Here is a 72089-nt window from a genome sequence, read left to right on the forward strand (position 1 = left end):
CAAATGAGGTAATATTGTTATCAAGAGAAGCATAAGAATGCTGTGGGGCAGGACATGTGTGGATCCACACAGATTTCACTAGCACAGTCCTCTTTCAGTTTTGTTTTGCTGTGTAACCTCAGTGCGCACAGTGTGCTGAGCAGTACAGCAAAACAAAAAATCAAACTTGGGACTTATGGGAAGCATTTCCCTGCCATGGCAACTTTGATTGCAATAAAAACAATGTTTCTGTTTGTTTTATCAGAAAAACTTCTTTTCCAGTGCTGATGATGACCTGTTGAATTACACTATACTTTAAACATATTATGATGGATGTCAATAGGTTATTGCCTGCCTAAAGCAGTTAAAATCCACTAAAACCATGCAGCCTCAAGTCCTGCACAACAGGAATTGACAACATGCTGCAAGAATGTGATGGCTACACTGCACTGACTTCTTTGTTTCATGATCGCCAGGGATTTCTCCAGTCCAGGAGTTCCCCTGGATGGTTTAGTTTTGTGACTTGGGAGCAAAGAAAAGCACAGTGATTGAGAGAAAACATGGAGAACCAATAGAAAAAGACAAAAGCAAGCAGGAGAGACAGCAATGGAAAGATAGATGCAGACAAGGGAAAAGGTTGAGGTAATGGGGGCAGATATTCGAAGATTGTGAAAGAATAGAGTAAGTAAGAGTGAGCTTAAAGGAATTAAAAGAGAGTTGGGTACACAGAGCAATACTGATTGGAGATTTTAAGTGGAATTTACAGCTTACCATGCTTCCGACAATGCACCTTGCACAATTTTATTTCAAAGCACAATTTTGCACTTCTTTTTTTAGTGTAAGATCAAAGAATCACCTTCCATAGTGATTTTCAAAATCCTAATGCGGTCCAACCTTTGTTAACTGATCCACACTTATTTTTGAAAATTGCTTAATAATGGCATTCAATTATTATTTTTTACTAAATGCTCTTGGTGAGATATGCTGATGTCTTCTCATTTGAAGCATATTAGCCATATCTACGCTGGTATAGTCACTTGAAAGTAGAACCTGCTTGCTGAGAAGTCTAAGTTCTATTGAGAGGGTGATTTGGCTTTCTACTATATACTTAAATATGGCAGTCTCTTAACTGTTTTATACCATGAATGTTGACTTTTATCTGCACCCATAGTAATGCCAAACAATTCCTCTGCAAGTAAATATTTCCATTTCTAGTACACATGGCAGGCTTCTATGCGTTCTACATGCACTACTCAGAAAAGAGCATGCTTATCCGTAGAGGGTGCCACCTTTAGAGTCCTATACAAGGGCTCTATTGCATGTGAAAGAGTAGAGAATGACTATACATTTTAGAAGTGAAGTACTCTAGCATCCAAATGAGAGATACCATGCAAGCAGCATCAAATAGAGATGTTATCACACAGCAGGGTCCCAGATGCAAACATAAACCACCACTATGAGCATTAGAGGAAGTTGGTGCCTGTCAATCTATGGTTCCTCTAACTAGAGATGAAACTAGGGTCCTGAGCCAGGCCACAGGGCTCAAAAGACGCATCCTGGGCTTCCATGATCACCTATACCTATCTGTCTTCCTCGTTGATGTCAAGAAAAGGTCTTTTGTACAGCACCTTTTGCACAACCTTCTTGTAACTATGAGGGGTGGGTGCCAGTGTCAGAGCTTGCTTAAAGTACATGCAGTTTGGACTGGTGCTTTGATTAAATGTAATTGAACTATCCATCTTTTTCACTACCTTCTACTGAAATTATTTGTGTGACCTTCCCTTGTAAAATAACATATAAAGTCTATTTAATTTTCACCATTGTTGCATCCCAAAACAAGGGTTCAAACGCACTGTCATAAATTTCCCAAAATGGTCTTGATGGATATGTTCCATGCTCTCTCTAAAGTTATTTAAAGTTAGTGATGAGTTAAGTTAAACCTTAAATCACGAAATTGACTGGAATTAGAAAACTCCACACTTTATGAAGCAGACGAAGGTTCCTAAATTTACTTGAGGTGAGTTTTATCGTTTCAGGCCTTTTAGGTGTGATGATTTCCCAATGTAGAATGTCTCAGGTAGGAGGTCCTCCATCAAAAAACCTTTCGGTGTGGAGGCTGGACATTCACCACCTGAGATAGGAGGTGTGGAAGGGAGGACTCTGATCTCATGCCTGTTAAAAATATAGTTGAAAGTCAGCCTACTTTACAACTTTACACCCTTCTACTTTAAATCCCCTCTAACTGATTTAATGTTGGACTCTAAAATATACCTCTTGCTACTGGCCTGTTTCGTATTCCTCATATTCTCAAGCTTCATCATTAGGCAGTCCTATGATGTTTAACCTGCTTCTGTGTGTGTTGGAATTGTCCTAACTCCTCTGTTATACCGAGGCATCTGATCAATGCATGTCCTTGTCCCGAGTTTGTCACTGTTCTTGTGCTCCTCAAGATCCTTTGTTCTTCTTGCACTCCTTGTGATCCTCATTCTGCGTTGATTTCAAGTTGTTTCACGTCCCTGAGTCTGTGCATACTTATCAACATTTTTTATCATGGCTAATTGACAGGAGGCAATCAGAGACCTGTTTCTGGGAAGTTTCTCGTGATCATCCCATTTCTGTGGCTATAAAGGGTCAGTTTTCTCACCATATCACCTCCTGCCTCATGAACCAGGACCACAGTACTAGGTTCATGGCTAGGGCCTCAGCAGCCCAGGGCTAGAGAACTGACAGACAGCCAGCAGTTGAAGTCCATCCAGGACCAAAACTTTGCCCAGCACCAGCAGGAAGCCCAAACAGCAGCCAGCAGCAACCCTGCTTCTCCTTCCAATGTCTCTAATTTCTTTCCAGACACCAAGACCTGTCTACCACTTCTGACCCATATGTCTTCTAGCCCCTTCTTTACTTCTTTTAGTTATCACTATCACTGTCTTGTGGTTTCTATGTGTTTACACGTTCTTATTTTTCGTACAGAACTCCAATACCACCAATACCACCAAAACAGCTATAGCCAATTTAGCAGCATCAGTGGAGTTGATTTGTCACACCTACCATCACCACAATCACCAGAGTTACAGCAAGTGGTAGCCAGCATATGGACACTAGTTAACTGTTTGTGCTGAGTCCCATCACCTTCACAACCAGCCTCCTGGCTCATGGTATGTAAGCTTCTATGTCATGCCAGCAGACAACAGCACTTTAGCAGAAGGAGCAGCTGCTGTGGGTATTCATTTCTTCCTCTTCAACATCACTGTTCGAGGGCCATAGTGTCACAATGGTACAATAGGCACCAACCATACCAGCTTCAACACCAAAGAAGAGCACACCTTCTCTTCCACAGTTGGCAGTCCTCAATGTATATTATTAGAACAAAGGCACATAGGAAGAAAATCATAGGATTTGGGCGCTCACAGTGAGTCCATATGGTAAAATTCGAATTCTAAATGTGGCACGGTGCTCCTGGCAAGAGGATCTTCCTTACTCCTCCATTGTTTCAAGGGAAACTACCAAAGAAAAGGCCAGCTGTCAGGGCACTCATGATTAAAAGTTAATAAGGTATAGAGACTTTAGCTTTGGAATGGCAATAACACCATAGAGAGTTCATAAACCATTTATTTTTGCAGTACAAAGTTCGCCATCCATATAAAACAAATCATCCTTAAATTTGGATATTCATGCAGTAGCCAAAGCTTTAATGTTCATGTAGCAACCATAGCCAACACGTGTTTCGTCCTATGAGAGAGTATTCTCACGGACTTCATCAGGGCTGCAAAAAGAATATATATGAAAACAATAACTAAAACAGTATTAAATATCCAAAATTGTTCAGAGCAGAACACGAAACCAACATCTCGTGAAAATTGTGAGAGCACAAACCATGCCAAAAGTGAGTTTAAAAAAATGCCAAACAATCGAATGCAAACAGATCTATTTGATACAAGTTATGTTACTCAAAGGAGGTTGTCATAATCAAGAGATAACCATGATATCTGAGCAGTATGACATTAAATTAATTATGAACTAATGTGAGAATTCCATGTATAAGAGAAATCATGAGATGAATGTGTAAAAATCCGTGTTAAGGCCAGTAATCACCGAAACCCAAGAATGAAAGGAGTGTCAGAAACCGAAGTTGAGATGTAAACCGACAAAACACGATGAAAAAATAATATTATATAACAATAACAGAAGTAGACACACACCCTAGTGTCCATGAAAACCTAAAACTACTAATGGGTCACTCAAACAGTATAAAGCCTACCTTGATTCAAAATAAGTTTTATATAGGAAATCAGTCCTAGTAAGACTCTGTAGAAAATCTGCAGAAATAACCATAAACGTTTTATTAAGTAATCAAAGGACTAATTATAAAGTCTAAAACGAGCATCAATATAAAAAAACGGCATAAAAGTATAGCCCTCGGGCCTGAACTGACCTATAATAAGTACAAAACATCCCATAATACGTCGTATAATAGAGAAATCTTCATGCGTACTTAAATGCGCAGTGCGGGGAGAAGAGTAATCGATAGCTAAGAATATAGCTGGGAAACCTAATGCGAAGAAAATACAGACCAAAGTAAATACAAAATTAACCTACAGAAAATCCAAGATGCCCATAATACAATAAAAGCCCTTACCTATCTTCAAAGTAAATATCTATAACCAAGAGAGACACTCCGTGGTACGATAATCCCACTAGGCTCTCAGTAACGGTGAAACAAAATCGTAGGTAGATCGTAAGAAGCGGAAGCGTTTTAAACTAACATCCCGTCAGATGTGAGGAAATAGAAGAAGGACCAAAATCTATTATCGGGCGCCATCTTAGAATTCTACGAGTGATTTTACCGAAGAGAACTGTAGCCGGTATGAATTAACCGTGTCTAGGCTCCTTAACCTCCACATATCTAATAGTCTAAAAAAATGACTAAAAAATCAAGGAAGCGGTTGTCTCAAGAAAGACCCTAATGTGTAGCAAAGAAGAAAAGTGCCAAGGGCTATCTCAAAGTACAAAGTATAATGTAGCTACCAGGTGGTATGAAGAGAGAGAAAAGGTATAGTGAATACATACGATGTTCCATACTCAAATCATGTGTGAACTTCACGATGGCATAAATATAATATGTGACATACATGTAGGCATATATATAGAATATGGATTAATAAAATTTCCTTATTACAATTATAACTAATGGTCTGCTACATTGTATAGAAATCATACATAAGGAAAAGTATAATCATTGTTATAGTCTTATAAGAAGTAAAACAGTAGATTGAGCATTATTCAAAAGGACAACAAAAATCCCATGTTCTAAACAAAACTGTTTGTGAATAAGTCACAATAGAGTATACAAGCCAATTGGCCATAGGTTAAGAAACAATTCATTATTATCAAGCTTGATAAATTAATGACAGTCTAGATTAGTAAAAAAGAAAAACACATATTAAACAGACAGTTGTATGTTAGAATGTTGGGTAAGCAGAGGTTGCGTCAATCTCCCAAATAGTATTCCATTTCGAAATTGGTGTTAAGACCATCTTCTACCGCTCTTAATTTCAGGATCCAGTAACATTCTCTTTTACGGAGGGCTAATTCTCTATTACCCCCTCTAGAGTCTTTAGCGATATGGTCAAAACCAAAGAACTCAAAGCCACAAGTGTTATTCTGTTTAGGGCAATGTTGCATATGGTTTACTATGGGATATCTCTCGTCTCCCTGTCTCAGGGCCCTGAAATGCTCACTTGCCCTAGTTTTGAGCGGTCTGATAGTGCTCCCTATATAATATAGGCCACATCTGCAAGTAATCATATAGATGACAAAATTGCTATCACATGTGATATTAAAATTGATGTTGTACTGACCACCAGTAGAACTCTTAAATGACGATATACCTGACTTGGCCCATCTACACATTCCACAATGTCCACACTTGAAAAAGCCCTTACCACGGATAGTAAGCCAGTTATCCTGGTTTGGTTTACTACTGAAGTTATGACATAAAAATTTCTTAAGAGTTTTACCTCTTCTATAGGTAAGGACCGGGGTATTTGGGATCACTTTATCAAGAATAGGATCTGATGTTAAAATGTACCAATGTTTCTTCATACATTTGTGTAGTAAAGTAGCAGTTTTGGTATAGTTAACAATGCAACGAATAGTCCTATCACTTGTTCGGGATTTTTGAGCCAATGTGTCTGTCCTTTTAAGACGTATAGCCCTTTTCCGGGCTCCATCTATCACCCTGGAGGAGTAACCCCGGGCTTTAAATCTCTTGCTCATATCTTCTATGCAAAGTCCAAAATCTTCTTCACGACTACAATTGCGTCTTGCCCTTACCATTTCACCATATGGAATTGAATTGATTTGATGGACTGGATGTGCACTCTTTGCATGTAAAATGGAGTTACAGGAGGTACTTTTCCTATATAAACGACTCTCTATTTTATTGTTGTGAATAAAGAGTTCCACGTCCAAGAAGGGGATGCTGGTCGTACTACGTTCCGTAGTGAAATGAATATTAGACTCATTACTGTTTAAATAGTTAATAAAGTTGTCAAGTTCTTGTACATCACCTGTCCAGATCATCAAACAATCATCGATGTATCTGCCCCAATAGAGTATATCTGAGATCCACTTACTGCCCTCTTTGCTCCAGATCTTATTTTGTTCGAACAGTCCCATAAAGAGATTAGCATATGCTGGTGCGAATTTGGATCCCATAGCAACGCCTTGTTTCTGGCGATACCAGTCATTTTTAAACAAAAACACATTATTATTCAAGATCAAATCAACCATGCTAATCAACATTTGAGTATGGCCATAAAGGCTTGCTGGTCTTTTGTAGAGAAAGTGGCGTAATGCTTCCTTACCCTGTTCATGATTAATACTGGTGTATAGGGAGGTGACATCTAGTGTAACTAGAATCATCCCTAGTTCCCAGGTAATGTCCGTTAATATGCTAAGAATATGTTTGGTATCCTTAATATAAGATGGCAAGTTAACTACAATGGGTTGTAGAAATATGTCAACATATTCTGAAAGTTTTTCTGTGGGACCGCCAATGCCTGAGACAATAGGCCTGCCCGGAGGGGAAGTTGGGTTTTTATGTACTTTCGGAAGTGCATATATATATGGATTCCTAGGTCTGTGAACTCGTAGATACATATATTCCTCCTCTTTTAGAAGTGAGTGGTCCTGACATTCATGTAAGAATCTGTTGATTTTATTCGCGAGCACGGGAATGGGGTCTATCAAAATCTTCTCATAACAGATAACATCGTCTAATTGTCTTTATAATTCTAGATCATAATCCGCAGTGTTCATGATTACGATGTTACCCCCCTTATCCGCCTCCCGGATGGTAATCTCCTTATTAGTCTGTAAAAGTTTCAAATTGGTCTTTTCTACTTGGGTAAGGTTTTGATGCCAAACATGTTGACGACTCCTGTTTTTTTACTCTAATTTATTTAAGTCACGCCAGACAACTTTAAAAAAAGTATCTATACAGTTGTCCCTCGTCAAGGTAGGTGTCCAAACTGATTTTCTCCTCAAACCACTTTGGAGTGAATCTGAAGGGATGTCAAGATCTGATAAAATACGAGTAATGGTAGTAGGCTCCTGTTCACAGTCCGTGATAGACAGTAAGGTAGCCGTATTATGGACATCCATGATGGACAGATGTTGACCCTCACTGTGACCATAAAAAAGGGTGCCAGCATCCCTGTTGTCAAGATGATTGGAAAAGTGCTTTCTCAACTTTAAGCGTCTAGTGAATTTAAAAAAGTAAATTTTCGTTCTCTGGAAATCTCCAAAATCTCCTGGACAGAAACCCAGTCCTTTACTAAGGAGACTCAGGTCGTTATTGGTAAGTTTCAGGTTGGAGAGATTAATGACATTGATGGGGCCACCATCATAGTCATTTATTTCCCCCTGTTCCAAGATCTGGTTTTCATTCCTTTCCTTGTGTCTGTTTGTTCTACTTCTGCCACCCCTCCTGGTTTTTCTGGGTCCGCCCTGTATCGACTTCCTTCCCATTGTCCCTGTCTTATCCTCTGCACCTCTGCTAAAAAAGATGGAGTACTTTGTTGCATTACCATATTCTGTCTGGAAAGATTAGAACTAGTACTTATATCACTGTTGTTAGTTGATACGCTATTCAGTGAGGATGAAGAGCCTGCATCGTAGTTTTGTGGGGGTTCATAGCTTTTGACTAGATGATCATATTTGCGGGCGAATGTAAAGATCCTGCCATTTTTATAATCCAATTCATCTCGTCTGAGTTTACGTGCTTTTTTTTGGGTGATCTCATTTTGATGCTGTTCAATAATTTCATTCAGAATGGTAAAATTTTTCTCCGTTGGTTCTTCCATATTCATATTTTTGATCTCTATTTCTAATTTAGAGATTTCTGTTTGCAATCTAGTCACTTTTCTCTCAGAGTTCTCTATCAAAATCTTCATAAGTCTGAGTGAACTTGACACCAATTCCTGTTCCCAACTATCTAATAGGTCTGGATCAAGATCATCAAAAGTGGGAAAAATATGTGACCGTAACCCTCTAGGTATCCTGTTAAGTTTTAGGTATTGTTTCAAGGTGGCCCCATCCCACCATTTGGACACCTCCTGTTTCTTTAGTTTCTCTAGTTTGACAAACTTATCCCGGAGCCCCATTTTGGTGTGCTGGGCACCGATTGAATGTGACTTGGGTATAGTCCCTGTCTGCTCTAAACTACCAAAGATATCTGCTGCTAATTTTTCACGATCCATATTCACAATGTAGAGTACAGACAAAACAATATTTGATATACAAAACAAAAATAAGTACAATTATTGTCAATGGCCTGGAGCAGCACCCCTATGTTAACATCAAAGAATTAGAACAAAGGCACATAGGAAGAAAATCATAGGATTTGGGCGCTCACAGTGAGTCCATATGGTAAAATTCGAATTCTAAATGTGGCACGGTGCTCCTGGCAAGAGGATCTTTCTTACTCCTCCATTGTTTCAAGGGAAACTACCAAAGAAAAGGCCAGCTGTCAGGGCACTCATGATTAAAAGTTAATAAGGTATAGAGACTTTAGCTTTGGAATGGCAATAACACCATAGAGAGTTCATAAACCATTTATTTTTGCAGTACAAAGTTCGCCATCCATATAAAACAAATCATCCTTAAATTTGGATATTCATGCAGTAGCCAAAGCTTTAATGTTCATGTAGCAACCATAGCCAACACGTGTTTCGTCCTATGAGAGAGTATTCTCACGGACTTCATCAGGGCTGCAAAAAGAATATATATGAAAACAATAACTAAAACAGTATTAAATATCCAAAATTGTTCAGAGCAGAACACGAAACCAACATCTCGTGAAAATTGTGAGAGCACAAACCATGCCAAAAGTGAGTTTAAAAAAATGCCAAACAATCGAATGCAAACAGATCTATTTGATACAAGTTATGTTACTCAAAGGAGGTTGTCATAATCAAGAGATAACCATGATATCTGAGCAGTATGACATTAAATTAATTATGAACTAATGTGAGAATTCCATGTATAAGAGAAATCATGAGATGAATGTGTAAAAATCCGTGTTAAGGCCAGTAATCACCGAAACCCAAGAATGAAAGGAGTGTCAGAAACCGAAGTTGAGATGTAAACCGACAAAACACGATGAAAAAATAATATTATATAACAATAACAGAAGTAGACACACACCCTAGTGTCCATGAAAACCTAAAACTACTAATGGGTCACTCAAACAGTATAAAGCCTACCTTGATTCAAAATAAGTTTTATATAGGAAATCAGTCCTAGTAAGACTCTGTAGAAAATCTGCAGAAATAACCATAAACGTTTTATTAAGTAATCAAAGGACTAATTATAAAGTCTAAAACGAGCATCAATATCAAAAAACGGCATAAAAGTATAGCCCTCGGGCCTGAACTGACCTATAATAAGTACAAAACATCCCATAATACGTCGTATAATAGAGAAATCTTCATGCGTACTTAAATGCGCAGTGCGGGGAGAAGAGTAATCAATAGCTAAGAATATAGCTGGGAAACCTAATGCGAAGAAAATACAGACCAAAGTAAATACAAAATTAACCTACAGAAAATCCAAGATGCCCATAATACAATAAAAGCCCTTACCTATCTTCAAAGTAAATATCTATAACCAAGAGAGACACTCCGTGGTACGATAATATACCTTTTCTCTCTCTTCATACCACCTGGTAGCTACATTATACTTTCTACTTTGAGATAGCCCTTGGCACTTTTCTTCTTTGCTACACATTAGGGTCTTTCTTGAGACAACCGCTTCCTTCATTTTTTAGTCATTTTTTTAGACTATTAGATATGTGGAGGTTAAGGAGCCTAGACACGGTTAATTCATACCGGCTACAGTTCTCTTCGGTAAAATCACTCGTAGAATTCTAAGATGGCGCCCGATAATAGATTTTGGTCCTTCTTCTATTTCCTCACATCTGACGGGATGTTAGTTTAAAACGCTTCCGCTTCTTACGATCTACCTACGATTTCGTTTCACCGTTACTGAGAGCCTAGTGGGATTATCGTACCACGGAGTGTCTCTCTTGGTTATAGATATTTACTTTGAAGATAGGTAAGGGCTTTTATTGTATTATGGGCATCTTGGATTTTCTGTAGGTTAATTTTGTATTTACTTTGGTCTGTATTTTCTTCGCATTAGGTTTCCCAGCTATATTCTTAGCTATCGATTACTCTTCTCCCCGCACTGCGCATTTAAGTACGCATGAAGATTTCTCTATTATACGACGTATTATGGGATGTTTTGTACTTATTATAGGTCAGTTCAGGCCCGAGGGCTATACTTTTATGCCGTTTTTTGATATTGATGCTCGTTTTAGACTTTATAATTAGTCCTTTGATTACTTAATAAAACGTTTATGGTTATTTCTGCAGATTTTCTACAGAGTCTTACTAGGACTGATTTCCTATATAAAACTTATTTTGAATCAAGGTAGGCTTTATACTGTTTGAGTGACCCATTAGTAGTTTTAGGTTTTCATGGACACTAGGGTGTGTGTCTACTTCTGTTATTGTTATATAATATTATTTTTTCATCGTGTTTTGTCGGTTTACATCTCAACTTCGGTTTCTGACACTCCTTTCATTCTTGGGTTTCGGTGATTACTGGCCTGAACACGGATTTTTACACATTCATCTCATGATTTCTCTTATACATGGAATTCTCACATTAGTTTATAATTAATTTAATGTCATACTGCTCAGATATCATGGTTATCTCTTGATTATGACAACCTCCTTTGAGTAACATAACTTGTATCAAATAGATCTGTTTGCATTCGATTGTTTGGCATTTTTTTAAAATCACTTTTGGCATGGTTTGTGCTCTCACAATTTTCACGAGATGTTGGTTTCGTGTTCTGCTCTGAACAATTTTGGATATTTAATACTGTTTTAGTTATTGTTTTCATATATATTCTTTTTGCAGCCCTGATGAAGTCCGTGAGAATACTCTCTCATAGGACGAAACACGTGTTGGCTATGGTTGCTACATGAACATTAAAGCTTTGGCTACTGCATGAATATCCAAATTTAAGGATGATTTGTTTTATATGGATGGCGAACTTTGTACTGCAAAAATAAATGGTTTATGAACTCTCTATGGTGTTATTGCCATTCCAAAGCTAAAGTCTCTATACCTTATTAACTTTTAATCATGAGTGCCCTGACAGCTGGCCTTCTCAATGTATATTATGTCAACGATGTTGTATCCATCATGGAGAAGAAAGAGCTATTCCCACCCGAACTCCACAAGCAAGGTAGACCAGCCAGAGCTCCACCAAGTCACAGCATCAGAAGCATTGGGACTATGAGCAATAGCACCTCATGTGACAGAGATGCCACCTGTGACAGCTCCAGTTCAACTGCCATCAACAATAGTGCAACCAGTGACACAGACACCACCTGCAACAGCACCATCAGTAACAATCCCATCAGTGACAGTCCCATCAGGGGCAGTATCTGCAGCTACACCAACAACAGATCCCCCAGTTGCATCCGCAATGCTAACAAAACCACCACAGTCAACCATTACCACCACCACAACCCCAACCAAAATTGTATACTTCATGCAGCAAGAGGATGAGATCCTACAGTTTTCAGGGTTGCCCACAGTCTCACCTGCAAGAAAGGCACTTGTTCTCCAACTGTGGAGCCACCACCGTCTGTTGCTACAGCCTCAGCAACATCCAGCACCACCACTGAAGCCTCAACAAGCGCCACCTATGCTCTCTCAACCAACCCTGGTCTTTCTGCCTTCTGTCTCTTCTTCTTGGTTTCTCCAGGTCTCTCGTCTTTCACACTTTCTCTTCATATTTCACTGATCAGTCTGTATTCCACTTTCTCTCTGGTATTCTATTTCCCTCATGTTATTCTTATTCTAACTCTGTTCTCTTTGTCAGTCCGAGCCCTACGGCAAATTTGACTGGACTGACAATCACAAGGGGTCGGGGTCTGGGGAACTGTAGAGGAAGGAAGGTCAAGGATGAAGAAGAGAGACCTGGAGGACCACCTCTGTTCTGTTGTTTCTAGAGGATGGGCTGAGTGGTAGTGCTGGAGGTATACAGAGTGGAACAAGGGGAGATGTTGAGACTCCACTTGACTTGTCAATATGAATTTCTGCCTGTTGTTCCACCTAGCGGTGCCAATGTGTAAGCTGAGTAGTCTCTCCCTTTCACACTTATACGCACCAGACTATATTTGACCTCTATTTCTCTCTCTGATTCTTTTTTGTTTCTCTCTCTTTCCACCTTTTGCCACCTCTTTCTCTTCCCATTTCTCTCCTAGCTTTTTTCTCCAGTCTGTCTGTAAAATCCCACCTGGTAAAATCCCCCATCTCTCTCAGTTCTTGTACTCTATATCGGCCTTCATACTTCTAACTCTCCCCTTTTCTCCAGATGATTTGAGGTTTGTCTATGAGATTTCCTTTTTCGCCCCAGGCGTATGACCTACATCCACACAATTGCCTGACTGGCCAGCGCGATAAGAAGAGGTTTTGGCGGGATGAGAAGTGAAAGATCAGAAGTCAGGGGTCTTTGTTGGAAGGGATTTTTGGGTGTCTATCTTAGTGGTGTACCAGGAAAGGTGTTGTTGCCTGTCCTTCTTAGGGGAATCTGTGGGACGGTACTGTTTCCCACAGAAACAGGGGGTATCCCTCTGAGAGATGTACATGGGATGACATTGTTGGGTGTCCCTCCCAGTGGTGTCTGGTGGAAGGTGTTGTTGTGTGTCCCTGTCATCTATGTTTGGGGGAAGGCATTGCTAGGTTTTCCTCTCAAGGCAGCATGGTGAAAGGGGTTGTTTGGTATCCCTCTCAGACATGTCTTGTGGAATGCATACAGTGGTTTGCCCCTCAGGGTTGTCCACAGTTTCAGGAGGCATCTGTCTCAAATGAACACATCATACATAAAACATGCACGGTAAATTTCCTTGGTGCAACTCTCATATCTGGAAAGAAATACACATGTTGGAGCCAAATGGCATTTTCAGACACCGCGTTTTTAAATTAGTTGTCATTTTGACATTTGTGATAATCTCCCAAAGAAGCAAAGCAAATGTATTACTCATCATCCACTGAAAGGGGCACAAGGGCAATATTATCTGGTAACAGAAGATGACTATTCTTGAGAAAGGCGATTGTCCCTGCACTGTCAGCTGATAAACAGGTCTCTTTTTCAGTGACAATGCTTCTAGCAGCACTGGATGCTGAATGCCGTGCAATTAAGCTTCAATGCTATGCTAGTGGTTCTTTTTATTCTTCCGGTATCCTTAGTATCCTGTTTTTTGGTTTTGATCCTAGCCTCACACTAATCCACCTTATGTGCAGAAACCTGGGCCCATGGCTTGACATGATTGAGTTCCTGAACCTTTTTGATTTGGAAGGGCACATCAAGTATGCTCTCACTTCACTGACATTAGACTACTGTTCCTATAATGAGATTTATCATGTAGACCAGTGGTGCTGCATTCTTTGTTTTGTGAATTCAGAATTGAGACCAGATATTTTTATCAGTGTCACTGGAGAGGCCTACTGGCCCACACATGTAAAGTTCCACTACCATGCCCTTATCCAGATCCTAGTTCTAACAACCCTAAAATGGCCTTGTGCACAAGATGGAGGTGAGGTTGTTTTTTGAGATATCAGAACTTGTTTCCTAATATTCTCAAAGCTAGAGGAGACAAGGCGCTTTTTGAAACTCTGTTAGCCTTTTGCTGAGCAAATAACAGTTGAATAGTTTTCCTTAACCACTGGCATTTGGCAGATGTTGGTGGTTGAAGAATGTATTTTTAGATAGGTGACCCAGTGAGTCCTTATTCTCACAGAGGTGTCCCATTCTAGTTTTTAACACACCAGCAGACACCATTATTAAACCTGTACTTTTCACACAGGTAACTGCCTAGGTGTTTTTATATTTTCCCTAGTTCAGCTAGATCCCATAATTTCCAGAAAGTAAAAATGTACGCATTCCCTCCCATTCTTTTAACGGTGAGGTTGAGTCCGCCTAGGTGGCATTGGAAACACCCCCATCGTCACTTCATTACCCTTCACAGCACCCATTCACCATTTACTCACCTAGTGAGGTTAAGTAGCACCAGGAAAATTTCCCCTGGGTGTAGCTCCTCATTATAAGTGAACCCCAAACTTTTTTGTGTTTTTGGTCTTATACCTAGGGAGATAGTATGGGTCGATTCCTTTAGGTTTATTTGATTTAAGTCTCCCTGACTCTCTGTATGTGTTATGATAGGTTGAAGAATGTGACTAAAGACTCTGTTTTGCAAGGTGTAGGGAACCACTTGGGTGAGACCAGACTTTTATCTTTCTGTGAATACTATATTATATTAATTTGACTCATGACATCCAGGTGCAGATGCAGAAAGCTCACAGCTCTGTGTGCCTCTGTTCTGGGTGCTGCAGGCTTGAGACTACAAAGCTATGAGGAGTATCACGCTACAAAAAGGCTGTACCTAGAGAGTAGTTTGGAGAGGACACTTAAAAAGAAATCCATTCCAAAACACTTCTGAAAGTGCAGCTTCACCATAACTTAGTGCCCTGAATCAGAGTCTGAGTGAACACCTAGCAACTAGAAGCAGGTAGGAGTAACACCATGATGATATTCAACTGTGGGGCCACCACAACAAATTACTTGAATATTTGACCCAACAGGATTGTGATTGTGCTGCATCAGGAGGAGGCTGCTTCTGATCTAAAGTTTACACTCTATCCCCAAAGCAGGAGAGCGTCTGCTCGCTGCTGCCTGGCTGCTGGCCTAAGCCGCATGCTTCCTGGATATACGCTGTGGTGATAACCCATTGAATATTTTTGAGCTGCGATGAATTGACTGCATTGAGCAGATAAGATGTGGTTAATATTTATTCATGCTACCATAGAAATTCCTACAAAGAGGGGGAACTGCATTGTCCCGAGGAGGGAGACACCCATGAAGAGATGAATAAGATAGCCTTGTTCACTAACTTGTGCCTACTCACTATTACTTGTATAGCATTTAGTTGCAGTGTATAGTATATTACATTTTCTTTTTAAAAGTGAAGAACTGTGTTGGACATATGAGACGTTCTCAACACGCAACAACAAAATCTAATTTCTATCAAAGATAAGGAGAATGAAATATATGGCAAATCACTCTTAATTGCACTTGTAGTAGCAATCAGATATAAAGGAAGGCATTGTGGTGTCAGACAGACTATAAAACCAGCTAGGGCCAATGAATTTCCCTCTTATGATTGCACAACCAGGATGATATCTTGAAGATACGATAAAGGACAATGGACGTGGAAGAACTTCAAACTTAAACGAGCTTCAAAAGTTCAACCTGATGAATGGGAGTCCAACAGGTGAGGTTGCATTGTTTCAGAGCATAAATCCTTGTCCCGAAAGAGAGAGTAGAGTATTAGTGGAAGAAGAGAAAACCCTATGATAGGAAAATAATGGTTCATTAAATGACAAAAGTGATTTGACTATCAAAATACATATGTATGTATTATGTGGGAGGCATAATATGTAATGGATGGAGAATACCACATGCTATAGTTGATCCAAGGGGAGTTAAACAACAAGTGGGCATATAATTCTACCTCCTTGTCTTCTTTAAATCTAGATTTTCTTGTTGCAAGCTAGGAAAATTCAGATTTCATGTCAAGGACTAGGAAACTTAATTATCTGGTGTGTTCAGAGTGAGACACTATGGGGTTGGCTGTATGTTCAACCGATTATAAATAGAACATCTGAAAGGTAGAAGCAGTGAATCAATCTGCACTCTTTAGAATGTCAGTAAAGCTGCAGCCAGAAAAAGAGGCCTTGAAGGTCATGGCTCCTTGAGTGGACTGGGTATCAAAGAAAGAAACGTGATGTTTATTTTGTAAAGTAACTAATTGATCTACCTAGTCAAGGTGGTGAAGCAGACTGTATGACAAGGTTATCCAAGGGAGATAAGAAGCTGGTCCAAAGAAGGACATCTGAGAGGACTAGTATGTCTCTTTTATTTTTTAAGGCAGGTAGTGATGCAAATTTATGTGTGATCAGGAGTATTAGGGTAAGGGACAGAGAAAGAGTTCTATAAGGTATGAAAAAGACAAATCTTTTTGGGGTGAAGCAGTGAGCAATAGAAAAAGATTTGTCATCCAATACTCGATTAATAGAGAACAAGCATAAAGGATTATTTAGTTCCGTAAGAGAAAGATCTGAAAGACAGAGTTGAGAATGTGTGGTAGATGAGGCTTCTGACGGGGATCCAAGTTCCCATCCAGGCACAAATGAACCCAAAGGGACTTGCTTGATTGGTAAATGTTCCTGGTGCCGGGAGCCTAGGAGATTTCCAGTAGATGGGAAGATTCTCCTAAAAGGTTTTTCATTGTCCCTGAAACTAGCCAAGCCAGTAGGAAAAGGTGGTTATTGAGGTTGAGAAAATGGACATTGCCTTCTGGATCAGAAAAGTATACGGTGCATTTGAGAAGATGAGGGAAACATGTTTGGGAGAGTGAGAAAGTGGTTACTAGTACAATTTTAAAAGCATGACAGTGGTGGGGGTAGAAGAGGACACTGTGAATAAACAGAAGTGGGGAAATGAGTAGCCCAAGAGTGGGCTCCAGACTTGAACAAAAGCATCCTTAGGCCAGGTTCCCAGATCCTAATGCTGACCTACAGACTTTCAGAGATATTCAGATATTAGACGACCCAGTCCACTTCCCAGGGTCTCCATAGGGAGGAGGCCATTCTTGAGAAGATGCGGTGATCAGTTATCCAGTTGCTGCAATCATGAAGATGGTGGAAGTACCAGCCTGCCACAGAATTGGAGCTCCTATAAAGGTAATCTGCTTTGATGGTAAGATTCCTTTTCAGGCAGGAGTCCTAGAGCACTAAAGAAGAAAGGCCCTAACTTTAGATATGGTTCCACCTAGTTTGTTAAAGTAGTGGACTGCTGAAATGCTATCCATTTGAAGTAGGATGCAACAATGTGATTTGTGATGCAGGAAGGTCATGATGGTGAAGGTTCTAGTGAGGAGCTACCTGGGTATTGATAAATAAGAAGGACTTGTCTTGGGCCCAATAGCATCAATTAAAGGGGGCTTGAAGATTGTTGCCTCTACTTGAATTGCACATATCAGACTCAAAGACAAGGTATTGTGGCAGCTGAAGATTGCTTTTCCAGTCATCCATGTGTTCTCTAGCTACCTTGGGAGTTTCACACAGCAATCTTGAACCAGGGAGAGTTGAAATGTGTAAGGAAGGCAGGAGCAAAGGTGCAAGGCTTTCCATTTTGGAGGTCTCTGCAGTGCAGATAACCTTGAAAGATTGCTTGGTTTGAGAAGGAAAGAAAACATACTCGTCTGGCTAGCGCTCTGAGGGACAAAGTGGGGCAAGGGTGTGTTTGTTGAAGCTCTTTTTTTAACGTGATGAAGTTCGTCCTTCAGCAGTTTTTGGGAAACACAAGTACATTTCTGAAGTTAAGATCACAAAATCTATTGACTAGAATGAGGAACAGATTGACTTGAAGCTCAGGAAGTAAAGATGGTTGATGGTCAGGCAGAGGTGAAGATAAAGAGCTTAAAGACATTAGATCATTAGAAGGATGTATTCTATGTAGATGATTAGGTGACCACCCAAATTCTCAGGAAGGAGACAACAAACAAAAAACAAAAGATGGAGGAGAGACCTAAGAGGAGGCAACAACATTTCCAAAGGTAGCCCCAACTGAAATTTTAGGTAACATTGATGAAGTGGGTGGATGATGAAGAAAAAATATGCATCTTTAAAGTCCAGGCAGTCCATCCAAATTCTGGGAAGGAGGGTGTCCCAAAGGAGAATGATACCCTCCAAAATTAAGTGGTGATAGGTCACAAAGGACTTCAAGGGTCTGAGGAATATTATCAGCCTTAAAACCTTGAGTTTTTTGCAGACTAAAAAGAAAGAACATGCAAATCCTTCACTGGTCTGCACCAGTATAATGTCATTTTTCAGAGTGTAGGAAATTGGCTTAATACTCAAGCAGCAACCAAATGTATTGTTAGGGTGAAGTCACAAGCGACTCCAAATTAACCTGTATTAAAACCTCTGGTAGCTTGGCACAAACGTAGTGAGGCTTAACTTAGAGGCAATATGTAAGGTATTTAAGTTGCACCTCAAATAGTAATAACGTGAAAACACAACACTAGAAAAATCCCAACAATTTAGAAAATGACAGTACAATTTGATACATTTTGGGAGATCAAAATAACAAAAAAGTAGAACAGGAGATATGTGATTTTAAAGATTTAAGTGAAAATAGTGCCTGGTTAAGCTGGACCAGGACAAAGTCACAAGCTCAGGTTGACCACAATAGAGTGTGGCCAGGCGTAGGACTCAATTATGCCAGCTGAACAAAGTGCCTTAAATTCTGGTTGCCGAGCATTGTGAGATCCTTCATTGAGGATGCATCGCTCAGTGGTGGTTCTGATGAGCTGAAGGTGGCGATGCAAGGTCCTGTGCCAGTGATGTGGTGCGCAACAGCATTTCCGATGGAACCATCAATGAGACTTACAATGGGAGGTCCTGCTTCATTGTTGAATATGCCATTGACGGAAGCTTGTGATACAAAATCCAGCATTGTGGATGCGTCACCTAGTGCCACTTCTGATGAGCTAAAGAGCTACGATGCGGAGTCCTGCTCTGGGGATGGGGTACGCAGTGGCTATTCAGATGCAAAGCGGTGAGAAGACATGATGTGTTTCATCAGGAATTCCCAGGGGATCATGGCTGTGCTGGCAGAACACATTCAGGGTGGCTTCTAAGGGTTCAGGACTGTAGTGCCTCAATTTGGGGGCCAAGACTCACAGCAGGATGAATCCAGGTGCTGGGTTCAAGAAGGTGGGAACCTTTTTTCAGTCCCTGAAGCTCTGATCAGGTCAGCTAACTATGCCTTGAAGTCACTCTGGTGGTCCCGGGTTCAGGCCCAGTTCTTTTCACTGAGGCAGCCGGGCAGCATAGCAATCCCGAGGTTTAAAGTTAAGCTGATGAGCTGGGTCTGAAAGTCTAATATTTATTCTTGGTGTCAGCATTGAAGTGAGAGAAGGTTCGGGAGGTTTTCACCTCCAGATGTGTTTGGAATTTCCTGCCTCTCTGTCTTGGCCCCAGCTTGTCTGGTGCCACAATAGACTGGTGTGAAAACCTTTGTGAGTGTGCTTGGGCACATCTTTTGTGATGTCCAAGTGTGGTCGGTGACAGATCCTTTCCGTCATCAAGATAGTGAGGGCCCATCCTGCCAACACCCATCACTCCTTTGTCTCACTGTTTTGGAGCAATACACAAAGACCAACAGCCAGCAACAACTAGTCATTTGACCCAGGATAAAGGTTGCAGGGACCAAATGGTTAGGAGTAGAAAATGCCAACTTTCTAAAAGTGGCATTTTCAGAATTATCACTTAAAATTAAATTTTACCAGAGTTATTTAAATTACAGTTCATGAGCCACCAAACTCAACAGTCCCACCTGCTTGCAATTGCAAGTTAGCACTTATTAAATGTATTAAGTAACCTAGATTTATCCTAAGGGAGAGTTTGGGTTTCAATAGTAATGAAAAACGAGTTTAGGAGTTTTTCACTAACAGGACATGTAAGAATAAAACAGAGAGGTTGGCTATGCAGTAGTAATGAAAAACAAGTTTAAGATTTTTTTTTTACTACCAGGACTTGTAAACATTTAAAGTGGATGTTCAACTTTTTAAATACACTGCACTCTCCCATGTGGGATGTTAGGGCCTATCCTAGGGGAGAACAATATGTATTAAAAAGGAAGGTTTAGGCCTGGTCAAAAGTTTATTTGGGCAGGTCGAAATGGCAGGTTAAAACTTCACACACATGCACCAATAGCAGTCCTGAGACAACTTTGAATTGAATACTTAAGTGGGTGGCACAATCAGTTCTTCAGGCTCACTAGTAGCATTCATTTACAGGTTCCAGGTACTGGTATTACAACTTTACTAGAAATGTATTAGTAAATTAAATGTGCCAATTGGATGTAAACCAATGTTACCAGGCTTTAAGGAGTGTGCAAACACACTTTAGCACTAGATAGCAGGCCCTATAGCCAACAAAAATGAGATCAACAAAAATGGAACATGAAGGAAAATGGTTTAGGAGAAGACAGACCTAAGGCTGACAGGTCTAAGACTGAGCATTTACCTCATCTACCAGGCAGTCTTGCCTAAAGAGAAGAGATTGGGAGGAAGTGGGACTAGTTGGATGAGTTCCTTCGTAAAGTCAATAAGAACACCATAGAAAGTCTGAAGAATCCAGAAGTCAGAGGGGATGTTTTACCAGTTTGGGAGAAACTGTGCTATGCAACCTCCTAAGTGCAAGCAAGAGGTAGATAAGAAGAGGGAGGTCTCACCTGAGTTGGGCCTGGAGCAGCCTAAGACCAAAAGGAGCCTCTTCCATGGCATCCACTGTGGAAAACAACTCTGCTTGAAATTGGTTTGCCACTGCTGAGGGTGAGGAAGGGCACCACACAGAGATATCCCCTATCACCACTGCTATTTGCACTGGTGATTGACTCTCTGCTTCTCTACTTCATGCTAGGCTCTTGGAACATGGCCCTACTGTAGGAGGCTGGCCTGGCTTATAGTGGGTACCTTGTTGTACTTACACTTCGTGCCAGGTCCAGTTATCCCTTATTAGTAGATTAGAGGTGTTCTAGCAGCTTAGACTGATAGAGGTAGCTATAGCAGAGCAGCTTAGGCTGAACTAGGAGACATCCCAAGCTCCTACTATACCACCTATATCACTTAGCACTATATCACAAGAAAACACAATACTCAGAGTTACTAAACATAAAGGTACTTTATTTTAGTGACAATGGGGATCATTACAACATTGGCAGTAAAAGGCGCTTACCGCCGTACAGAAGACCGCCAATACACCGCCGCTGCGGCGGGAGCCCGCCACAGCTATTATGACACACATCACGGAATCCGCCGAAAGTCAGACACCCACACAATCCCGCCACACCAAAGGTCAGCGATAAACATGCGGAAACAAATCCTCCACCTCCACGGCAACAGAAACACGCCCATGCCATTACGACCCACGAATCCACGCGGCGGTCTTTCAACCGCGGTATTCCATTGGCGGTACACACCGCCGCGCTCAAAATACACACACATATACAAAACACTGCCACATTGGACAAATCCAAATACACACACCTGATACACATACAAACAACACTCCCACACCTCTAACACAATATAAAACACACACCCACATCACCCACAAACCCCTGCGACCCAAAATTAGATAGAAGGGCATAGAGAGACAGCACAGAATAGAGAACCCCATCACACAGAGGCACACTACACCATCACCGACACAACACCCACACACAAAACACCACATACCACTACACTCACCACACTCATCAACACATATATCACCCCACACCTCACACACACCACCCCACGTAACGCCAAAGACACCCCTGCTTCTCTGAGGAGGAGCTCAGGGTCATGGTGGAGGAAATCCTACAGGTAGAGCCACAGCTATTTGGCTCACAGGCACAGCACACATCCATAGCCAGGAAGATGGAGCTATGGCAAAGAATAGTCGACAGGGTCAACGCTGTGGGACAGCATCCAAGAAATAGGGAGGACATCAGGAAGAGGTGGAACGACCTACAGGGGAAGGTGCGTTCCACGGTATCCAGGCACCACATCGCGGTACAGCGGACTTGCGGCGGACCCCCACCTCCTCCCCCACAACTAACAACATGGGAGGAGCAAGTCTTGTCCATCTTGCATCCTGAGGGCCTTGCAGGAGTCGTTGGAGGAACAGACACTGGTAAGTCAAATCTTAACTATCATATCCCCCACCCTACCTGCATGCTATCACACACCCACACCCTCACACCCTCCCCAATCACCCCAAATCCTCACTAATCTACCCATGACACCAACCACCCATCCCAACCCCAAGACCTGCATGACATAACTAAGCATGGATACCCATCACTAAAGCATGCCCACTGCACAGACCCAAAACACCCCCCAACCATCAGCACACAAGCCCCCACACAGGAATGCCTGCACTGGTGTACACGCACACCCAAACATTGCACACCATGAAACACACACATGCAATAATCATGTACTCATACCCCCGCAGGAACCCGAAGGAACGTCACCACGCCAGAGGGTCCAGACAACACCACTCCACCCCCAGAAGAGGCCCACAGTGACAACAGCAGCCCTGCCCTACTGGATCTTGATGACCAGCCCGGACCATCATGGGCCTCAGGACAGTCGATTCCCCTTGCCCAGCCACAGCCCAACACCGACCTTCCAACCTCTGGGAACAGCAGCACAGCACCCACCCAGCGGGCCCATACCTCCCTACCCAGGACAGGTCAATCAGCGGTGTGTCCACCACTACAGGGCACCCAGGCTAACCCACCACCCCAACAACAACAGTGACCTTGGGGCAGTGGTAGTGGGCACACGGTCCAGGGGACGGAGGCACAGGAACATAGGGGAACTGGGAGGGCTGCTGTGCGACAGAGGGAGGACAGGCCAAGGGAACCTACTCTCAACGAGGCCCTCTCCTCCATCATGGGAGCATACCACCACTCCCAGGAGACGATGGCAACGGTCCTGGACAAGTTGCAGGTGACCCTGCGTCTGCAGGAGGAGCAGTATTTGGGGTTCAGGGAGGAGCTCAGGACCATAGGCTCCGCCCTGGGCACCATTGTAGGGGTGCTGACGGACATTCAAAAGACCTTGAGGGACACCGTGGCACTCCAAGGGGCCCCTGACACTAGCCACGACGATGAAATGCCCACCACCTCCGCCGGCGCTAGTGGACAGGACGCCCCGCCACAGGACCAACACACCATCACCCCACCCCCTGCAGACGGACAACCACCACGAAAGCGGTCACTGAGATCCAGGACCAGGACAGAGCAAGATGGCAAGACCCCCGCCAGGAAATGAGACCACCCTGATTGTCCTCCCACTGCCCCACTTTGTTACCCTGTCCAGATTGGAACTGCCCCAGCTCTACTTCCAATGCCCAGATGTGCAATGTACCTGTGAGACTAATAGACTGGACTCTGCCATGGACATTCTTCCACCATAACCCATCACCATTTTACAACCCCCCTTCAATTTTTAGCACTTAAATAAACACCCTTGAAACACCAATAAAACTGGAGTCAGTCTATGATTTTGAAATTTGCATTGTCAATTACAGTGTCCAAAAGGGTTACCCATTGGAAGGCCAACATACCAATGTCACACATCACAAGCCCTTCAAGGGTGCAAGTTGTTGACACGTAGGTTACCACATTTGTGAAACTGAAATGGAAGGGGACAACTCAGTTAACAAATAGTGAGTGAAATGTAGGTACAGGATAGAGGTAGACGTGTGAAAGTTAATGTTATGTTAAACATGAAAATGTACTCACTTGTGTCTCACTGGAAATATTGCTGTATGACTGACTCCCGGTTGTCGTTTTCTTCTTCCTCAGCTTCATCCTCATCACTGTCCACAGGCTCCACAGGCTCCACAGCTGCTACAACACCGTCATCTGGATCATCCTCCTGCAGAAAAGGCACCTGGCGTCGCAATGCCAAGTTATGGACCATGGAGCAGGCGATGATGATGTCGCACACCTTCTTCGGTGAGTAGAATAGGGACTCACCTGTCATATGGAGGCACCTGAACCTGGCCTTCAGGAGGCCGAAGGTGCGTTCGATCACCCTCCTAGTCTGCCCCTGGGCCTCATTGTACCGTTCCTCTGCCCTGGTCCTGGGATTCCTCACTGGGGTTAGTAGCCAGGAAAGGTTGGGGTAACCAGAGTCCCCCATACACGGTGCCCCTGGAGTTGACCCAACATATCAGGGATGCTGCTATTCCGCAGGATGTTGGCGTCATGCACTGAGCCAGGGAACATAGCATTTACCTCCGAGATGTACTGGTCTGCCAAACAGACCATCTGGACATGGAATGATAACTCTTCCTGTTCCTGTACACCTGTTCACTCCTGTGGGGGGGGGACCAGAGCTACAAGGGTCCCATCAATGGCACCTATGACGTTGGGGATATGTCCAAGGGCATAGAAGTCACCTTTAACTGTAGGCAAATCCTCCAGCTGAGGGAAAATGATGTATCTCCTTACGTGTTTCAGCAGGGCAAACAACACTCTGGCAAAACGTTGGAAAACATAGGCTGGGACATCCCTGATGCCATGGCCACTGTTGTCTGAAATGACCCACTTGCAAGGAAATGGAGCACTGACAGCACCTGAACGTCAAGGGGGATTCCAGTCGGATGGCGGATTGGTGACATCAAGTCTGGCTCCAAATGGGTACATAGTTCCTGGATTGTGGGACGGTCAAACCGGTAGGTCACGATCAAATGTCTCTCTTCCATTGTCAACAGGTCCACCAGCGGTCGGTACACCGGAGGATTCCGCCATCTTCCCATATGTCCCAACTGACGGTGCCTAAGAAGGACAACAGCGAAGAAACAGTCACCATTCCTCCAGGTATGTACCCACAGTCACACACAAGACTACAACAGACAATTAACCCTTCCGGGATATGTTTTGAGTGTAGGCCTCGGTATGTGTGACGCAGTAGTAAATGAAGCCATGTGGGCCCCTGAAATGGCGGCTGCCTGACCTCTAAACTGGGACAATGGAATTGTGGGGTAACTGCGCTGGCGTTGGACACCGTCGCGGTAGGCGGTCGTAGACCGCAGCGCAATGCTGCATTGGTTAACATTGGACCCTATGGGTCCCAGGAGCCAATGAACAGGTGCGCCGGTGGTGACGATGCGCCCGTCGCGGACGTCACCGCCGCGGACGTCACCGCCATTTTCTATCTGTTCAATCACTAGATACCTGACCTTCGACAGGAGAGGACATACACTGCTAGTGCTGCTGTGACCTCGGTCTGGAAGCGACGATGGCTGCTGCGTCTGGGGAAAGGGCCCCTGCCTTCACTGCACAGGAGTTGGAGAAACTTGTGGATGGGGTCCTCCCCCAGTACATGCTACTCTACGGTCCTCCAGACCAACAGGTCAGTACACTGGGAGCACGCTGGATGGGCTAGGCCTGGGTGGACAGGGCTGGGTGGGAGAGGGAAGGGGGCAGAGTTCTAAGAACAGAAATGCATGGGGATGAATGGGCCACATGGGCAGAGTTGGGAGGGGGACACTCACATTGACGGTGCAGTTGGCAATGACTGTTCCTCTTTCCTTGTGCATGTCATGTAGGTCAGCGCCCACCAGAAGAGGGACATTTGGCGTGTCATCGCCAAGGAAGTCCGGACCCTGGGGGCCCACCACAGACGGGGCACCCACTGCCGGAAGAGATGGGAGGACATTCGCCGCTGCAGCAAGAAGACGGTGGAGGCTCAGCTGGGGATGGCCTCCCAACGTGGGAGCGGTGCCCGTCGCACCATGACCACCCTGATGTTCTGGATCCTGGCGGTGGCCTACCCGGAGTTGGATGGGCGCTTAAGGACATCACAGCAGACACAAGGGGGTGAGTACAACCTCATTCTGTGGACTTTGCGCACAGTAGAGGGGTCTGGGTGGGGGAGGTGGGCTGTGGGTGTCCCTAGGCCAGGGCGAGTTAGGTAGGCAAGGCCCCTCCGTAATGTAGGCCATGTGGCACTCTACTCCAGCTCAGAACAGTGGCAAGTTGAGGTATTGTTGCCCCTTTGCCATCCATGTGCGCAGATTTCTACCATTGCCATGTAGGCCATATCCCAGAAATTGCATGTGCAGAGGGCAGGAGCACGGCGTAATGCATGAGGCTGCTGCATCTGTCTTGTCCGCCAACGGTAGCGGTATGCCATGCACTAAAACTCTCTTTCTTCTGTCTTCCCCCCTTTTCCTGCTCTCCCTGTCCTTTTGTACATCAGCATCATCAGGCGGAGGTACAGTGGCACCGGAGCACGAGGGAGCTGCATCCCACATGGCCATGGAGGGCCATACCACAGACTCTGAATACACCAGTGGGACGGAGGGCGAGGGGAGCTTCACGTCGGCCACAGGATCATCAACCAGCGACACTGACTCGTCCGCCGATGGGAGCTCCCTTGTGGTGGCGGCACCATCTGTGTGCCCCACTTCTACAGGTACAGCCACCACCCCCCCTACCAGCACCGCCCTCCCAGCAGCCCCTCAGCGTTCGCCCCGTGCCCGCTCACCCAGGAGGGTGGGCATCACCTTCGCCCCAGGCACCTCAGGCCCTGCCCCAGTCACCCTTGCTGCCCTCAGTGAGGAGGCCATTGACCTCCTCAGGTCACTCACTGTTGGGCACTCTACCATTGTGAATGCCATCCAGAGTGTAGAACGAGAGTTGCAACACAGTAATGCATTCCTGGAGGGCATTCATTCTGGTCAGGCTGCCCTTCAGCGAACCCTGCAATCTCTGGCCTCAGCACTGATGGCAGTCATTGTCCCTGTGTCCAGCCTCCCCCTCCAACCTCCTCCACCCAGACCCAATCCCCTGTACCCCAGCCCATCTCAAGCACACCTACAGACCAGCATGCTCACAAGTCAACACCCAAAAGTAGCTCAAGCAAACATAGGCACCACACACCACATGCACTCACACAAGCATCACACCCATACAGACACAGCAACATCCACTGCCTCCACTGTGTCCCCCTCCTCCTCTTCTCCCTCCTCCCTCCCAGTGTCGTCAACACACACACCTGCATGCACCACATCTACAGGCACTAGGACTCGCACCAGGACACCCAGCACCACAAGCCGCTCACCTGCACTCACCACCTCCACTGCCATTTACACATCCCCTGTGTCCTCTCCCAGTGTGTCTGTGATGCCCCCGGGACCGTGTGAAGACTCCTGGTGGGACAACAAGTAAAATGGGATCGACGGCGATTGGTGAGTCAGCTGTAACTCCAAAGAAGGTGGGGAAGGTCCCGAGGAAGTCTCCCCAGATTGTTGTGAGTGTCACGGCGGAGACGTGCGCCATCATTTCCGGCGGTCCAGACACAACCGCCAGAACCATCGTTACTGGTCCAGAGACCACTGCCAGAGTCACAGCCCAGGAGGGCCCAAGTATCGTTACTGGTCAGGAGACCACCGCCGGAGTCAGTGCCCAGGAGGGACCAGGATCCCACAGCCCCGCTGGGCGATGATGGAATGTCAAGCCACACACCAATGTCCAGTGTGGAGTTCGTCATTCCACACACCAATGTCCAGTGTGGAGTTCGTCATGCCAGACACCAATGTCCAGTATGGAGTTCGTCATGCCACACACCAATGTCCAGTGTGGAGTTCGTCATGCCACACACCAATGTCAGTATCCGAACCGCCATGTCAGAGCACCGCTGAACAAGGCCAAGACCGCCATGGCAAAGCACCGCTGAACAAGGCCAAGACCGCCATGGTGAAGACCGCTGAACAGGGCAAAGACCGCCATGTCAGAGCACCGCTGAACAGTCCATAGACCGCCATGGCAAAGCACCGCTGAACAAGGCCAAGACTGCCATGGTGAAGACCACTGAATAGGGCAAAGACCGTCATGGTGAAGACCGCTGAACAGGGCAAAGACCGCCATGTCAGAGCACCGCTGAACAGTCCATAGACCGCCATGGCAAAGCACCGCTGAACAAGGTCAAGACTGCCATGGTGAAGACCACTGAACAGGGCAAAGACCGCCATGGTGAAGACCGATGAACAGGGCAAAGACCGCCATGTCAGAGCACCGCTGAACAGTCCATAGACCGCCATGGCAAAGCACCGCTGAACAAGGCCAAGACTGCCATGGTGAAGACCACTGAACAGGGCAAAGACCGCCATGGTGAAGACCTCTGAACAGGGCAAAGACCGCCATGTCAGAGGACAGCTGAACAGTCCATAGACCGCCATGGCAAAGCACCGCTGAACAAGGCCAAGACTGCCATGGTGAAGACCACTGAACAGGGCAAAGACCGCCATGGTGAAGACCGCTGAACAGGGCAAAGACTCCCATGTTGAAGACTGCTGAACAGGGCAAACACTGTGTGGGTATGAATAGGCCTCCACATCAGGCATCCTTATCCCATGTGCAGCTGGGACAGTGACAGGACAGGAACTTTCACGGGGAGACTCATCCAGTCTGGGCACCAGTCCCACCCAGTACCAGTTGAGAACTGCATCTACTTGCGATAATGTGGCTTTGCACTCCCCAGGATGGCACAGTGGGCAAACCACCCACTGTAAAGACTTGTGAGACTGTGACTTTGCACTCCCCAGGATGGCACAGTGGGCAAACCACCCACTGTAAAGACTTGTGAGACTGTGGCTTTGCACTCCCCAGGATGGTACAGTGGGTAACCCACCCACTGTAGAGACTTGTGAGACTGTGGCTTTGCACTCCCCAGGATGGTACAGTGGGCAAACCACCCACTGTAAAGACTTGAGAGCCTGTGGCTTTGCACTCCCCAGGATACATCAATGGGCATGGAGCCCCGTCATGGATCTGGCTTTGCAGTCATCCGGCTGAGGTGCCCCCCCTTCCCTTCCCCCTGAGGTGCCTGCAGTGTTTCAATCTGATGCCCCAGCAGTGTTCTCTCCGATTTTGGTCAGGTATCTATTGTGGGCCTCGCCTATGCATTTTTGGACTGGTGGTGCACAGACATTGTTGTGTACATATCTGCACTACTTCTTGTATTGTAAATATAATTATGACAGATTTCGAGATATAAATCAGTATATTTTTGTATGACATGTATATTGGCACATTACAATGTTTGACTGAAATTCTCTTTTGTCTTTGCATTCTTCCGGGGTAAATGTGGGTTGTTAATGTGATATTTTTGACTGCATTGGTGTGTATGTTGTGATATGCGAGGGTGGGGGCGGGGGTGTTTGGTGGGTGTCCCCCTAACTTTTGCCTCCCCCTCCCCGTGTCGTAGATGCAGTACTCACTGGTATGTTCTGCGCCTACGTTGCTGTTGTTCGTAGAGGAGCAGAAAGACAAGGGCAGGTAGGATTTGGAGTTCCGGCTCCATGGAGTCATCGTTCCTCGTGGAGTGTGTTCAGGTGAGCGTTTTCCCATAGCAAAAGCTGTTTCCGCCATGTTTTTATCCACGGAGAATCCGCCCCGTAAAAGGTGGCGGATTGGTGTGTTGTGATACTGTGGGCGGTACATTGTCTTCCGCCTGTCTGTTGGCGGTGACCGCCGCGCTGTTTGTCTGTACCGCCGTGGTGGGCGAAGTGTTAAAGTGGCTGTCTTTGTTGGCGGTTACCGCCAGGGTCATAATTCCCTTTTTTTGTCCGCCGGCCTGTTTGCGGTATTTCCGCAGATTTAACACCGTCCGCCAGGGTTGTAATGACCACCAATATGCCAAAAGTATCTCAGAGGATATACTCCCTTAGGAGGTAAGTAATATACACAAAACAAAACACACACAAACCAAATCAGGTACGTAAACAGTTAGAAAAGTAGTGCAAACACTGTAGAACACAATAGAATGCAATAGGGAAAAACAGGCCTAGGGGCAACACAAACCATATACTTCAAAAGTGGAATGCAAACCACGAATGGACCCCAGGCCTAGTGTAGTGTGTAGAGGGTCGTTGGGAGTGTAAGAAATCACTAAGGGTGTCCAAGATACCCCACCCCAAGACCCTGAAAAGTAGGAGTAAAGTTACCCTACTACCCCAGAAAGACAGTAAAGTCGAGATAGGGGATTCTGCAAGGACAACAACTGACTGCAAAGCACAGAAGACGAATTCCTGGACCTGAGTACCTGTAAAGGAAGGGGACCAAGTCCAAGAGTCACGAAAGTGTCCGGGGGGGGGCAGGAGCCCACTAACCCCCAGATGAAGGTGCAAAAGGGTTGCCTCCGGGTGGAAGAAGCTGAAGATTCTGCAACAACGGAAGGGGCCAGGAACTCCTCCTTTGGTCACTAGATGTCCCAAGGTGAGCTGGAGGATGCAGAGTTCTCTCCACACATAAAGATCGTAAACAAGCCTTGCTAGCTGCAAGAGTCATGGTTGAAGGTTTTGGGTGCTGCCAGGGCCAAGGAAGGACCAGGAGGTCGCCCCTTGGAGGAGGAGACAGAGGGGGCGCTCAACAAAACAGAGAGCCCATGCATGAGCAGACAGCATCCATAGAAGCACCATAACAGGCATGCAGAAGATCTGAGGACGGCAATTAACCCAGCACAATAAAAGGGAGTTCCACAAAGTCGGAGTCCAACTCAGCGAGTTGGGCAATGCAGGACAGAGTGCCGAGGACCTGGGCTAGGCTGTGCATGAAGGAAGTCTTACAAGATTGCACAGAAGCCCTAGCAGCCGCAGTTCACACTGCACACAGAATTACTGTTTGGCGTGGTGAGGCAAGGACTTACCTCCACCAAATTTGGACAGAAGAGCCACTGGAATGTTGAAGACACTTGGACCCAGCTCCTGTGTTCCGTGGACCACGCTCGTCAGGATGAGAGGGGACCCAGAGGACTGGTGATGCAGAAGTTTGGTGCCTGCGTTGGCAGGGGGAAGATTCCGTCGACCCACGGGAGATTTCTTCTTGGCTTCCAGTGCAGGGTGAAGGCAGACAGCCCTCAGAGCATGCACCACCAGGAAACAGTCGAGAAAGCAGGCAGGATGAGGCGCTAGAATGTTGCTGGTAGTCTTCTTGCAGTTTTGCAGGCATCTTGTAGCAGTCAGCAGTCGATCCTTGGCAGAAGTCAAAGAGGGAAGTGCAGAGGAACTCTGGTGAGCTCGTGCATTCGTTATCTGGCGAGATGCCCACAAGAGACCCTAAATAGCCCTCAGAGGAGGATTGGCTACAGAGAAACGTAAGCACCTATCAGTAGGGGTCTCTGACGCCACCTGCTGGCACTGGCCACTCAGAGCTGTCCATTGTGCCCTCACACCTCTGCATCCAAGATGGCAGAGGTCTGGGACACACTGGAGAAGCTCTGGGAACCTCCCCTGGGAGGTGCTGGTCAGGGGAGTGGTCACTCCCCTCTCCTTTGTCCAGTTTTGCACCAGAGCGTATGGCTGGGGGGATCCCTGAACCGGTGTAGACTGGCTTATGCAAGGAGGGCACCATCTGTGCCCTTCAAATCATTTCCAGAGGCCAGGAGAGGCTACTCCTCCCAGGCCCTTCACACCTATTTCCAAAGGGAGAGGGTGTAACACCCTCTCTCAGAGGAAATCATTTGTTCTGCCTTCCTGGGACTGGTCTGCCCAGGCCCCAGGGGGGCAGAAACCTGTCTGATGGTTAGCAGCAGCTGTAGCTGCAGAGAAAACCCCAGAAAGTTTGTTTGGCAGTACCCGGGCTCTATCCTGGAGACCCGGGGATGCATGGAATTGTCCCCCAATACCAGAATGGTATTGGGGTGACAATTCCATGATCCTAGACATGTTATATGGCCATATTTGGAGTTACCATTGTGATGCTACATATAGGTGTTGACCTATTGTATTGTATTGTATTGTAATAGTATTTATATAGTGCTTACTACCCCTGACGAGGTGTCGAAGCGCTTTTCGGCGAGTAGCACACTACTCCGGAAGCCAACAAGAATTAGTGATGGATTAGTATCGGGAAATATCAGTACAGTTTTAGTATTATTATGAGTTAATTTGAGCTGCGGATATGAGAGTTTGTTAGTTAGATTGACTGGAGTAATGGAGTGGTGGAGGAGGAAAGAAATCTAGAAGTGTTAATTGGGAGTATATCCCCTATTTTCTCATTCCAAAGGCTTGGGATGAGTAAAGGGGGATGGAGGAGGGAAGGGTTAGGAAGAGCATAGTAGCAGAGTGAGATAAATAAGGGAGAATTTAGCAGGGTTGTTTGGGAGGTCATGGTAGAAGAGTGAGGTTTGGTGAGTTAGATGTGATAGCAGTTGGAAGAGGTTAGGCAGAGTTATTTAGGAGATGAAAGTAGTAGAATGGATTTGGGATGAGTCAGAGTGGGAATGGAGGATAGATTGATAGAGACATGACATATGATGATGGATAGATAAGTGTGATAAGATGAGAGAGGGATTCATAGATAACTAATATAACAACCCTCCCAGGAGCCATGCAATGACCCACGAACATGCCAAGCACAGAACAACAGACACACACACATATATATATATATACATATATATACACACACACACACACACACATACAAACACACATGAATACACACAGACATGCACACATATATGCACATACCATACATAATTAGAACCATGGGTAAATATACTTAGTCAAACAGGTTTAAAGAGTGTGTGTGTATTTTATTGTTATGACATAGTAGTAATACATATTTTCAAAGAACTATACATAACTAGAAATAGACACATAATCAGAAAAAAATATTTATCAACATAGACATATGTAGTCCATAGTTGTTTGAATATGGTGGTTATGAAGGAAAGAGCCAACTTTTAAGTAGTTTTCTGAAGACAAGAAAGTTATCTGTGGCTCTTATAGTTGGGGGTAATGAATTCCATAGTTTGGCTGCTTGTACGGAGAAGGATGTTCCACCTATAGTCTTTTTCTTGTATGGTGGTGTTCTAAGGCGGGGTGCCAATCTTGAGCGGAGGTTTCTTTGTTGGATGTATTTGTTTTTTTTGTTTCTCATGAAAAGCGGTCCTGTTCCATGTATAGCTTTGTGGGTAATACAAAGCAGCTTGAAAGTGCATCTTCTGGCAACGGGTAACCAGTGTAGTGCTCTCAAGGCAGGGCAGATGTGGAGAATTATGCAGCAGAGTCGAGTAACCCCCTGCAAGGTGTGGGGGGGGGATGAGGAGGAAAGGATAATTATACAGATTAATGCGGCACATTATATGATAGTATTATGCCATTGTTTTATCATTTTTAGGGTCAAGCGCAAAGCGCTCCGTCACTGGTGCAATCTCTCTGTGGGCCTTAACCACACCCATATTAAGCCCATAGGTTTGGTTGGTTTGTGAGCTTGCTTTTAAAATTAGCTTTATTTAATACGTGAAATGCTTGCATACCTTATGTCTTTTCCAGTGTTTAGCCCGCCTCGAGCGCACCGGCCAACTACTGAAAACATACGAGGCTCCATGTTTTCTGTATGGTTTCTGCACTATTTTTTCTCTTTATTTCGTAGGCAGCTCGACCTCGCTGGGCAGTTATAGAGCGCTTTGCATGACATCGACAATGTTACATGGATAACTGCACTCCTGCTGGTTACATGAATAATTGCACTTCCGCCAACATGTTTCACTGCGAGCGAACCTCTGTCTCCCCCGTGTCGGCTCACTTATGTGAAACTGTTCCACTTTCCAGTCTATGTGGCAAGAAAAATCCGGTTTGGAGCCCACAACACCAACAGCCCTAACTCGAGCAAACGCGAAAGCCACCGCATTGCAAATGCTTGTTACGCTTGTTAACACTGTCAGGCATTATTTAAAACTCAAATATAGCAATACGCAACCAGAAAGGTGACCAGTCAAGATTTACAAAGGGGCTTCCACTATGCAGAAACGTGTTGCTTTGCTTTTAGTAGCGTTTGAACAGTTTGAGCTAGAAACAACTTTTTTCGTTAAAATCTGCAGACTATGCAGCAGATGGTAGACTATGTTGCAAATATATAGTTCACGAAAAATGCAGCGGCCACACAATCGCATAATTCCAGTGGCCCTGACCCCAGGGGACGAGGTATTGCAATCTTTCGCTTTGGGTGGGGGGGCAGGCTGGTAGCCTGAGTACACACTTGCCTTAGGCCGGATGTTCTATAATGTTTTAAAGGCATCTACCTCCCTGCTCCCCTTCCTGGCAAAAATCATTGAGAAGGCTGTCAACAGACAACTAACCCGCTTCCTTGAGGAAAACCTCACCATGGACCCTTCCCAATCTGGATTCCGCAGCAACCACAGAACCGAAACCGCCCTCATCACCGCCACCTACAACATCAGAACCATACTGCACAGTGGCAAAACCGCAGCCCTCCATCCTCCTGGACCTCTCGGCCGCATTCAACAATGTCTGCCACCACACCCTACGCTCACGCCTCAGCAATGCTGGAATCCGCAACAGAGCCCTGGACTGGGTCACCTCCTTTCTTACCGGCACAACCCAGAGAGTCCGCCTTGCCCCAATCCGGAGGCCACCAATATCATCTGCAGCTTACCCCAGGGTTCGTCCATGAGCCCAACCCTCTTCAATGTCTACATGGTCCCACTCGCTAACATCGCCCCATCCCATAACCTCAACATCATCTCATGCGCCAACGACACCCAGCTGATCCCCTCCCTCACCAAGGACTCCGCCAAGACTAACCCCCACGAAGGAATGAAGGCCATCACCGCATGGATGAAGAGCAGTTGCCTCAAACTCAATTCCGACAAGATGGAAGTCCTCATCTTAGACTCCACCCCCTCTGCATGGGATGACTCCTGGTGGCCTGCCACTCTAGGAACTGATCCGACTCCCACCGACCACACATGCAACCTAGGATTCATCTTGGACCCCTCGCTATCCATGACCCAGCAAGTTAACGCCATCTCCTCCTCTTGCTTCAACACCCTCCGCATGCTATGAAAGATCTACAAATGGATACCCACTGAAACCAGAAGAACAATCATCCAAGCCCTCGTAAGCAGCAAACTGGACTCTGGCAATGCCCTCTATGCAGGAACCACAGCCAAACTCCAGAAGAGGCTGCAACACATCTAGAACGCCTCCGCGCGCCTCATCCTGGACATCCCCCGCCTCTGCCACATCACAGATCACCTGAAAAACCTGCACTGGCTCCCAGTCAAAAAGAGAATCACCTTCAAACTCCTCACCCACGCTCACAAAGCACTGCACAATACTGGACCAGAATACCGCAACAGACTACTCTCCTTCTATACCCCAACCGGTCATCCCCGCTCCGCCAACCTTGCCCTCACAACTGTCCCATGGGTCCCCAGAACTACAACATGCAGTAGATCATTCTAAAAATGTGGAACACTCTTCCCACTCTTCCGCACCAGACCAAAGACCTCTTTACCTTCAGGAAACTTCTCAAGGCCTGGCTGTTCGAGCAGTAGCAGCAACCCCCCCCCCCCCCCCTTATCCCTCCTCCCCTCCTCAGCCCTCACGAGTGAGTACTGCGCTTTACAAATTCCTGAATGGTAGGTGCCAGGGTCTCTGGGGGAGGGTACTAAATGACCACTGAAGGGACCCCCTTGCCCAGAGGTCATAGATCCTCCACTAAATGCGCTTTTATTGGTGTACTGGTTTCTTGGCACACTTCCTGTAGCATGGATATGAATCTAGTGAAGTACAGTGACCTCCACCAGGCTGCTGTTTTAAACGTGGCTGGCAACACAGGGCACTCAGTATCCGCCCTTGGATAGAGAGCTGGTTAGTAAGCCTTGAAGTAGCACAGAGGACCAGAGGCTTTCCAAAGGAACCATGAAGTTAATCCCACAGATTTGCCTGAGTTGTGTTACAGCACCCTGGATAACATTGGTTTGTGCTCGCTGGCATGTCATAGGCACTTTGGGTTTCCACTGCTTCACTTTCAATAGTGTAAAAAACATCTTATTCTATTGCAGTCATATCATATCCTTGGGCTTTTTACCATTTGAAAGTCATGAAATCGAAGCAGTCTTGGCCAACGTTTGCAAGTGACACTGACTGTGACCAGTCTGGGGGAAGGATTGTGGGAGGGGAATTCAGTAACAAGCCGTGCACCTGCCAGGTACTCCAGGTCTACCCCAGCACCTGAGAGGAGGCTGGGATCCAGGTCTTGGGACAGATACATGCAGATTTTTTTTTTTTATATTTAGAACGGAGACCCTGCAATTACTTTGTATGAATGCAGGAGCGATGATATTTAAAAAAGGTAGGGCACATATGTTATATGTGCTGTCATTAGCTTGTATCTATGGAAAACGTAAAGAAACATCATGACGTTATGATTGGAGCAATGTTAATTTGTGATGCTTTGAATTAAAACATGCTGCGACCCCTTGGGTAAAAATGGGATGGGCAAAAAAAAGAGTACGTTTTTCCCCAAAAAATGTCATGAAAGATACGCACATTTAGAATGAAAGGGAGCATGCCAGTATCACACATGACTTTTGTATGTTAGGGGATTCATCATGTCTGACACTCATGCAAGATGCAGGAAAATTGTTGAAGTGGTTTTCCCATTCCTGCAAAACATTATTACATTGATCTACCGGCCTAGAAGGTTATGCAACATCATGTAATGCGAAATTGAGAACTTTTGAGGAACTTCACAAATGTAGGCCCTTATTATGACCCTGGCGGTGTCAGGACTGCCAGGGTCACAGTCAGACCACTGCCGAAGCATAGCATGGGCAGTGCGGGCCCCCCCCGGCCAGCCCAGTCATACACATTTGCGCAATGGGTACTGGTGCACCCTTTGCACAACATCATTGCCGCAGGCTCTATCATGAGCCGCGTCAATGTTGTTGTGTGTTTCCCATTCGAAAACTGTGTTTCCGCCCACCGACCCGGCGGGAAACTCAAAATAGGGCAGGCGGGAAGGAGATTTCACTGGCGGTCTCCTGACCATGGGCGGGCAGCCTTTTCCACCCACTGAACTCATAATTGGGCCTAAGTGTAACACAACATTTGAGAGTTTCACTTGCATAAGTAAAATCTTACATCAGTGTGTCCTACTCTACGGTAGTACCTCTCAGTGTTTAATATTAAAAGTACTGAGCGCAGCTATTCAAAAAAGGTGAAAGTTTTTTTTGTTTTTTTTCCCCAGAATGTGAAATTGGATCACTGGGTCAAATGTTAATGTAGAAAGCGTGTGGTACAAAGGCAGCATGGGGAAATCATTGGACACCCTTTAAATGTTTTGGACAGAGGCAAGTTAATGTGAGAAAGAATCCCGCTTCTAAGGAGGGAAGCAAGGGTCAGGGCGATTACCAGGATATCCAGAGTTGATAATATTTATGTGATATTAAAATTAACAGGAAAATTGACATAGACAGGGCTACCCTAAAATTTCAGTCTCTGGGCCAGTGCTAGCTACCACTGACTTGAAAATGGAGAAAGGGACATTGATAGTATCTCCTGAGGGACCAAAACATTTCCAATTTACAGATCTTTTGTCCCTTTGGAAAGGTTGCAGCACTTAGCTCGCATCCCGTGCATGTAGGTCATCCATAACAAAGCAGACAGCTCCCACCTGTCAAATGCCTTTTCACCATCAACAAAAAACACAGGTATAACCAAACAAGAGGCAACATTAACATACACGGCATTGCAAAACAACCAGGATATACAGGTCAAAAACGTCAATGTCACCCTGAGCCGGATAGATCAGGTGCGTGACTGTGTCATTGTCCAGGAAATCATGGATATTTTGAAACTTCTTGAGTGCCCTATAGGCTTGGGTAAGGTGACAGAGTCTTCTTCTCAAAGCAGGTCTAGCGTAAGGGGTCGCCACTGCAAAGTATAGGTCCGTGGATGGATTTTTGCATGAATTCACTTCTAAGTTGTAATGTAAAGCGCAGCATCTGAAACCTTCACCATAAAGTAAAAACATAGATCACATTATTATGAGATAAAATAAATATATTGAAGGCAGCTTGTAGGGTAAAATTGTGACACTGAAATCCCAAAACATCCACAAAACTCTGTGTCAAAACCTTTCCTAAATGGCTGGTTCATCTTTGTCTCATTGATCTTTTTTTGTGATTACAATAAATTTGGAGTATTTTACTATAAATCTTTTTCTTGTTTGCCAAAGGAATAGAAGTTTTCATGGGATGCTGGCTCAAAGACGTTGCAAGATGTGCTTCACGAAGCATGCCACAGAGGCAGAACTAGAGAAAGTCCTACAGAAACTCCTGGTGACACCTCAAATTTTGGCCTCAGCAGGAGGGGCGTTACTCAAGACCACCAGAGAGGAGTTTTCAACAACTTCCTCAAGTAAACAAAAATACACAAAATTGAGGTGCTTTTAGTAACCCCTTTGTGTCTTATTTCTTCCCCGATCTCAACCATGGTTTGTTAACTAAACTGATGCACACACAACAAATACAATAGAGAGAATACTGATGCACACATGGGAATAATAGAGAGAAGAACTAGAAAGATTCCTGCGACTGCTATGGCTCCTTGGATTCAGATCTACTGGCCATTAGTTTAATGTATATGTAGTGCATGCGTGTAATGGTGTCCCCGCACTCACAAAGTCTGGGGAATTTTGCCCTGAACAATGTGGGGGAACCATGGCTAGTGCCAGGATGCCCACACACTAAGTAACTTTGCACCTAACCTTCACTAAGTGAGGGTTAGACATAAAGGTGTCTTATAAGTTACTTAAGTGCAGGGTAAAATGGCTGTGAAATAACGTCGACGTTATTTCACTTAGGCTGCAGTGGCAGTCCTGTGTCATAATTGTCTGAGTTCCCTATGGGTGGCAAAAGAAATGCTGCAGCCCATAGGGATCTCCTGGAACCCCAATACCCTGGGTACATATGTACCATATACTAAGGAATTATAAGGGGTGTTCCAGTGTGCCAATCAGAATTGGTATAATTAGTCACTAGCCTGCAGTGACAATTTTAAAAGCAGAGAGCATAAATACTGAGGTTCTGGTTAGCAGAGCCTCAGTGATACAGTTGGGCACCACACAGGGAACACATATAGGCCACATATAGGCCACAAACCTATGAGCACTGGGGTCCTGGCTAGCAGGATCCCAGTGACACATATCAAACATACTGACAACAAAGAGACTACCTTCCTACTTACCTTCCCTACCCACGGGTACTCATTTTCCATGTATGCAGATGACAAGCTGCTGTTTATTAAGAGTCCAGGGTTAACGTTGGATTCTGTCATACAAGAAGTAGTCCGTAATACAGGCCTGTGTATTAACTGGCAAAAATCTGAGCTCTTCGCAGGGTGACACTGGGGTTCCTGGGAGACGATTCTCTATGATAACTATTGGCCTGTGGTGGAGAAACCTTCACTACAGGTAAAGCAAGGGATCACTCTCCTGTTATCTGTGACAGGCACAGTTGCACAGATAAAGATAACGGTGATCCCTAAACTTCTTTATTTGTTTATACATTCACCTGTACCTCCGTGAACACTTTGGGCCTATTCACACGTTTGCGGGTCTTTAAGCAAGACCAGTGCAGTGGCAGCTGCCAAAAGACCACCATGTTTGCGGTAATTCGACCACTTTATTAAGAGTCACACAGAGAATTCTGCCAAATCCTGCCAAATTTCGGAAACCGCCAAGACACTGGAAGGTGGGAAAGAGGCGATGCCACCACCAGCACCGCCTCCCCCCCAAAAAACCTCAATCATATTACGATCCACAAATCACAGTAGCAGTTCTTCTATGGGAGAAAAACAATGGTGGTGCAAACCACGGCTATTGGCGGTCACCACGGTAATACACCAGACCACATTGGATAGTTTGAAAACTCCACACCTTACACACATCCACACACCTGAAACACCTACAGATTGCACTACAAAACACACCCATTCACACCCCACAATCCTTTGCAGCAAAAATACCAAACGCAGCCAGATAGAAGTGACTGAAAAAAATATAATAAAGCATATAATAGGCACCCCTACACATTTCACATAGCACTCATCCCACATATGCACAACACACATAACACGCAAATTAGTACTCCACACAATAGACACCAACCATCAGTAACTTACATCACAGCTCCCACACCTCATCACCAATTTATTTTCCTTTCCATTTCTTCAAACTCACCATCTCATCCACCACTACCATGTCCCCACAAAAAACATCCACGTTTCACTGATGATAATTTGAGGGTCATGGTGGACAAAATCATCAGAGTAGCGCCACACCTATTTGAAGCACAACTCCAGCAAACATCAATCGCCAGGAAAATTGAGTTGTGGCAAAGGATAGTCGACAAGGTAAACTTTGCATCCATGCACAAGGGAGGACATCAGGAAGAAGTGGAACAACCTTTGGGAGAAGGTACGTTCCATAACCATCAGGCACCAGCTGGTGGACCTTAAGTGGTGAGACCCCACCACCTCTCCCAACTTTCACATCATGCGAGGAGAAGGTCTTGGATATCCTGCATCCTGATGGTCTTACAGGAATACTTGGGGGTGTAGAGTCTGGTAAGTCTGTACACCATTAATATCACCAAGATATTTTGTCTTGCATGCTCACTGACCACTTTTGAGTACCTCAACAACCAATCCACCCACCACCCCTGTGTCGAAATGTCCAAATACCCCTCTCTGGCATGCTTCATGTAAACTAAACTCACCTGGGGTCACACTGTCAGTGTATGGCATGGGTAGCACAGGTACTGACAGCACCACAACTCCCAGCAGGCACTGTTCCACCTTTAAGAAAACAAGACCATTGTTCTACAATTAAACTAGTCTTGCATGTGAAACTAACAATCACATCTACACATTTGAATGCTCCTCTATTGTACAGTATATGGCATTGACATCAATGTTATGGCCTACTACCAGTACCATTTGAAGCAACACACAGCTACATCTGTGTTCCCTACTAAAATGGCCCTTGAAATTACCATCCAAACAATGGAATATACTCACCTGGTGGGGAAAACTATGTAGGGAGCTGAATGTACTTGCAGTACACCCATACAGAGGCCCAGGTTAAATGGTAATGCCCATACTGTTAGCCAGCTCTGTTACCATAGTACATTTTGCAGCTGTTAGTTGACTCAATGATGCTATACACCTTACTAGGAGAGAACTTTACATTGTCATGTCTTTACTCAGACAAGATCTGTGCCAATGATCAGTCATCTAACAAGCAAGACACTTCAAGGTCTTGGAGCATGGTGTATGAAATTGGAAATATCTGTGTCCCACGTAGTCTAACCCAGGTTGGAAGCAGGTGACATTATCATACCTGGGGATCATATAGAGGCTTTGTGTGCATGTCACATAGCATGTCTAGCGGTCAAACTTTGAAATCACTTGTTGCATTACTTTCAACAACTATGTGTTCCACTTCTCCTACTGGTAACCTTGCTATTGTCATCATCTAGAGAACACCAGAGACTGCCACTCCCACTCTGGATGAAGGCCCCAATGAGGAATGCATCCCTGAATGTGTGGACATTGAGGACGAAGCTGGCCCATCTGGGACACCTGGTCAGGCAACAACTGTGAGCATCACCCTGCCCACATTGACTCCTCCCAGCCATGTTGCTACAGCATCACAGGTAACCATTCACCCCCAAGACCTGTGTCCCATGGGAGGTGTCTTCCATCTTTTGCCCCCCAGTGCAGGTACCTGAGTCTCATGTTGTGAACCCAGACAATGATGGACCTGCCACCAGTGGGAGTGGGCAAACTGTGCCAGAGGCACCAGCACATGGGTATAGGGTACATGCGAGGGATGGTGTGGGCTAGAGGATGGAGGCTCCTAGGGACACAACTGGCCAGGACACCATCTCCCAAGTCTTAGGAACATACCAACAATCCCAAGGGGTGATGGGCCTGGTACTTTCCATGATGGGGGAGATCAGACAGTGGCAGAAGAATAACCACCAAAAAGTCATGCAGCAGTTGAAGGCCCACAATGCTCACTTGGCTACCATTGCAGGGGTGCTGAGGAACATGAATAATATCCTGAGTAGGTTTTGTACCCAGCAGCTGGCCTCTTCCACTAGCATTGAAACATCAGTCTCTTCTACATTTGTGGCAGCTAGCGAAATGGATGCCCTGCCAGGAGAAGGGTATGCCTCGGACACCCCAACCCCTGCAGCTGAAGAACCCCGTCAAACGTGGAGGTCCGGCCACACATCCAGGAGGAGAAGGTGTCAAGACCAAAACCAGTACCAGGAAGTGAACCTCTACTGACTGGTTCCCTCTGTATGACACAGATACACCCTGTTGACTGTTCTGAGACCTATCTCCTTTTTTCCTATGGTACAAGGACACTGAACTTGTGGTCCAAAATGTTGTAGCAGCTACCCTAATGATTTAATCTACCATTACTGAAACCTCCACTGTTAACTTTGTGTAATGCTTTGTTTCAATTTCCTCATTTTGCTGTGCACTCCCAGATAAATACCACTTAAGCACAGATCATGTGTTAGAGTCATTTATCAACCATATACAACTGTCATGTAACACACCTCTTGCACAAAAATGTTTCTCCCAAATGTAAAACCTTTGTTATGTTCCACACACAGGTACTGTAGAACTAGGCTAGATTTTGCATTGTAATGATGAGCATAATTCATATCACTTATAATTCACTTTCCAACATATAGTTTGTGAGAATGCCAAGGATCACACAGTGCAGTACTGCTGCTAACTTCAGAGTTTAAGCATAAGTGCCATGCATTGCCAACCCACAGACTTCTGAAGTTAGGGACATGGCAGTCTTACACTATCCCAGGAGGCAGACATAATGGTTCAATGTATCATCAGCTAAAGCCTTATCACATACCAGTACCACTGCTCCCAAATGACCATACCCCATGAAAAAGATGGAGTCAGTACAAATGTCCCCAGTCATGGAACCTTCCACTTACCATGATCAGGTATCTATAGGCTTGCTATTCACCTATGTCAGTCTTCAGACACATGTACATTGGTCTGCAATAATAAACACACTGACAGTTGCATACAGGTTTGTTTTTACCAACACAAACCATTATGATGCTAGAGGGTATTGTTGGCACATGATGACGTTTCAGAAACAAATGAACACACACATGGCACCAATGGCCCCACATCTAATGCCAAACGGGTCTTTAGTGTGGGTTTGGGAACTACCATCCCACTGTCCTGACAGTCTTGGCATTGAACTCACACACAACAAATCTCAATCCTGACAGTACCTGGTTCAATCCATGACCATCTCAATTGTCAGTCTGCAAATCCCATCTGCCTGTGACACTGTCTGATGTTACCAAATGAGGACAAGCCTGTTAACTTAATCTGCAATTTGTAAATGATAAACATAAGGTATAAGCCACATTTCTACATAAACATTACACAGCCAATTCATACATACAAATGTGACTCTGATTGTGCATTTTGAAAAACCGAGACCATGTTGATCAAATGGCTGGACACTACACCATGTAATAATCTGTATGCATATGAGTCATGGGCTTTGGAGCTACGTAATACTTATCTGATGGTCATACTAAGACTCTCATCAAGCATTTCAAAACTCACCAATTCCCCACTTAATAACTTCAGTTACATCACATCACATACCTATACTCAGGTGAAGTGATTGATTAGATCAGCCCTGGTACCTCCAGTGTTATCCTCATCATACTCAGCCTCACTTGGTAAAGCTGCATTCACAACTGGTAGAACTGCTGGCTCCCCCCATCTGTTATAAATGGGATTTGACATCTCAGGGTGAGGTTATGAAGCATGTAGCAGACAACAACAATTTGAAATACTTTGGTGGGTGAGGATAGGAGGGCTCCTCTAGACTTATCGACACAGCTGAATCTTACTTCTAGGAGCCCAAATGTCTGCTCTACAAGACTCGTTGTCCTTCTGTGGGCCTCACTGAAGCAGACTTTCCCTGGCGTGGTTGAGTACCTCACTGTTGTCAATAACTGAGGACAGTTTGGGTAGCCAGAGCCCCATGTAAAAATTGTTACAACTGGCCAAACATAAATCTTGGACATCCACAAATCTGGTAGCTGACATAAGTTATAGACACACATAGGATATGTGATTTACCAACCAGCCAGGCCCTCTCTGTGTATTGTTGTGTCATCAGCAGTGGGACATTGCTGCTCCACATGATGAAGGAATCATGGACTGACCCAGGATATATTGTACAAACTTGTGAAATGTAGAAGTCAGCCAAACAGACCACTTGGACATGAATGGACTAGAAGTTTGTCCTGTTCCCATGCACCTGTTCATTGGCATTTGAGGGTACCAAAGCTACATGGGTGCCATCTATGGCTTCAACCACATGTGCAATATGTCCCAAAGCATAGAAATCAGCCTTTACATGGGCCAAATATTCATGTGGAAATTGGTTGTAGCTATCCAGGTGATTCAATAATGCAGACAGTACAGCCTTCAAGACCAGACTGATGATAGGCTGAGACATCCCTGCAGTCAGGGCCACAGTATTTTGTAAGGAGTCTGGGAGGTATGCTATACAGATTACGAATATCAGGCATCAGATCTGGCTCCAACTGATGACAGAGATTGATGATTGTATGCCTATCCAGGCGGCAGATCAGAATCACGTCACTCCTCCATCAATCAATCAATCAGTAATTTAAGCCCGCTACTCACCCGGTAGGGTCTCAAGGCGCTGGGGGGGGGGTGCTATTACTCGAAGAGCCAGGTCTTGAGGTGATTCCTGAAGGTCAGGAGGTCCTGGGTCAGATGTAGGTTGACGGGGAGGGAGTTTCAGGTTTTGTCGGCAAGGTGGGAGAAGGATCTGCCGCCGGCTGTGGTACAGTGGACTCAGGGGAAGGTGGCAAGGGTGAGGTTGGCTGAGCGGAGCTGGTGTGTCGGGTGTAGAAGATGTTCATGGTCCGCAGGTCTGCTAATGGACTGTACACTGGAGGTTCTCTCACTCTTATCATGCCAGGGTAACTATATGGAAGAAAACCAGTATGTATGTGTATCACTCACTCTGTAGAGCATATGTATGATCACACCTACGTCACATATGATGCTAAATATTGAAACATGAAACTGTACATAGGTTGTACACAGCACATACCTAGGTATATGATGGCTCATCTCTGCATTCACATTCTCTAAACCCAATCATGTTCATAAAATGGAGACACATGTCACTGACAGTCTGTGACATTAACTTAACATGTTGCTCATATTTGGTACACCTATACCAATTTCAGATTGCCATCATTCTGCTGACAATACTATTACACGTACATAACTCAGGATACATCAATTTTATGTCCTGTACATAATTCATGCACATTTTGACATGTTTGCTTATAGCCAGTAGTGAACACGATGTCGTAGATATGTTTCACAGTTTGTGACGCAACTTTTCAAATGTTTTTGTTCAGCTATGAGCCTTAAAATGGCAGCTGCCTGACCTACTGTACTGGGCATTAGTAAGTGACCTACCTCCGCCGGAGGATGTTGTCATGGCGGTAGGCGGATACAACCGCAGTGGACATTACCATTGGAACACATTGCTGCCTTTGGCGGTCTTGAGCCAATGTCGATGTTCACCTGAGGCGACAGTCTTGTATGTGGCGGATGTGACCGCCCTCTTATACTTCATCTCTCACATGACTCCTGACACTGCTGTCAGCAAGACCTCCAGTACCCGAACTGCTGTGTACTGCCTCTGGGAACAATCATGCTACGTCCTGCAGATGATAGGGCCCTCGCCTTCTTGGCAGAAGAGCTTGACAAGCTTGTGGAGGAGGTCCTACCCCTGAATGGACAGCTCTATGGTGCACCAGAGAAGCAGGCAAGTGCAATGCAATACCAATGTTGGAAATGTTGAGTGTATGATGATGTTCAGGAAATGTGGTTGAATGAAGGCTTGAGGTAATATGTATGGGTAGATGGACATGTGAACATGTGCATAGATAGATTTTGAGTCCTGCGACTTAGTGAAGAGTGTGTAGTGTATGTACCCTGAACCACCTACATACTGTATCACATGATAATTGAAGGTGGTGTGAAAAATATTTGGACAGATATACCATGTTTAGAGATATGCTTGGGGTCTGGCCATATGTTTCAAACTGACACCTGGTGCTGGATATGTATTTTGTGTGCCTCTCTCTACGTCACACATGGACTGACTGAAGATGGTCACTCCTCATTGAAAGGGATGTTGTAGGCAGTCTGTGTATGGCTACTTGCACTAACTTGTATTTTCACCCTGCTTGTTTTGGTACAGTGAATGTGGACATGACATTCTCTTATTGTCTGGGTCATCTATGCAGATCAACACCCATCAGAAAAAAGGGATTCAGCATGGCATCACCGAGGAAGTGCAGACACTGGTGGTCCACAGCCGGTGGAGTGTCCACTGTAGGAAGCGGTGGGAGGACCTAAGTGTAGATGGCTGGCCTGCTATGTGGTGGGTACCTATGGTACTTACACCTTATACCAGTTCTAGGCATCCCTTATTAATGTAGTGTAGTCAGTGTCTAGAAGCCAGGCTCTCTAGAGGTAGAGAATGAGCAGTCAAGGCTTATCTAGGAGACATACAAAGCTCATGCAATACCACTGTAGTCACACTGTATTTACACAAATGTAAGAAAACACTCAGTGCTACAAAAATAAAGGTAATTTATTTTGGTGAAACAAATACCACAAGTACTATAGAGGCTATACTCCCTTAGGAGTTAAGTAATAGACAAATTATATACACTGGTAAGCAGAAATAGTCATAGTAAACAGTGCAATTAGTGAAAATCACAATACAGAGAAATAGCCCTGGGGGAGCACAAACCATATACTAAAAAAAATGGAATGCGAAAGTCAGTCCCCCACCTAGATAAGTGGTGTGTGTAGCGGGGAGCTAGGAGTACTAGGAAAGCCCCAAGGAAAGTACCACAATCCACCCTAGTGACCTGGAAAGCAAGAGTAAATCACTGTAAATTCCCCACTTAGAAGAAAAGAAGAAGAATGCAAAACCCAGAAGAGACTGCAAGACACCAACAGTGGATTCCTGAACAAGAGGACCTGTGGAAGAAGGGGACCAAGTCCAGGAAGCACAGCAGAGTACAGGAAGGGCAGGAGCCCCTATCCACCAGATTGAAGGTGCACGAGGGGAGTTGACGATGAAGAAGGAGAGTCAGCGCAGCACCCAAGAAGATGAACTTAAGGGCCAGATGTAAAAAGGGTTTTGCGACTCGCAAACGGCAAAAATCGCCGTTTGCGAGGCGCAAACGCCTCTCCGGTATGCAGAAATGCATTTTGCGAGTCGGATCCGACTTGCAAAATGCATTTCCGACTCGCAAATAGGAAGTGGTGTTCCCTTCCTATTTGCGACTCACAATGCTATGCAATTTCATTTGCGACCGCGAAAGCGGTCGCAAATGAAATCGCAGTTACCATCCACTTGAAGTGGATGGTAACCCAGTCGCAAACGGGAAGGGGTCCCCATGGGACCTCCTTCCCCTTTGTGAATGGAAACAAAAATAATTTTTCAGAGCAGGTAGTGGTCCTATGGACCACTGCCTGCTCTGAAAAATACCGAAACAAAAGGTTTCGTTTTTTTTTCTAAGTGCAGCTTGTTTTCCTTTAAGGAAAACGGGCTGCAGATAGAAAAAAAAAAAACTGCTTTATTAAAAAGCAGTCACGGACATGGTGGTCTGCTGTCTCCAGCAGGCCACCATCCCCGTGAGTGCCCATACTCGCAATGGGGTCGCAAACTGCGACCCACCTCATTAATATTAATGAGGTGGGTCTTTGCGACCCCAATGCGAGTTGCAGAATGTGTCTGAGACACCTTTCTGTATAGAAAATTGCGACTTGCAATTTGCGAGTCGCACGGACTCGCAAATTGCAAGTCCCAATTTGCTTTGTTGCTACATCTGGCTCTAAGTTCCTGGAGGGTGCAGGTGATGTACCATTCCAGAAGGAGGATAACAGTCGGGTTTGTGTCTTTGGCACATGCAAAACTTGAGGTTAGCAAAAAGTGGAGCTGCCGTGGACCAGGAAGGACTAGGTGGACTCTACCCAGAATGGGTAGTCAGAGGGGGCCCTCAGCAACACACTAGAGCCCACAGAAGCCCAGTCAGCACCCACAGGACAGGGATACGAAAGTCGCAGAAGAGGCGCATGCAGCACTATGAAAAGGGCTCCCATGCCGCTGGAGAACCACTCACGGAGCTGTGCATCACACAATGGAGTGCTCTGGGCTGGAGCTTCAGGATGCCTGAAGATCTCATGGAAAAGATGCAAACAAGCATTGGCAGCTGCAAAGGACACGGTGCACGGGGGTAGTGTCCTGCGTGGGCAGAAAATGGCTTACCTCCACCCAAGTTGGAGAACTGGAAGAGAGGACCATCGGGACCTCTTCGGTCTACCACCTGTGATGCAGGATCCACGCAGCTCGGCAGGAGAGGGGATCCACGCAGCCAGTCGTCATTGCAATTGGAGTCTGCAGAAGCAGGGGAGTGACTCCTTCACCCCAAGGGAGAGTCCTTCTTTTTTCTGATGCAGGTGGAAGACGGGCTGTCCTCAGAGGATGTATGACTGGGAAAACTGTTACAACTGCTGGCAGGAGCCAGAGATACAATGTTGCAAAAGGCGTCTTGTATCTTTGTTGCAGCTTGTAGGGTTCCTGGAGGGTCCAGATGCAGTTTCTTCAGTCAGAAGTTGAAGTGGAAGGTACAGAGGACTTCTACTGGAGTCTTGCAATCCAAATCTGAGGAACCACTTCAGAGAGAGACCACAAATAGCCCTAAAATGGGTATTGGTCACCTAGCTGGGTGACCACCTATCAGGAAGGGACTCTGACGTCACTTCCTGTAATTGGCCACTCAGATGCTCCCAGAGTTCCCTGCCAACCTTGAATCCAAGAAAGCAAAACCCAGGGACCCTCTGAAGGAGCTCTCAGCACCAACCCTGGGGTGGTGATGGACAGAAGAATGGTCACTCCCCTTTCCTTTGTCCAGTTTCGCACCAGAGCAGGGACTGGGAGTCACTGAACCGGTGTAGACTGGTTTATGCTAGGAGGCACCAAATGTGCCCTTCAAAGCATTGCCAGTGGCTTGGGGAGGCTACCCCTCCCAAGCCTGTAACACCTATTTACAAAGGGAGAGGTTGTAACACCCCTCTCCCAAAGTAGATCATTTTTTCTGCCTTACTGGGCTTGAGAAACCTGCCTGGGAGGTGGAAGCTGTTTGGGCTGCCTGAAAACTCTCAGAAGGCTGTAATGGCAATACTGGGGATCCATTAAGGAGCCCCCAGAGTGCATGGAATCATACAAGCAATGCTTGCAAAAGCATTGGGGTATGCTTCCAACATGTTTGATACCAAACATACCTATGTTCGGAGTTACCATTATGTAGCTGGACATAGGTATTGGCCTATGTCCAGTACACACAGAAAATGGTGTCCCTGCACTCACAAAGTCTTGAGTTCATGAGGGCACCTCTGCTAGTGCAGGGGTGCCCTCACACACAGGTACTTTGCACCCTGCCCTCTGGGTTAGAAGGCCTGCCATAGGGGTGACAAATAAGTGGCCTGCTGCAATGAAAAGTGGCAGTGAAAGGGTGCTTGCACCTTTTCCAACATGCTGCAATGGTAGTCCTGCAGATCCCTTTGCTTGGGCTCCCTATGGGTGGCAAAATATATGCTGCAGCCCCTAGGGATCCCCTGGAACCCCAATGCCCTGGGAACGTAGGTACCATATACTAGAGACTTATAATCGGGCACCAGTGTGCCAATTGTTAGATTAACTACAGTGATAACATTTACCAACAACTAAATATAGGGGCAAGAGCATAACTACTGGAGTCCTGGTTAGGAGGTTCCAAGTAGACACAGTCAAACACACTGACTAACAGGCCAAAAGTGAGGGTAATCAAGCTAGAAAGAGGCTACTTTCCTACACTAAGATGCTGAGCCCGGAAGACCGCAGAGTCCCAGCTGGGGATGTCCTCCTAAGGAGGAAGAGGTGCCCGTCAGACCTTGACCCCCCCCCCAATGGCCTGCATATTGGTGGTAGCCTACCTGGAGGGCAGCACAGCAACTCATGGGGTATGTACAGACTTAACACATTTTCATCCCTTTACCAGGTTAGTGTATGATTTGAAAGATTCAAAGCCAATGTGGTAAGTGCAAATGGTCAAAGATGTCCAAGGAACACATAGATGTAAGGTCTCCAACATTGGTAAACTAGTGTGCACATTCTATTGTGTTTAGGGGCATATTATTCACCTATGCTGTCCTCTCTGTACAGAAGCATATGATGATGCACATGTGACTTTGTCATATGTGTACCACTATACAGCTTTTCATACCCTGCTGGTTGTTCTTTCCTACCTACAGATCAATACTCCCAATACCACGATGGTAAGTTGTGCAAGTTGTTGCCCTCTGTCCATTCCAATATCCCTTGATCCATGTATGTGTGCAACATAGAGTTTGACAATTTAATTAATTAAAGTAATTCCTACTTTTCATACATAGTGCTGTGATGTCCATCTGACATTTGACATGCCATACTTGCAAAACTTATTCAGATCTGTTACAAGGTATACCCCCTTGGTAAGTGATGGATGTAGAAATGCCTCTGTAATGTGTCATCTGAGTAGGCATCCTACATGTAGGGATCCACTGAGGTATTGCTAGACTGCTATTGGATTATATACATTGATGTCAGAGCTATGAATGTTAATGCTATGTTCATGTTCTGTAGGTAGGAATTTGATACCCAACTATTTCCTTAGCCATTGTGTTATAGGCATGATGAATAGGCCTAGACATCTTATACACAGTTTAAATCTTAATTGGCTTTTGCCAACATCATGTGTACATTGTAAGGTTATATCACAAATCCACATTGTGATGAGTTTTAAAGTTACTTTTTGTTGCTATTTTGAATATGTTTAGAGTCCTTGTTGTATGGAAACCTATTGTTTGCATTGACTACATAGCGGTGCAGGTGTGGAAGTTCATATACACAGGGGAATGGTATGTGTAGTCAGGCATTTGGCTTGCATCACGGTGTATGTCCCTGTCAGGGTAGCCTCAGATATGGTTTGCGTCGCTCAGATTTTCCCAAACAGATGTAAGACCAGTCATGTCTGATGTGTGGATAGTGATGTTCACACTCAGTCACTGGGCTCTTGATGGAATGATAACATGATACTTTGAACTATATCTCACCTTCATGCACATAACAGGTATCCATCGTATTGAAATAGTAGTTATACAGGTGTGTGTGGGTAAATGCTCTGAGATAATTAGGCCCTTATAATTGTGTTATACTTTGTTTTCAAGAGGACAATGACTTAGATGACTTGGTCCACTAAGTATGTAACATCCTTTCCTCCATCACTATTGGTACATGTGTAGGCGACATGTGTTCTGACTCTATCATAATAAAAAAAAATTGAACATAAAGTGGGTATGGCTTGCATGCAACATGCTGTCTTGTGGTGACTATCAAATAAGGTCCCTTGCCTGATACAGTCCAAATGTTTAGTATGCATTGAGTTTGTGTATGTGTTATGTGAAAATCATTGTGACCCCTATTTCCAATAGCTTTCTTGTTGGTTGACTATGTTGCTTTGGATAGTGACCGAGTATCATGTGGCCAAGTCTCCTTGTCATGGACTGGTTGGTGTGATAGCTATACTGATATCATGGTACTGTGGGTATGATATAGGTAGCTTAGATGGTATGTGACAAGGTATTTATTGAGAGTTGTACATTGTATTGTGTTGTGACATTATGTTGTCATTAAACTGGTACTACCTGGGGGAGTTGTACAATTAGATGTGATGTTGCTGAGGTATACAGAGTGGTGAAAGTAGTATGTAAAGAATGTGATGACCCTACCTCACCTTCTGTTTTGCAGCATCAGCATCGACAGGCAAAGGAGATGGGACACAGCTGAGTGGGGAAGCTGCTGGCCACTGGACCTCTAGGCATGAAAATACCGACACCGAGGGACCCAGTGGCCTGGTGGGCAAGGGGAGTGCCACGGGGAGACTGGATCCAGTTCTTCACCTTCAGAATCCTCCTCAGGTGGACACTTCCTGGTGGTGGCAGACCAATCTGGGACTTCCCAAGCACCATCTCTGTCCATCACCCCCCTTTCTATCACTGCCCTCCCTGTAGCTCCCCACCCAGTTGGCTGAGCCTGCTCACCCCAGAGGGTGGGTGTCTCCTTTGCCACAGGCACCTCTGTTAGCCTTGCTGCCCTCAATGAGGAGGCTGTTGTTTTCCTGAGGTCTACTTCTATGGGTCAGTCAACCATTGGGAATGCCATTGAGGGACTGGCAAATCAGGTGCAACAGAGTAATGGATTACTGGAGGGCATTCACGGTGCACTGGCTGGCCTATAGAGATCATTTGGGGCTCTGGCCTCCACACTAATGGCAGCCAGTCACCCTATGTCTACCATCACCCCTCCACCTTCCTCTTCCCAATCCCAGTCCCTCCTTCCTCGACCCAGCCAAAGCACACAAATAGACATGCATGCATCGACTTCAAAATCCAAGGGTAGCGCAGACAAACCAAAGTACCACAAGACACACCACTGGCATACACACAAGCAGCATATACCTTCACACGCATCAACCGTCACAACCTGCCCTGACACCCCAGCATCACAGATACCACACCTGACACACCTGATGACATCATACCAACATTCACAGATGTAGACAGCACCCTAGCAGACCCACAGACATCCACCCCAGTCACCACAACCGCAGACACCACAACTACTGACATACCTACATGCAACATATCAACAATACTAGCAGCCTCCACCCCAACAGGCTGTCACCCACCTACCACGGCATCCCCTGTACCTCTAACCCCTCAGCCCAATACACATAAATGCCCTCTTTCACCCACCCAACAGACACCCACCAACCACAAGTATACCTCCCACAAACATGCACCCAAGACATCTACAACAACACCTCATACAAGCACTCCCTCTCCCTCCACACCCAAACCCTTTTGTTATGACTGTCCCCGTGTGTGCAATAACGCTTTCCTCTCAGAGTTTGACCCTTTCCCTACTCCTCCCCTGTGACATCCCTAAACATTCAGTTTCCCTCCCCAAGGCCATCCCTTTAAACTCCAAGGCCTCCCTTACCCCCTTGCTAGTATCCATGCCCCTCCCTGCCAAGACGTTGACCCCTCCTTGTCGGTTGAAGGTGGTTCAAAGCCTAAATATACAAAGCTACTAAAACTCAACCTAAGATATATGTAAAAAATGTCAATAATGACAAGTTAAAAGGACACATGAGCATATCTAAAATGACAATTTAAAATGTTAACATGTGGCTTAAAAAGGGACCGAATTTCAAGAGTCAGAGTCAATTTGAAAGTTGCCAATTGAATCTGGGACAATGGAGGACAGGAAATCTTGCACTTCAGAGGTGTTAAAATTGGAAAGGCATTGCCGGGAAGGACCAAGGAGCAGTTGTGTTCCAGAGGCTCAGCCAAGGTAGCAGCGTTCTGTGGAGTGTCCAATGATGAGGTAAGAGTCACATCCTCTAGGAAAGGCAACTCATAAGTGGCTTCCCATAGGAAACGCACCCTCAATGCGCATGTCCGGTGATGAACCCTCAGCGAGATCAGCGTCCAATTAAAGCAAGCTCTGCGTAGAAAGACAGACTTCCAGTACATGCTCGAAAGAGCACCAGAGGCAACGAAAAGCGGACTGCACACAATGCAAAACCGGTCTGAATGTCAAAAACCAGTCACACTCCAATTCCTGCAGGAATGTTGCTCCAAAGTACTGCATCATGCGTTCACGACACAGCTGCGCTGATGGGAGAGCTCTCAATTCTCCTTGTTGCCGCAGGACAGCAATTGCACATGAAAAGTAGCAACAGCAAAATGCCACCTATTATAGACAAAGTTATTGGAAATCCCCTGAAAATACTGGAGAATATTGAGTGTATGGCTGAAGGTATTAAGCCAAACATAGAGGAGAAGGTGTGAAGGAAATCAGAACCAACAGCCTTAAAGAAATTTGTGATTCCAGTAGTACTGGACACATTAAATATTTGTCCCAGGAGTTCACCAAAGTGTTGCGGAAAGTTGGTACTTAAAGGGGTCTGTATCTCTGCTGACGACCTTGCCACCTGTAGTGCATAGGTCTTGCGTGCAGATGTGAGATCCACATGTTTTTGAAACAGTAAAGCTTTGAGTCTGCTCAACTTGTCAAAATTCACATTAGAAGTAGCAATATGGGGCCAAATGTCAGCTACCTCATTTAATATAGTGGGAGAAAAAAGTACGTTCCCTCATCGTGTAACAATCCTAGAGACTTAAACAACATAAACCATTCCGGCTCGTATCCCACAACAGTCTTGACAATTGAGGAGAACATAGCTGCCGTTTGAGAGCACCTGGAACGTTGGTCTAATCAAAGGGACTGGAACTCTCTTCAGATAACAAGCCAAGTTCACTGCAGATGCGTTACACGCCCCATGCAAGGACAGCTGTTTACAAACCATTGAATGGCTGAAAGAAGTCTCGCGTTCACTACTGCTAAGAAAGACTTCTTTCATGCCACTGAGACATTTGTACAAGAAGGGCAGCTCCCACACCTCATGGATGCAACTAACTTCCAGCCTTTTATATCTGCCTTTCGCAATGTGTTTTAAACAAGACATGAATTGTAGTGTGGAAATAGGCAGATTAATGAATCTGTGTATTAACCACTCAGCAGATGGTATTTTAGCCACAGTTAAAGGCAACTTTTCAAACTTTTCGATGTTCAGCATGACGTAAGTCGTTTCTTTTTTAGCCATTAGTTGTTGACACGTTAAATTAAAGGTACAAAATATTTCCCTTGCTCTAACGTGTTGCCAGGGAATGCGACCTGCCTTCAGTGTCTGAAGTGCCCAACCCAGCTGCATAATGGACCTTAGTTGACTCTGTCCATGTTGTAAGGAAGACATATCTGTTTGTATGATGTCTATAGCAGAAGAGACGATAATATTTAAGGTGTATATTCGGTCGGACAGAGTGTTAATCCCATTATCTACAACAACTAATGCCTTCTGTAAGTTTTCTTGGTCTATTTGCCTTAACCGGGCAGCAGCTTCCTGTTGGGAAAGCTTCCAAATTTCATCATATACTTCACATAAGAAGCACTTTCTGCGCTGTTTTCTGGGGCCTAACAGAAAGTCCTGTAAGTCGGTGTTATTAGAGAGGAGACTGAGGTGTTCTCTAACTACATCTAGTGAGGAACTCTTTAACCATTGCTGGCATAGTTTCCCTACATTGTATGTTGTTACTATACCCGCATGTTCGGATGACATATAGCAAGGGTCCGGCCTACTGGTTCTAAAAGCCCAGTGGAGTTTATAAAACATTTATGACACCCATTGGTATCTATTGGCCACAATAGCCACCCGCCAGGACGTGACAGGGGACCATTAAACGTTCCATTCTAGACCCATTTTTGGAGCTGATCTTCCGTTGCATTTATATATTTTTGCCATTTATAAAATTTTGTAGGGGCAGGAATACTGGGCGTGTTTAATTCCTTAATCTTTGCTAAGCCTAAACAACTTGTCTGTTGTACAGTTTAATTTAAAAATATAATTTAAACAGGTATCAGGCATGCTCTAAATGAATCTTCCTTCCCCCATATTTGCCAATGTCTAGTTCCCCACACACTTTTTAAGTCAATCGACTTCAGCCAATAGTCACAGCCTTCCATAGTCAACCAGGAAACAAAGGAATCCAAATAAATACATTTCGTATTTGTCAACAGTATGCGCACATTTGCTGTCCGTGGCAATTTAAAATAATATGACTCAGAATTTTTAACATTGTGCCCAGAAAAATATGTAAAATTTTCAGAATATGTTTTAGAACTCTCTTGCGGTGGAGTTGGACAATGTTCCCATTGTGTGTAGTTAAAAACAGTCTTTGGGGTACTTGCTCTGTGGATGAAATGGTGCCCATAATAATTATAGCAACACATATCACCATAATTCTCTTTGGATTGATAAACATCTTCGTTTTCATAAACAGTATAATACTGCAATTCAGTCATCATAGAATCAACTGTTTTCACATCCCAATAATCAGAATCAACTCCGGGTATTATTATATCGTTCATTTAAAGTTTAAACACATATGGTATTTGAATGACCTCTGTGGGGCTTTTATGTATCAAATGGTACTTTATCCCAAACAATCCCATCAGGAATTGGTATGGCAGAAATGTTCACTAAAGACAAGTCTCTACGGACCTTGTGAGAAGAAAAATGTGGTTTTCGGACCTCATCCACCAGTTCAACTGTTGATTTGTCAGGAGGAAAATGACCATGTATTAATAAAAAGAATGTTATAACATACCCAATCCAAAGCAGGAAAACCAGTACAGTCAAGTAAAGTCACAAATAGTTCCATGGGAGAATAAAGTAAGTTATTTTAAGTCAATTTATCAGCTTACGTGTTTTTGACAGTTCAGGTGTGGAAGATGCGAATGAGTCCGAAACGTTGTCGTTGATATCGGCAAAGTATCCCAAAGCAGTTTTTGCAAAGGTTGGAGCCGTGTTTGTAGGTGGAGTGGGTATCTCCCGCTGTGGCTCAGAATAAATGGCGCCATCCGTCTGTGTTGAAGTTGTGTCAAACCGATCAGTAATTTCTGTATTACTTGATGTTAGTGGAACTAATGCAAGATCATTTTCCACCCTCCCCAAGCTCGGAGCCGAGAAGGTGTCAGTGTTGCCCCTTACAACTTGTAGAGGAATTTCTTGACTGGTAGTGAGAGGGATTCTGGAACTACTGGCTGTTCCTTTTGGTCTGCTGTGCAGGATCGGCAACATGGTGTAACTTGACATTGTCGATAGATCCAAAACGGTTTTCTTTGGCACCTGACAACGGTGGTAGAATGACAGTTCTGGTACCGTGTATTCCCAAGACTGGGACTGGTGCACGATAAGAAGGACCAACTTCCTTTTTCACAGCACCCTTTTCATATACTAGATCCCCAACTTTAGGAATCCAGCCTCTAGGCGTCACAGGTACATCCTTAATTCCTGTGGAGGCAGCACTGGCAGAAGTGTTGTCATCATGGAACTGTTGTAAATCCTGCAAGACAGTGACACATTAATTTTGTCAATGGGTGTGTCTGCCGCTTTCATGCCAGGACCATCAAGATCTGTAACATACATTTGAGTGCCAAACAGGCACTAATATGAAGTACGACCCCCCAGGGACCTTCTAGGCAGATTGTTAAGTGCCCTCTGGACTCCATACAGGTGGTTAAGCCAACTATGACCCATACCTAAGACTCTGGCTGTTAAGGATTGCTTTAAATCATGGTTTAATCGCTCCACAACACTATTTTCCTCGGGATGAAATGGAGACGAGTACTGTAGATGGACCACCAATGAAGCCATGGCGTCCCTGAATGCCCTTGAGGCAAAAGCAGGGCCTTGGTCCAAGTGGAAAGCTGCAACTGCATATGTACCAATAAAGACTCGCAAATCTTTAATAACAGTCCAAGCGTCAGCCGAGCACTGTGGCCATGCCCGTAGAAATCTGGAGCAAGAGTCAACAGCAACTAAGATGTATTTCTATGCACTGCCCGGTGTTAGGGGACTGCAGTGGTCCAAGTACACACATTGTAAAGGTTTGTTGGAAATTAGGAGGGGTGCCTGCAGTGGGCGTTTAGCAGTGGAAAATGCAATTTGTTGGCAGATGTCACAAAAAAGGACACACTACTTGGCCTCTTTATATAGGCCTGGCCACCAATAACGGGCTTGTAACAATTATATTGTAGCTGCCACACCAGCATGGGAAGATGCTACCCCCTCATGTGCTGCTTTTATCAACTCTGGTTTTATATCTTTGTTGGGAATATCTCAAACCCCTACACCTGGTATCTTAACCTCAGTGGTTAGGCAGCCTCCCATTGGATGGGAATGTTTAGCAGGAAATGCTTTTGGAGAGGGCGTACCATCAGCAGTAGCTTTCTCAGCAGCCCATATGTCTTTGTCTGATTTCATACCTAAGTGGGTTACTACAGCAACAGTGGCCGTGGCTACTGCTGACTTTGCGGCTCCATCAACCAGTATATTCCAAACAATGTGTATTCCAACGTGCTGGTGTCCAAGTGTATGTACAACATGGAAATTTGGTAGCGTTTCCTTCAGATCTGCTACTTTCCCCCACAGATGTATGTGTTTAATGGTGTTGCCTTTAGAATCACTGATTCCATTCTGGTGCCAGTAATGCAGGCATTCATTGAAGGACTGGACACAATAGTACAAATCGCAAAAAATCTGTGTTAACTGTGCAGGATCCATATGTTCCAGTGCCATCACCAGAGCCTTTAGCTCTGCTAGCTGTGCTGTGCAATCCCCTAGGGTGAGCGTGTGTGAATGTTAGGGACAAAATGTATTATCCTCCATGTAGCCGCGTACAACTGCGCAAGCAGCGGAGTATTGATGCTGAGGCATCGGTGTACATGACTGTTTGATACTGATCAATAGGCAGTGTGTTTGCTGGAACTGGGTATTCTAGTTAGTATTGCAAAAATTCTTGAGTTTGTAATTTTGGGTCAAAAATGTAATCTACATCAGTGGCTGTCAAAGATGTGGCCCATTGTATCCAACGTGGATGTAATGCTTTAGCGTTTAGAACGCTGGCTTTGGTGACAGCCTCAAGGGCTGGAATTGGGTAGACAACAATAATGTGTTTGCCCTGAGCTAGAGGTCTTTCTTTGATGACAGCCATCTGTACAGCTGTGAGAATTTTCTCAGTAGGAGTAAAGCGTTGTTCTGCTGCTGAGTACAAGTGTGATTTGTATGCAATCGGGACGGTCTCACACTTGTTAGAGGTTACATAGGTGAAACCAGGGGCACCGGCAATTACTCTGGTGACCAAATATGTTTTGTTGTCCCTTGTGTGTAAATGTTGTGCTGCAAGCATGTCTGTCTGCAGGTCTCTGAGAATGCGTTTATGTTAGACTGTCCAAAATTTACTTGAAAAATCAGACTTATTAAGTCATATGAAGGTTTCATGCGTGTGGCATAATCAGGAATGTAAGTTCTGCCAAAATGTAGGAAACCCAATACAGATTGGAGTTTTTTAATTGTGTTTGGAGGTTGTAATTGTGCCCATTTGTCTAAGAATTGTGGCGCTAGGCTCTTTCCTTCATTTTATAACTCATATCCCAGAAACAGGACATTAAGGAAGGCTATTTTTGTTTTGTAGAAGTTGAATTTGGAGCCAAATTCAGCAAATCCAACAACAGTGCAGGCAACCCGTCTTAAATGTTGTAGCAATTCATCATCCATAAGATATATATCATCTACATAGGACAATGCTTCAGAATCAATGTCGTGCAAAATTGAAGTCACACAAGCTGCGAACAGTCCTGGACTGTTCTTGTACCCTTGGGATAAATGACAGAATTTCTTTGGGAGCCTAGTGCACTCAAACTTGTTAAGTCTCTACTCTCAGGCGCTATAGATTTACAGAAAAAAACATTGGAAGTGTCCAGTGTTGTTTTGTATTTTTTGCTCACTATGTTGTTCATCAGTGCTGTGCTATGTGAGTTTTGTATAGCATATGTGCGTGTATGACTGTTTAAGTGTCTGTAGTCTAAGACTATTCTGTATGAACGGTCCGGTTTAGCTACTGGGAATAAAGGATTATTCACTGGGGAGACACAGGGTTCAATTACGCCCTGGTACTCCAGTTGTGTGAGAATTTCTCTCACAGGTGCTTTAGCATCATGTTTTATTGGATAATGGGTTTGAGGTTGGGGTTGATTTTTAATAGGAATTACGTGGTAGGGGGATTCTTTGTGCCAACCTACTTGGTTGCAATATAACATGGGTGCCTGCGCCAATGTCCAATCGAAGGCATAGGATTCTGCGAGCTCTTCGGGAACAAGAGGTGAGAAAGAAGGTTTGATAACATCTTCCCCATATGGGCAGATGAGGACAAATTCAGGTAGACAGTCTTGTTTCGCCAAAAAAATATTGTATATATTTACCACGTGATCCCAAAAGATTGTGTCTATTGTGCATTTAATGTCTTCTTCTAACTGTAGCATTACTTTGTACACCCTATCAGACATGGAGGCACGCATGTCCGCAGTTTCTACTTGTAGAAAGTCATCAGTTGCTTTCACTTCCAGATGCTCTAGAAGATTCCAGAGAACTATTGTGACATTTGCCGCTCTGTCTAGCAGCCCTAGTGCCCACTTCTTGTTCTTCAAGAGGACCCTCTTCTTGAGTGGCATGTCGAACTGCAACTGCTGCCACCTTTTTCTTTTTAAATTGGGGTTTTTGTTGGGGAGGTTTCTCTTCCTTTTCAACAGAAACCTCTGTTGAGCGTTGTGATTCCTGTCTCGGTTTCACGTACCCTGTTCTTAGTTGTGATCGCACACCTCTAATTCAGGATACTGTGGCAACGTTGCCCATTAATTGTATCCCCAAGTATAGGGCCGGGCAGCTCCTTATTCATCTTGAATTTGTTTCAACACTTCTGGTACATTGGCAAGTGTCGGTGTACCTTGTGCAGTAGTAGAGAACATGGCAAATACCGTTCCCCATGTATTACAGTTATCTACTGTGGGAACCATCCCAAATGGCAAGCACATTGATTGTATTCTATGTTTATCCTGAGGTCCTGTATGGGGAAATACTGCTTCCAGGGCATTTATTTTTTGAGTTACCAAAACTGAATTTCTTCTCATCTGGTGGGTACTTTACACATGATCGAATGTACAGTTGCAGGGTTTATGCTTGTGGTTGCGCTGGAGTAGCACGTGCTGGGTTAGTATTTAATGTTTGCATTACAAACTGTACTAAACGTCTGTATATATGCAGGGTGAGGTTTATAAGTGGCCAATAAAGGCCAGGTAGGACCATCATTACTTCAAGGACCTAACCTAACTGGTAAAATTGTGTGGGGTAGGGTGCCATCAAGCCAATTATTATGTTCTTGATAAGATAAAGGTATTTTCTAAATATGCGTATGCCCTTTATTGTCCAAGTACGTTTGCTAGTGTATAGTGATGAAATGTGTTTTTGTTCCCATCAACTGCTGGAAATGTGACCCAAGAATAAAAGAGTTCTGTCCTATAAGCTGCATCTGCGTCAACAACATATGTGACTGGACCCCCTTGGGCTGTTAGGCCATTGCCAATAAATGTGCAGTCAGGGTTTGTCTCATATTGACGGCAATTGCTACCTGTTGCGGCTTCGCCATATTAGATGGTAGGTTTGTTCAGAAATGATCACATCAAATTATAGCAATAATTCAAGAAGTTTCCTTATATAGTACTGAGGTGTCTTTGTAGATAGTGAGACGTAGATACTCAGGAGGACCTGAAAATTAGAGCCTGACCAAACCTTATTATTCTAATGAGACTACTGGATCTTGAGTGGCAGAATCGCCTGCGGTGTGGGAGACTGAGTCTGACCCACTACAGGTGACACCTGTCGCCCCAAACCGGGTTTTGCTCTGGTTAGCTAGCAGTGCCTCATCTCTACCCAAGGGCTGGGATGATTGGGCAGCCGAGTTCATGACATAATTGATTTCTCAGGGAAACCGTGGTCACTCAGGTCTCATCCGTTTCTTTCAATTACAATAGTCTCACATACACAATGACAAACAGAGGCAGTATATAGATAGATAGCAAAGCGTGGGTAGCAATAACCAGGATGATACGGCATGACAAGATTAAAATTGTGACAAGGAAAGTAAAGCATAGAAATAACGCTACCATGTTGTCACTAAAGTCAATAGACTAATTCCTACCTAAGCTACAATAGAACACAGCGTGTTAAGCTCTAATTCTTCCCTTCAGGTTCCCCTGGGATGACATCATCCCCCATACCTGAGCAAAGGCCTAAAGTCTGCATAAGCAGCTGTAACGAAGCGTTCAGCAATCAGCATACAGTTGTGGTTCTCTGGCTGGAATCTCCCTCTAACGTGTAAGGGACAGGGAAGAGTTTTTATAATAAAACAGCTGATGTTCTGAGAAAATGTCCCTATGTAAGGATGTGTGTTTTTCTGTGAATGTCAGAGACAAAACAAGTACCATGTTTACCAGCAACCTATCTTACTACAGCCTTGAAAGAATCACAGAGTAAGCAAGAAAGTCTTGTTTCAGAACGTAGTGCTGGCCTAGGCAAAAACAGCTAATTAGAGAGAAATAAAACAAGACCGCAAAAGTGGCTATTGTAAGAATAATAAAATGAAGCTGAATAAAATATATCCAGTGCACAGCGGCAGGCTTAGTATACTAAAATAACGTGCATGGAGCTATAACTAAAATGGCTACACAACATGCTTGTGGTGTTGTTCTGTTGTATGGTATTATGAGAGACTGGGCATGTGTTGTGTTGACATGTATAAGTGTGTTTTCCTGACCTGTGGTATGTGTGTGTGGTGGCTGCAGTGTGTGTGCTGTGTATGTGTGGGTGTCTTAGTAGTTGTATGTGAGTGTGTGTGTCAGTGTACCGTTACATGAGAGTGTTGCCCTCGCACGTCCTTCCCTATAGTATGTTAGTTAACTGTACAAATTTAACAATATACAATGGTAACTGGTGAGTGTGTGTACTTACAGTTGTTTTTGGAGGCGGCGTTGAAGATTCTGTTGTCTTTCGGTGAAAGGAGCAGCAGGATGACGTCTAGTACTGGATCCATGGCGGCTCTGGACGAGTGTGGCTTCCTGAGTGGGGGACCCCTTTTATACAGTTGGTTTCCGCCTGGGTTTCTGTTGTGGTTTTCGTGGTGGTAAGACGGTGGCAGAAATCTTGGCAGTGTGCAACCTTGCAATAGGTCTGATCAACACATGGCTCCAATCGTCCACGGCGGACTGACTGCACCGACGGTGCAGACTGTGCTTTGTCTGTATTCCATTGGGATCACCAACAAGGTCCTAATTTTGCAGTCTTCTCCACCAGCCTGCTTGCAGGCTGACCACCACCACCAATACAGCAGTCACAGGACTGCCAAACTCATAATAAGGCCCTTTGTGTTCAAGCAGTCACTATGCGGACCAGATGGGAGAGCTAAGGTGTCCTGAGTGACCTGAGAAAGACTTACGCAATCCTAATGGGGTTTTGTTTGAAATTAATCATTATCCCCAGGAAACATTTGACAAGAAAAGGTATAGTAAGCATAAAATAAAGTTTACTACAAAAACTATGTTCTACAAAATGTAGGTGATCATTATGACATTGGCAGTGACTGTTAAAGTGGCGTCAGCACCGCCAACAGGTTGGCAGTAAATAAAGTCAAATTAAGACTAGGGTGGTGAGAACTCCCATAGACAGCCAATGTACTACACCAACCACCAGAGCATTAACACCATGCACCACAGCGGTAGCCATCAACAGCCAGGTGGAAGATAATGTACCACCCACCATATCATGACACAGCAAACCGCCACGATTTCCGGGGCAGTACCAACTCCATCAAAAGCCTGGCAGAAACACTGCACAGAATGACCAAAGACTCAAAGACAGAGACACGGAGAAGAACAACACCGCCATGGAACCGGAACTTCAAGACTTCCCGATGCTCTTCTATACCATGCTCTACCTGGAACACCAATGCAGACGAAGAAGATGACAGTGAGTATAGCGCCTAGCAAACAAGGGAGGGAGGGAGGAAAAGTGACACACACACACAAAACAGACACCCAACACAGACACACCATACACACAACCAGCTGCAGATGTAAAACAATGGCAGAGGACACACAAAATAATAATACAAGGAATACAGGTCGGCAGTACTGAGATTGTGATTTCATGGCAACAGCCACGATTTGAACTAATTTTAGAACAAAGATAAATGAACAATTGTCCAGAAAGGGCCAATGCCCAGTCCAAAGTACATAAGGCCCACATGGCCACAGGGCACAGTCCAAGCCCCAACTTGATCCTGACTAACTTCGCACAAAACTGTGCAAGGGAAACATCTTGGAAGTGGACAGTCACCTCAGGGGGAAGGGGTTTTGGGGGCACCTCAGCTGAAGTCGGGAACTTGCCCACTGCTTCTGGAGGGGGCTCCATGCCCATTTCCCAATGCTGGGGAGTGCAAGGACACAGTCCTCCAGGTGGGGAACTTGCCCACTGCTTCTGGAGGGGGCTCCATGCCCATTTCTCAATGCTGGGGAGTGCAAGGTCACAGTCCTCCAGGTGGGGAACTTGCCCACTGCTTCTGGAGGGGGCTCCATGCCCATTTCTCTTTGCTGGGGAGTGCAAGGTCACAGTCTTTGAGGTGGGGAACAGTCCCTGGAGGGTCTACATGCCCTCTGCTGGAGGTGAGGGCTGGTGTGTCTCTGCTGGGGGAGGTGTCTCCTGGACATCATCTGCTGGAGGTGAGGGCTGAATTGTCTCTGCTGGGGGAGGTGTCTCCTGGGCAGCCTCTGCTGGGGTGAGGGCTGCTGTGTCTTTGCTTTGGGAGGTGTCTCCTGGGCAGCCTTTGCTGGAGGTGAGGGCTGCTGTGTCTCGGCTGGAGGTAAGGGCTTCTTGCCTTTCATTGGTGGTTGAGTGCGAACCATTACTCTCATTGGTGGTTGAGAAGGAACCTCTTCTGTCATTGGTGGTTGAGTGGGAACCTCTTCTTACGTTGGTGGTTGAGTGGGAACCTCTTCTGTCATTGGTGGTTGGGTGGAAACCTCTTCTGTCATTGGTGGTTAAGTGGGACCCACTGCTGTCATTGGTGGGTGACTGGGAACCTTACCCCTCCTGGCTGGTGAAGTGGGATCCTTCACTTTTCTGGCTGGTGGAGTGGGATCCTTCTTTTTCCTAGCCAGTGGAGTTGAATCCTTCACTGTCTTGCCTCCACAACTAGGAGGGGCCTCTGCTGTCCCCGTAGACTGTTTGGCTGAGGTGCTGGGCTGGGGCTTTGGGAACCTGCTCTTACGGGCGTAAGAGGTCAAGCTGAGCAAGGAAATGCTTCTTAGGGATGGTGGGGCGGTATGAGGGAGGAGGGAAGGGGTGGAGGTTAAGGGAGTGGTTGTTGGAGGAGTAGGCCTGCTGGACTTGGGTGAAGGTGCATGGGCAGTGTGCTGATGTGAGGTGGATGGCTGTAGGGTGTCTGAGTGCCTGTGTTTGTGTCCTTTAGGAGGGGGGACAGACAGGGTTGGAGAGGACACAAGGAACATATGGATGGATGTTTTGGAGGTGTCTACTAGTGAGGTGTGTGTGCTGTCTGGTGTGGTGATGCTGGTGGTGGCTGTTGAAGCAGTGCTTGCAAGTGTGAGTGTGGATGTGACTGTGAGTGAAGTGGAGGAGGAGACGGTCACACGGGCCATGGTAGGTTCCAGACACAGGTCACAGCAGCAGACGCAGTGTAGTTGTTGTCCTGTGAAAAGTCAGGAATCAAGTGAGGATTGAGACAGAAAATGGCAGTCACATCCACTGTGGTGTACACCGTCACCATCGCCGCTGATACGCATTTGCCACTGTCTTCCATAGATCCCCATGTTAGCCAATGAGGCATTGTACGGACGTGCTAGACCGTCTTCCGCCTCAACGCCCAACTAGATACAGGACAGGCAGTCGCCATTTCATGGTGGTGGACTACATTCTGCGTCATTGTCGAAAATTGCACATACATTGCCATTCCTACTGTCCCATCACGTTAATACTCTATGTACACTGAGGTGGTGGTTCCATTGCTGAAATTGCAACAGCCTCCTCACTCTTATGACCCTTATATACCTACCACTGCGGGTGAATAGGAGGAGAGAAACCCCAGAGTACAGACACCTTGTGGACTTGGCTACACTGGAGGACAGGCACATAATAATCACCTATTGACTGGACGGGGCCACAGTCACAGAGCTGAGTGCCCAATTGAAGCCTGACCTGATATCAGCTATCCGTCATCCCACTGGGATTCCCCGTCTTCTGCAGGTTGTATCAGTGCTCCATTTCCTGGCAATTGATTCTTTCCAAGTGACAGTGGGCTTGGCAGCAGGAATGTCAGAGCCAATGTTCTCAATCTTGCTGGCAAGGGTATTGTCTGTCTTGGTAAAACACATGTGCAGCTACATTGCTTTCCCCCAGGTGGAAGATTTGGCCACTGTGAAGGTAGGATTCTATGCAATGGGACATTTACCCAATATTATTAGGGCAATTGATGGTACACATATTGCATTTGTCCCCACCAGCCAGAATGAACAGGTGGTCAGAAATCAGAACAGTTTCCACTCACTCAATGTGCAAATGGTGTGCATGGAGGACAAGTACATCTCCCACGTCACTGCCAAGTATCCTGGGTCGGTGCATGACGCCTTCGTTCTGAGGAATAGCAGCATCCCAAATGTGATGGCCTAACTACAGAGGCAGAGGGTGTGGCTAATACGTGAGCCAGGGTCCCCCTCACTGTATGTCAGTGTATGCCTTCAGTTGTTATCCCCATAGCATTGTGTATGACTAATGTTTGTCCCTCAGTACTTGCAGGTAACCCTGGTGACCCAAACCTATTGAGGCGCCTGTCCCCTGAGAGGAATGCCAGGACAGGAGCTGAGAACTGTTAAAATGATGCACATGGGTGAACCAGGAGAGTAATCGAAAGGACCTTCGACCTCCTGAATGCCAGGTTCAGATGCCTGCATCTGACAGATGGATCTCTGTGCTACTCACCCAAGAAGTTCTGCTGGACAGTAGTGGGATGCTGCATGTTGCACAACCTGGCCCTCAGATGACATGCGCCTTATCTGCAGGAGGAGGAGACTAGAGTTGACCCTGTGGCAGCAGTGGACCCTGAGGACAGTGAGGATGAGGAGGCAGAGGATGAGGTTATGGACAACAGAACATCAATTATACATCAATACTTCCAATGACACACAGGTGAGACAGTGGAACTGACCATTACATTGACTATTGATTTGTCTGTGTGGCTGTAGCATGAAGATATTCACTTCCTTTGCATCTCAACTTGCTGTCACCTATGGCTTGTCCTTTTACAGATATTGGTGATATGACAACAATGTCCTGATGTGTTTACTACAGACAGCTACAGGTCATTATTTGTGTGCTAACACACTATTCAGATCATTTGCACTAGATGTGGCTGTTCCCTTAAATGTACATGTTCAACACCACTCAAAGGTGACAGGGGCATTCTTCATTCCAAAGGGCATCACCCTAAACAGATAGGGGGTTATTCTAACTTTGGAGGAGTGTTAATCCGTCCCAAAAGTGACGGTAAAGTGACGGATATACCACCAGCCGTATTACGAGTTCCATAGGATATAATGGACTCGTAATACGGCTGGTGGTAAATCCGTCACTTTTCCGTCACTTTTGGGACGGATTAACACCTCCTCCAAAGTTAGAATAACCCCCATAGTGTCCATCTGGTGTGGAGAATGCAGACCTCTCATTACCTCTCTCAGTTAGGGCAATCTGCCAATACCCAGAGGTAAGATCAAATGTACTTAGGTATTTGGCAGCTCCCAACCGGTCAGTGAGCTCATCAGCTCAGGGGATGGGGTGTGCCTCAGTCTTGGTGACAGCATTGAGTCCCCCATTGAGTCTCCCATAATCCACACAGAACCAGGAGTGGCACCAGGAGCAGCAGGCTTTGGGTCCAAAAACACTGGGCTGGCCCAAGGGCTGCTGGAAAACTCACTAACCCCCAAAGCAAAAATTTTAGAGACTTCGGGGGTCATTCTGACCCCGGCGGTCTAAGACCGCCGGTGCCAGGGTCGGCGGGAGCACCGCCGACAGGCCGGCGGTGCCCCGCAGGGCATTCTGACCGCGGCGGTTCGGCCGCGGTCAGAAGAGGCAAACCGGCGGTCTCCCGCCGGTTTACCGCTGCCCTTAGAATCCCCCATGGCGGCGCAGCTTGCTGCACCGCCATGGGGGATTCTGACACCCCCTACCGCCATCCTGTTCCTGGCGGTTCGCCCGCCAGGAACAGGATGGCGGTAGGGGGTGCCACGGGGCCCCCGTAAGAGGGCCCCGCAAAGTATTTCAGTGTCTGCTAAGCAGACACTGAAATACGCGACGGGAGCAACTGCACGCGTCGCACCCCTGCAACTCCGCCGGCTCAATTCTGAGCCGGCGTCCTCGTTGCAGGGGCATTTCCTCTGGGCCGGCGGGCGCTCTTTTGGAGAGCGCACGCCGGCCCAGAGGAAATGTTTAAATGGCCGCCGCGGTCTTTTGACCGCGGTGCGGTCATTCAACGGCGGTACCTTGGCGGACGGCCTCCGCCGTCCGCCAGGGTCATAATCAGGCCCTTCATCTTTAATGTTAGCCCTTACCCTGTCAGTCACTCTGTATACTCTGTATTTAAGAGGAGGACTGTCCTCAGTGTCCACATCATGTGTACCAAGTGTGTAACCCCTGGGATCATGGAGAACAGTGAGGCGAACTGACCCAACACCTGGTGACAGTTCCTCTTTTACTCTGGGGTCAGGGAGGGGGAGAGGTTCACTTCCTCCACAGACCCATCCTTCTCTCCAGCAGACAGGAGGTCAGAAAGAGGCTCACTATCTTCCTCCACCCCATCGTCTGTTGCTAGGAGCATGGACAATTCAGTCCAGTCAAAGTGTGTCTTGAGCCGGTTCACATGGAGGACCTTCAAGGGGTTACTGGGAGTCTGCAAGTCCACCAGGTAGGTGACTTCACTATTGCACTCCACCACCTCAAATGGCCCAGTCCATTTGTCCGTGAGCACCCTAGCCTCCACTGGCACCATCACCCACACTTTCTGACCAGATTGAAACTCGACCACAGTGGCATTCTGGTCATACCAGCATTTCATGTTCTCCTTCTGGGGTTCCCATGTGCGAAACTCCTGAAATGGGCAGTCTGGTTTTTCAGAGCCAGCATGTAACTGAATACATCCTGGGGGGTTGCTAGGGTCTTTCTCCAAAGCCTCCTTTACCAGACTCATAGGTCCCCTAACATGGTTGCCATACAACAGCTCAAAAGAACTAGAGCCAAGCATTTCTTGAGGCACCTCCATGTAAGTGAATAGAAGTTATGGCAAGAGGATGTCCCACTTCTGCCTCAAGGTCTCTAACCGGCCCATTATCATGCCCTTCAAAATGTGGTTGAATCTCTCAACTAGACCATTGCTTTGGGGGTGGTAAGGTGTGGTGAACTTTGACGTTTCCCCACACATCTTCCACAGAGACTTCATATAAATGTATATGAAGTTGGTACCCCTATCGGACACCACCTCCTTGGAGAACCCCATCATGGTAAAACCCCCCATCAATGCACATCCCACCAGAGGGGCTGTGATCAATCTCACAGGAATGGCTTCTTGGTACCAGGAGGCATGGTCCACCAAGACCAGGATAAACCTGCTGCCCATGGCTGTCTTGGAAACCAGAGGCCCCACAATGTCAATACCAACCCTTTCAAAGGGGGCCCTAACCACAAGGAAAAGGTTGTAGGGGGGCCTTGCATTTCCCCCCCTCTTGCCACTTGCCTGACAAGTTGGGCAAAACTCACAATGAGCATCCAAGTACCTTCATATTGGGGCCAGTAAAACTAGATGACAAGCTGCTAAAAGGTCTTGTCCTGCTCCAAATGTCCAGCTAAATGCACATCATGAGCCAGACCCACTAGAAAGGCTCTGAAACACTGGGGTACCACCAGCACATGGTCTGACACAGGTTCAGGAACCTTAGGCTCACTATATAGGAGGGCATCCTCCCAGTAAATCAAATGAAATCAAATGTGATCCAAGCTCCTTGGCAGACACTTGGTCTGCAGCCTGCGGCCGTAAACCCTCCAGAGTAGGGCATGTTTTCTGTGCCTCACAGAATGCTTCCCTGGTGGGACCCCCTTCCTGCTGCCAGTGTGACAGCTCAGGCACCTCACCCAGTTCAGCCTCCTGTTCCCTTGCAATCTCCAGAGCCTCCCCATCAGCGTCAGCCTCCTCCTGGACCGTGGGAACGTCTGGGGCCATTTTCCCGCACCCCTTGCCCTTCCTCCTTCTGGCAGACACCTGGGCCACTCTTTCAGGCTCCAAGGTCTCCTGATCACTCTGATGGGCTGCCATCGACCAGGCAGATATGCATATCTACCCAGACAGACCCAACATTTCCAAGTGTGACCGGCGTTCCACCTCCTGCCAAGTGGAATCTTCCAGATCATTGTCAAGCAAACAATCTACAGGCATGGTTGCACTCACAGCTGCCTTCACAGAACCTGAGACCCCCCTATTCAGAGGGAACCTGCGCCACTCTGCACAGGTGCTCTGAGTAGTACACTGCAACTACTTGGTGAAGCACACGGGAATCTATCTGTTCTTCAGACACCAGGTAACACTCACTGTGGTCGCACTGGCTCCTGTGTCTCTTCAGAGCCTCCACCCTCTGTCCATTGATGTTCACCCACCACCAGTATTTCTTAGTGTTATCAGGCATAAGAGTCCTCTGGACCATCTCACTGTTCCCTAGTCAAATAAGGGTCATCCCTGCTGACTCCCACCCACCTGGAACCAACTGCTTCCCAGGCGCTATACTGGTCAAACCCTGTGACTGAGCACCAGTGGGTGCCGGTGTCCACTTGGGACATTTGGGGTTTTGACCCTCCTGATCACATGCAAAGCACTTGCATGACTTCTTCTCTTCAGGTATCCCTGTAGAGACCCATGGTTTATTTTCTACTGGGGGCTGGGATTCTTTACCATGGGAACTAGTTTGGGGCCCTTTAGAGAACTCCCCCTGTTTACCCTTACCCCCCCCACTTCTTCTGATGGGGACCTTGTCCACCATTGGTATGGTCTCTCCCATACTTCTTTTGGACCCTGGTGCATTCCCAATGGTCCACTTCCCGCGCAAGCCTCCTGGGGTCAGTCAGCTTGCTGTCAGTTAGGTGCTTACCTAGCTCTGGAAAACACAAACTGTACAAGTGCTCTCAAGCAATCAAATTGTAAAGCCTCTCACACGTTGTCACCTTACTTCCATTCACCCAACCATCCAGTGACCTGCAAAAAGAATCAACACACTCCAACCATGTTTGGGATTCCTTCTTCTTACAGGACCTAAACTTAAGGATGCCACAGTATCCCTCCCCTCTACTTCGAAGTGCTTCCACAGACCTGCCCCCCCCCAATGAGCATCATGGAACAGATTCATATGGAGAGCAGACTCATACCCCTTGAACCACAACAGTATGTCATCCTCCCTTTTGTAATCCTTCACAAGGTCCTTAGGAATGTGCACCCTCCTCTCAGGCTGCACTGTGTTATTGCTGCCACCATCCCTAGTAGACTGGCTCCTCTGATCCAGCTCCCGCAAGCTGAGCTCATGAACCAACAATAACCTTTTCTTTTCTATGGCCAGCCTCATTTTCTCTAACTCCAAGTGGTGAGCCCTCTCTGCCTGTCTGTCCTGCAACTCTTCAGGAGTCAGACCCTTGGAGGACACACTGCTACCTGTCCTGGAGATCCTCTCCCTGGACATAACAGGCCCACCGACTACATCATTGCAGATGGATTGCTCTTCCTCCTCCTGGTCCTCCTCCTCTTCATCTGTGTGCCCCACTGCTTCATTGGCTGTTACCCAGGCCCTCAGTGCCTTTTGCAGCTCCTCCCTCCTGGTGGAGTCCTTAATGGGACAAGCAGGGTTTTTGTAGAACTGCCTCAACAGGGCAACTGTATAGCTCTCCAGTTTCCCTAAATCAAAAGCAGCTCCAGCTGATGCATCTCCAGACATGATGAACAAAAGTGCAAAGTTCTAAAGGCAGAAAAACGAGCTCCCAAATGAAGTTCAAAAGTCAATAAAGGATTAGAGAAAAATCCAAAAAAAGAGAAAAAAGCAAAAATCACAAAGACAAGTAGTATGTGGTCACGTAATGATCTGCACTGAACACAGTAGTGTACACTCAATCACTGTATGTCAAGTACAAATACAAGTCCAATCCCAACCACTGATCACCAATGTTGGAAATAGGGAC

This window comes from Pleurodeles waltl, chromosome 1_2 (genome assembly GCF_031143425.1).
Source record: "Pleurodeles waltl isolate 20211129_DDA chromosome 1_2, aPleWal1.hap1.20221129, whole genome shotgun sequence".
NCBI classification, from domain to species: Eukaryota; Metazoa; Chordata; class Amphibia; order Caudata; family Salamandridae; genus Pleurodeles; species Pleurodeles waltl.